General features: G+C 37.4%; 10 protein-coding genes across 10 annotated transcripts; 6 read left to right on the top strand and 4 right to left on the bottom strand.

Annotated features, from left to right (window-relative positions):
- Positions 1 to 17,165: 17,165 nt before the first annotated feature.
- EAF02_009502 (uncharacterized protein) lies at positions 17,166 to 22,049 on the top strand. Its single transcript, XM_038905550.1, has 6 exons — positions 17,166 to 17,743; positions 17,794 to 18,249; positions 18,487 to 18,742; positions 18,866 to 18,918; positions 19,018 to 20,625; positions 20,787 to 22,049. The coding sequence occupies exons 1-6, from the start codon at positions 17,645 to 17,647 to the stop codon at positions 21,699 to 21,701; spliced, it is 3,387 nt and encodes a 1,128-aa protein (XP_038754608.1). The 5' UTR covers positions 17,166 to 17,644; the 3' UTR covers positions 21,702 to 22,049.
- A 268-nt stretch (positions 22,050 to 22,317) lies between these two features.
- Positions 22,318 to 23,451, top strand: EAF02_009501 (uncharacterized protein; the record flags this gene model as incomplete). The annotated part of the gene is made up of 4 exons (XM_038905549.1): positions 22,318 to 22,606; positions 22,664 to 22,692; positions 22,746 to 22,996; positions 23,058 to 23,451. The coding sequence occupies 4 exons, from the start codon at positions 22,318 to 22,320 to the stop codon at positions 23,449 to 23,451; spliced, it is 963 nt and encodes a 320-aa protein (XP_038754607.1).
- A 1,686-nt stretch (positions 23,452 to 25,137) lies between these two features.
- Positions 25,138 to 27,796, bottom strand: EAF02_009500 (uncharacterized protein; the record flags this gene model as incomplete). Its single annotated transcript, XM_038905548.1, has 5 exons — positions 25,138 to 25,331; positions 25,419 to 26,909; positions 26,976 to 27,169; positions 27,222 to 27,391; positions 27,485 to 27,796. 5 exons carry the CDS (start codon positions 27,794 to 27,796, stop codon positions 25,138 to 25,140), a joined length of 2,361 nt encoding a protein of 786 aa, XP_038754606.1.
- A 1,020-nt stretch (positions 27,797 to 28,816) lies between these two features.
- On the bottom strand, positions 28,817 to 29,715 carry EAF02_009499 (uncharacterized protein; the record flags this gene model as incomplete). The annotated part of the gene is made up of 2 exons (XM_038905547.1): positions 28,817 to 29,437; positions 29,488 to 29,715. The coding sequence occupies 2 exons, from the start codon at positions 29,713 to 29,715 to the stop codon at positions 28,817 to 28,819; spliced, it is 849 nt and encodes a 282-aa protein (XP_038754605.1).
- A 9,912-nt stretch (positions 29,716 to 39,627) lies between these two features.
- EAF02_009498 (uncharacterized protein) lies at positions 39,628 to 41,378 on the top strand (the record flags this gene model as incomplete). The annotated part of the gene is made up of 2 exons (XM_038905546.1): positions 39,628 to 39,674; positions 39,857 to 41,378. The coding sequence occupies 2 exons, from the start codon at positions 39,628 to 39,630 to the stop codon at positions 41,376 to 41,378; spliced, it is 1,569 nt and encodes a 522-aa protein (XP_038754604.1).
- A 1,725-nt stretch (positions 41,379 to 43,103) lies between these two features.
- EAF02_009497 (uncharacterized protein) lies at positions 43,104 to 44,277 on the bottom strand (the record flags this gene model as incomplete). Its single annotated transcript, XM_038905545.1, has 3 exons — positions 44,209 to 44,277; positions 44,027 to 44,094; positions 43,104 to 43,960 (listed from the first exon to the last, which is right to left on the bottom strand). The coding sequence occupies exons 2-3, from the start codon at positions 44,082 to 44,084 to the stop codon at positions 43,104 to 43,106; spliced, it is 915 nt and encodes a 304-aa protein (XP_038754603.1). The 5' UTR covers positions 44,085 to 44,094; positions 44,209 to 44,277.
- Positions 44,278 to 47,682: 3,405 nt separating this feature from the next.
- Positions 47,683 to 49,203, top strand: EAF02_009496 (uncharacterized protein; the record flags this gene model as incomplete). The annotated part of the gene is made up of 2 exons (XM_038905544.1): positions 47,683 to 48,463; positions 48,515 to 49,203. 2 exons carry the CDS (start codon positions 47,683 to 47,685, stop codon positions 49,201 to 49,203), a joined length of 1,470 nt encoding a protein of 489 aa, XP_038754602.1.
- A 1,154-nt stretch (positions 49,204 to 50,357) lies between these two features.
- Positions 50,358 to 51,715, top strand: EAF02_009495 (uncharacterized protein; the record flags this gene model as incomplete). Its single annotated transcript, XM_038905543.1, has 2 exons — positions 50,358 to 51,225; positions 51,288 to 51,715. The coding sequence occupies 2 exons, from the start codon at positions 50,358 to 50,360 to the stop codon at positions 51,713 to 51,715; spliced, it is 1,296 nt and encodes a 431-aa protein (XP_038754601.1).
- Positions 51,716 to 53,826: 2,111 nt separating this feature from the next.
- On the top strand, positions 53,827 to 54,520 carry EAF02_009494 (uncharacterized protein; the record flags this gene model as incomplete). Its single annotated transcript, XM_038905542.1, has 3 exons — positions 53,827 to 54,010; positions 54,154 to 54,366; positions 54,444 to 54,520. 3 exons carry the CDS (start codon positions 53,827 to 53,829, stop codon positions 54,518 to 54,520), a joined length of 474 nt encoding a protein of 157 aa, XP_038754600.1.
- A 459-nt stretch (positions 54,521 to 54,979) lies between these two features.
- Positions 54,980 to 56,748, bottom strand: EAF02_009493 (uncharacterized protein; the record flags this gene model as incomplete). Its single annotated transcript, XM_038905541.1, is given in 5 exon segments — positions 54,980 to 55,250; positions 55,317 to 56,149; positions 56,162 to 56,260; positions 56,345 to 56,393; positions 56,453 to 56,748. The coding sequence occupies 5 exon segments, from the start codon at positions 56,746 to 56,748 to the stop codon at positions 54,980 to 54,982; spliced, it is 1,548 nt and encodes a 515-aa protein (XP_038754599.1).
- Positions 56,749 to 70,744: the final 13,996 nt, after the last annotated feature.

The following is a 70,744-nucleotide window of genomic DNA, read 5'->3' as shown; positions in this document are numbered from 1 at the left end:
TTTAAACAAATAAAGATTTACTATCTATAGAGCTAAACTATAAAGACTTTATATTAACTATAATATGTTTTATTCACTTCTTATTCCCAAATAATCTTTGCAAACAATTTATTACAAAAGTAATATATTTCTTGAGAGATTATATAAACCAGATTGAGTAGATAATAGGGCTATATTCTATATAAATATATTAAAGGTACTCTTAAAAGATAATAAAGAATTACTGTTGGTTCAATAATGAGATCAGGAATACGGGAGACGTGGTTCCCACTATCAGTAGGCCCCTAAATGTCTGTATTGTATTCTGTCTAAAGAGCTAGCTAATGAGGGGAAGTAGTAGGCCTTATATAGGTACTATTGAAAGAGCTAGTCTCCTTTATATTCGCCTAAATACCTTTGATATAGTAGCTATTGTATTAAAATCATTCTTTTGAAATGAATTCCCTTATTCATATATTCGAAACTCTTTTTTATGGCTTCAAATATAATGGCTGAAAAGAAATTCATAAAATCATAAAAATCCTCTATTTACTGACTAAAGTCCCTAACCTCTTATTAGCAGAACCAATCCCTTTCTTTAATCCTATTCTTGTCACGGGATCACCTCTGGGAGTATTCAGAAGCTTTACCGCTGAGCTAAACGCCCAAAAGACTAGGAGGTAGAACTGGAAGTTCTACCTTACTCTCACATATATAGCAGGACAGGACAGGACAGAAAGGGCTTAGTGTCACCCCGTGACACCACCCCCCTCCTTAAGGTATGGTCTCCATACCATCACCTACTAGGAGGTTTCAGGATTCAGGATTCTGGATTCTAATGCCTCAGGCATTCAGACAGGCAGACAGGATCTATATATGCTAGCCCCCAAACCAATGAAGGCTTGTAAGCTATAAGTGGGCCCCCCACACAGCTCACTTATAACCAAGGGTAGTTCTACCTAATGTCACGGGATCACCTCTGGGAGTATTCAGAAGCTTTACCGCTGAGCTAAACGCCCAAAAGACTAGGAGGTAGAACTGGAAGTTCTACCTTACTCTCACATATATAGCAGGACAGGACAGGACAGAAAGGGCTTAGTGTCACCCCGTGACAAATCTAAGGTATAACTATTTACAAGAAAAATGTTGGTATAGGTATCTAATTGTTTTTAGATAAATCTAAGAGAGGTTCCTCTGGATTCGTTATACGCGTAATCGCTGTTCTGAAGGAGGCGATATAATTTTGCGGAATTTAATAAAATTACCTTGGGATTAATATCATAATCAATTTCTTCAATCTCCTCAATACATCCAGCTTCTAAATACTTATAATATAGCTTTACTGATATAGATCTAAATCTCGTAGATCCATAAGGTAAATTAAGAGTATATATCTTCCCTTTTATATAATAAATGAAAAAGGTTCTTTCCACTTACTAATAACTATTCCATTACTCTCTCTCCAAACCAAAACTGTTGTTTGATAGCAAGTCATAAAGTATAATTGTAAAAGGTTTGTTGTATATATTCAAGGCCTTTTTACTTGTATAGAACTATATAATCTGCGAATCTCTATTATAGCTTTAGAGATCGCGACAGCACGTTGTTGAATAGTAGGTGTCGGAAGGGCTGGTGTCGATTATATAGGGAAAAGTACCAAAAACAAGTAAAGTAGACACTAAACCATTAGGTCTGATAATATCATTGATTGCCTTTACAGCTATTTGGAATATAGCTGCTTTTGCAAATATCGAATTTATAAACCTCTTTGTAAATAATTTTGTAAGATCTTTATAATAATACATGAAATCTCTCAACAATATTGATTGAATAATATGCTTTCATAGGGATTATCTTTGTCTGAATAGATATTGACATAGCATATTATTGAAACTCTTTTCCAACAAAATTGATATTAATATTTATGAATGATATATTTTCAATGAACTAATATATATATCGATCCAATCCTCACAAAGTTTATCCTCTCTATACTTCACAGATATATTGTTTAGCTATCGAGCAGTTTAAAAATATATAACTTTATTATAATATATAAGATTAGATTATTATTGATATAAAGTATATCGATAAATATAATTTAATTGAATTCAAAATCCTTATTAGATAAAGAGAATTTGAATTTGCTAAGCGATTTACTATGAATTTAATAATAGTAATAAAACTTAATAAGTTATTTGATTACTTCAAAGTCTTATTAACCCGGAGTGTTTAAGCATTTTATAAAACTTGTATATAAATGACTAACCGAATCGATAGTGAATTTGTTGTAACTTGACCTTTGATAAGATAACAATTATTCTACTACTAGAATGATTAATCAGTCCCTTTGATATTGATATTTTATAGCAAAAATATATAAACCGAATTGTTGATACATGAATAAACGTTTTTAGATATAATAACAATATCATCAAGATTGTTATACTTTAAACCAATTCTGTTTATATTAATCAAAGAAAGCAAGAAATAGAAAATCGGCTTTCATTACTGTACGTAAGCGGACACAATAGGAGTTGTAAGCTTTTACCACTACGCCACCACGCATCTTGTCCCAAAAGGCACAGTATCAAGGGATTGTTTCCTGATAGCTTACTACTATATATATATCCATATAACAATTACATTCTATTCTATTCCTTCAAATGAAAGCTTGATATAAAACGAACTAATAGAAGTTATTGCTTTATACTATATTAGACTATCACTTATCCAGCAAATAGCTTTATTGTATTCCAATATCCTCATCTTTTTTATATACCAAATACTAATTGTATTCGATAAATAATCTTTTAACCATATTTATATTTGATTATTATCACGCTTAAAAAGTGATATCACCGATAGCATTAAGCTAATTGGGTTTATATAGGCTAATTCTCTCGTGACACACCCCCGAGATTGCTGACTAGCTGGGTATAGGCAGTAATCTCTGTACTAGCCTCATTGAGTCATACGCAGATCTCCTTCTATTTCCATATGATGCCAAATCTAGGTTCTCTTCTGATTGGATACAACTAGTATTAGGTTCTCCCTGGATACATCTAATAGGCTGAGCGGAAAATAGTGGGGCAACAGAGCAGAGTCCTCACATTAGCTCTAATAGGCCAAGATCAGATGACTAATGTGGTTCTGTTGAAATACCCTCTTATAAGTGGGCCCACAGAAAACCACTACAAGAGAGTACGGTAAAGTGAAGAATTGTGCCACTGCGCTATAAACGCATACCGGGCTCATAACTATCACGCTAAAAGTGATATCACCGATAGCATTAAGCTAATTGGGTTTATATAGGCTAATTCTCTCGTGACAATTATAATACCAAAGAATATATCAATACTATATTGCTCACCATTTGCAATGAATACCTTAACTATCAATTTATAAATACTTATAGCATTATTGAAATCAATCACTACTGAAGAATTATTATAAGTACCTATTGAAATAAAGAATGTTCTGAAGACCCTTCCAAAACTGTTTGTATCAGTAAGATACTGATCAATGAGATAATCATCATCATTATTACTATTACCATCTCAATCATCTTCTTATCCGATATCAATAACAAACTAATTATATCGTTTCATAAAGCTCTTATCATCAAGATTGCTATACTTAATACAATAATTCATTTTAAATCGATCTTTTTCTTTTTATATATACTTATAGTATTTATAGCCCTTCTTCTTGTAACCAGAAAAGTAATAATCGTCCTTGCTCTTATTAATTGATACAGAAAAGGATTGTTGATTAATATATTTATTATAAGATTTTCGAAAGGAAGAATCCGAAAATGCATTATTATAAAAACATTGATCTATAAGAAATATCTCAAATAGAGGGTATAATTTCAGAAATGTTTTTTGATAAGAATCGATAATCTATTTAATCTGATTAATAAGCTCTGTAACAATTGGACAAGAATTGCATATCGCAGAATAGCATTCCGGAATATCATTATACACCAGACAAAATCTTAATATAATACAATTGAGGATTGTATATATTGTTCTGAGAATAGTAATGCTAAAGGAAATGTAAATCTGTAATCATTGTATTAAAACATTTTCTGAGGCTTTGTAGATAAGTTTTTCTCAATATAATTCTTGAAAATGATATTATTTTATTTAAGAATATATTCTATTGATATTCAGATCCCTTCGAAATTATGTGATTATTATATTATACAAATCTTGATATTAATCAGGAAAGACTATTAAGATTTGCTTAATAGTTAATCTCTAGTTGTGCCTATGAGTATAATCAGAAAGGCTATTATAATTATCTTTATTGGTATAAATATTCTGTGATAATGCTCCCCGATATAGAGATCTTCAGATCAAAAGAGTTATCGATACCCTTATATTTGTTGTTATCCCTATAGATTTTCGAAAGATCAATAAGACAATAACTCTGATTGTATTGATTATTGTTCTTGTGATTGAAACGATCAGAATGATCCCTATCCCTATTACCTTTATCGCCACCTCTACCACTATTACCGCCGCCTCTATTATTATTGCTACCTTAACCGCTACCCCAATCGTCATCATCATTCGGATCATTATCATTACCAGGTGATTCTGCAGGAATATCAACTAATGGAATTCTAAAGCCTAGTTCTAGTGCTAGTAAAGATACATATGGGACTTGTATATTCCCAGATTGGAATGGAGCTGGTTCTTTATATATATCAAAAGGAATAATCGAATTACTTGTAACTTTACCGGGTTTTGATAAAGTTAAATAACTAGCTGGGATTATCATTCTGAGATTCGATAAAAAGTTCAGTTTGTAATCTCGGATTGAGTCTGATAGGAAGGTAGGTTCATTTTAATGAATACAAATAAGTTATTTTTATTAATTTTATATTCCAGAAGCTGTTCTGCAGTCCAATTGTGCTAACTCTTTATGGAGAAATGCTTCTAGTAAAGGTATTATCGAGATTTATATTTATATTAATATAAACTTATAATATTATAAGACTTTATAAAAGTTATATAATATCAACTTATTAATGCTCCTGAGTAGAGCTGATCGAATAAGCTTGAAATCAAATGTGATTGTATTTTTGAAAAGATGTATTGATAATTCTTGTATTCGAGTATATAGCTATTCGAAAAAGAAAGTATTTGGTTGATCTAGTATTCTATTTCTATCTTAAATATATATCCTTTATAGAACTATTTAGTTTTTATTGAGATCTTTTGAAAAGAAATAGTTCTAAGATTCTCCTTTGAACTTCAAATCCTTAATAGTTTTCTAAGTTTTTCTTTTTTCCAGTTACTACTTTATCAGAAATATAGAAATTGAAAGGAATAGGAGAATAAGAAGGAATATTAGTTATATCTTTGTAAAGAAAAGTTTTATATTCCTGTTGTAGAGAATCGATATCGTTAATTGTTGTGTCGATAAATTCTCCTTAATACTAGTAATTGATTGGATGGAATAGGTTTTTGTTAGTATCAGATTTCTTGCTAGCTTGCTTAGAGCTAATGCTAGTGCTTATCTGGGATGTTATAATGCTGATAATGGGAAATAAAAGAAGTAACAATCAGACGGTCTTTTGACTCAGTCCGTTCAGTAATTTGTGATATATTAATTAGTATTCCCTTCAATAATGAGATCCGGAATACCGGAGGACGTGGTTTTTTACTATTACATAGGCCCCTAACTGTCTGTATTGTATTCTGTCTAAAGAACTAGCTAATAAGGGGAAGTAATAGGCCTTATATAGGCACTACTGAAAGAGCTAGTCTCCTTCGCATTCGCCTAAATACCTTTGATACAGTAGCTATTGTATTGAAGTCATTCTTTTGAAGTGAATTCCCTTGTTCACACAATTACTCTTGATATAGCTATAGAATATATTAAATTATTAATAAAATCTGAGATTACTTTGGTTATTATTATTATTACTATAATTACCCCAAAAACCATATTTCTTGGAAATCGTTTTGATTATAAGATCCTTCTTGATTATTAGGGTATTGATTAGAGTATTGATTATTTCGATTAGTGGAAGCATCTTAATACAAGCCACAGTCGCTAAAACCTTTACAGGAACCCGCGAATCCAGAGCTTCCTCTAGTCATTCATTATGTATCCACTTGTTCTTAATATTACAATCCTATATCAAATAATTAGATTCTTATAATAATAATAGAGACCAAATCAACATTTCTTATCTCGTTATTAATTTTAATATTTTGAAAGTATTGAGATTTATAGGTTCAAAATAATACTGATACAATGAATATATATTAATTAAAGATATATAAAAATATATAAAGTTCGAATTCATTTTTGATTCCAAAAAGTGCTTATTCTTCTATAGATTTTGAGTTTCAAACTTCAAACTTCTATCTCAATCCTTAATGTTAATAAGAGAATAAGAATTGAACTTTTGTATAAATAATTATTAAAAGATTATAAAAAATCTTTATTTTTATTATTATAATCATTTTGTATAATTACTTATAATATATTATAATCAAGATATTCTAATTAAATATAAAAGATCAAAGAAGATATCTTATTGAGTATCTTGGACTTTATCAAATCGGATTGAGGCTTATATACTATATTGATTAAGATATAAAGCCCATCAGCTTGTTACCAAAGGAGTTATTAATAATATGAATCGAGGTTTTATTAATAATATTATTTATATTAATTAATCTTTTTTAATATATATAATTATTAATAAAAAAGGCTAAATACAAAAGCTTCTTTCTTTTTATATCAAAAACAATTAGATCGATTATTCAGCAGATTTGTAAACTTTATTTCTAGATAATATATTCCTCTTATCAAAATATCAATCCTATCTTTTTCCCTTGAAAGGGCTTAGAGTTCTTTGAAGTTTATTATTTGTGACACTTTGCCTTAGAAGAACTGCGAGAGCAGGGTACAATTTATCCTTAGAATCTACAACTACAGAATCAGGAGCAAAGCGCTTATAAAGCGCTTCTATATACTAGCTATGTACATATGATTGTGCACATGCGCAAGCATATACATAAGCGATTGCAGTTGCGATTAAGTGCAATCCGTGATATTACCCCCCCCTTTCGAAAAAGCTTGCCCTCAAGCTTTACAATTATCTAATCTGTAGATACATCAGCGATCTCAATGAAGCATCATTGTTTACATTATAGCATAACATAGTAAATAGGTGTGTACACAAATTTTGCTTTTTTCACAACGGAAAGGTGTATAGGAAACAAAGGAAACTGTTCTATAGTCTAGCAACAGCACGAAGCCTTCGAAGTATATAGATCACCCGAATTTCCCTTTTTCTTCTAAATCTTTTCTGATCACTTACTTTCTTTATATTCCTCAATCAATAATCAATATGCCTTCCATATCATCAAGAAAACACAGTAGCAAGAGCAAGTTATTGTTAGTGTAGTTGAAGCAACGGGAGGATACGTGTGCAGCAATGAGTTATTATTTTTCTTTTATATTTGCTTTGCTGATATACTTCTTTACAGCTTGTAGCGAAGAGAGTGTCTGCCTCTTCTGTTGCACGAGGCAAGTATCCTGTTGAGGAAGAGGAGGAGTCGAGTTGCAGCGGGAGTGGTAGTAATCCTATCGGTAAGGAGGAGGATGATGAGGAAGATAAGTTGAACAACAAAGATGTATATAAGTGAGACTTTCTTTTGATATCTCCAGTTTGCAATCAGCTTGTTTAACAAATGCAATTACAGATATTGAAGGCAATATACTTGAGGATAGAGTTGATCTTTGATATGCTTATTGGATATATCCATTCTATCATTTTTCAAAGTAGAATTTGAAGGAAGAATATGATCTTTTGATTAATTATATTGATAATTATGAAAAGAAGTTCGCTAACAAGTTAACCGCAGTAATATATCATTTTCGTAATTTCGAAAATAATGGCGAGATAGTTAAGAAAGATATTCTGAAGGTCTTGTATCAAAGTCAACCTGATCGCAAATTCGATATATTTTGTTGCAAAAGCATTAGCTTTGTTGATATCGATAAATAGGGATCTCTAAGTAAGAAATCACTAAAAAAGATAGTATTACAATGGGAATAATATATTTGGGAGAATAACTGGGTTTATGCTGGCTGTGTACACAGTTGTATTTCTGGTAAGGGAGATAGCGTCTGCTATCGACTTTCTGAACAATTATCTGGTCAATCTCGCTATCTGCTTTGTCTGGTTAATAAGTATAAGTGTAAGCACTTGTCTGATAGGGATACGCGCAAGATGTTTCTCCAATACTGATTGGCTGTTGTTGAGTACAACAATATGGTAAAGATAAGTTACAATTTTGCCAGTTTTTAATAAAGTTAATTCTTGAGATAGCTTGATATACAGAAGGAACTAAAGAATTATATTTCAAAAGAAATGCTTCCTTTTACCTTTACTCGAGAAGCTGCAGAGTGTTGTGTGGCAGAGGTTGCAGTGCGGGGAGATGAATTGGAGTAGTAGTACCAGTTTGTTGTAACTCAAATGGAAGCAGAGCTTTCGATAGCTTGCAAGCAGTTGAGTGCGACTGAGCGCTAGCTCGGTTTTGTTGTTGCGTATGCTGCGACTAAGGGTCGTTTTGTCTTTCAGCTTGTAGTTGTTCTGTGTATGCTTGTCATTGTTGTTGGCTGGGGATTTGACTGATATTTCAGTTTAAATTATCCAGTCTTTGCTGTTGTACCTTGCCCGATTGTAATCGTTAATGTCTGTAAAGGCTTTTTTCTGATTTGGTTTAAATCTATCAGACAGAGGAAAAGACTTTCTTTGTTGATATTTCATTTTTGTTCGGTCGCTTTCAGCCTTTTGTGCAATTAGGATTTTCTTTATTATAATAATAAATTAAAGAAGTTTTTTCTGTCTTTTTCATTTATATATTGATTGTTATTTGTGAAATCGTAATTATCCTTTCCATTCTTGTAGAAACAAATCCATTCTGGTAGGTGTGTAGAGGGTTTTAGCAAAATGGGATTTCGTAGGTGAAAGTCATGGAGATAGTGTAAGGCAGTTTTTAAGTTAGAGGCAGGGTACCAGGTGAGATCGTTATTGGTGTTTAGTTACGATATTCTGTACTTAAACTATCGATATACTTTCTTTATAGCTAGAATACACTCCACTTTCTATTCAATATTACCAGTAATATTTATTGGGGGTAATGATTTGAGGATTTGTCCGGGAAGTAGGTTGTCTGCTGTTTTGCGGAGCTTGCTAGATGGAAATACAGAATGGACTTTTATAGTAAGCGGTAAGTCTAATTGGAAGGAATCTCCGGCCCGACCAATAATCTTGAATCTATCTTGAATAGAGTAATCCAGTTTTTTAAATGGTTGTTGTATCGGAAAGTCCCTTATACTAAGCTATATATAGTTTCCCACATCGAAGTCGACTAAACGGCAATGCGAGTTGACTAATCGAGACATCTTTTCTTGTGTATACAAGATATTTTCTTTTGCTCGATCAAATACTAGTTTATTGCATTTGATATACTCTCTAGTATCAATTATATTCAAATCATCAACAAGCGCAATAGAGTCGGGTTTCCAATCCCAGGGATTGCGGGGTAGGTAGCTATATAAGATCTTATACGGGGTTTGACCACCTAATAATTTATAGGAAAGTATAAATTAAGCATAATCTATTATTAATAGGAATTCAGATTAATCATTTTAATAATAGCTTATAAAGGGTTACAAGTATTATTGGAGATATTAATTATAAATCTCAATTTGACTATCAGTTTGCAAATAGTGAGCAATAAATAACTTGATTTATATTCCTAAGATATTATTGAATTCTTATCAGAATTTGAATATGAATTGAGGACCACGATTAGAGATTATAATCTCCGGGGCACTGTAGTATCTGTATACATGGTATAGGTACAAGCAGGCCTAATCTCTCGAATCGATTGATTTATAATAAGATATCGAAATAGCTTATTTGATTAATTGATTAATAATAACAAATACATTATTGTAACTATATTTATCCTTATTGAAACTGTAGTAATCCATAATGACATATTGCTATGCTTGTGTAGAGATCGGGAGCAAGTGGAGGAGATTGGGAGTGTGATCTCTTGATACGGAGCTGCGTTTGCATTTATGGCAATTTCATATATATTGATCGATTATATTGTTTATGTTTTTCTAATAGTATTAATTAATCAAAAGAGTATAGGTCTTTTTGATACTAGGGTGTGTAGTGAAGACTGAATCATAAACTTTGCAAATCAAATAGATTTGCAGATTTTCGGTATCCAATATATAAAGTCAATCATTATAAAGCAAAAATTCTTTTTTAAGTATAAAATACTTATACAATTTGATAGTTTGAACACACAAAGCTTTTAAATTCGGATGGGATCTATTTGCTTTAATAATGTAATTTACAATATCGAAAAGTAATATAATTATATATATATCAATATTTACAACTATATCCAGGTCTTATTACAGAGATTCATATATAATCTTTATATCCACTTGATCATCTTTTATAAGCTGTTGAAAACGATTTTTCTTCTTAATATTATTTTGTTAATCCAATTTGTTAGTGTAGTGTATAAGCGTATCTACAAATGGATTGTTCTTTCCAGCACGGTATATGATAATAAAGTTATAATCGGCGAGTAATTCCGCCCAGCATGCTTGTCGAGTATTCAACTGTTTAGTTGATATGAAATACTCGAGTGTTTTGTGATTGATATACACTTTGATTTGGTACAAGGATCCAGCAAGTTCGGCTTTCCAATAACCTAGGGATTTGATAATTGCAAGCATTTCTTTATTATGAACTTTGTAGTTCAGTTTGGTGGCGATTATCGTTTTCGAAAAATAAACAATTAATAACCATTTATCACTATACTTCTAAGATAGCACACTAGCAACTACACCATCGAATACATTGGTTTCTAGTATATAGGATAGTATATAATCGTAATACTGCAGGAGAGGAGTGGAGATGAGTCTATCTTTGAGTATATCAAATACAATTTGATAGATTTCATTAAAATGGAATTTGATATTTGTTTTTGTGAGTTTATAAAAAGGTTTTGCTATTATACTATAATCCTTAATGAATTGGTGGTAAAAGTTATAAAACCTAAAAACGATTGGATATCTTTTATAATAATGGGGTAAGTTCAAATAATAATTATTTCAATCTTTTCTGGATTGATTTGTACACTGTTTATAGAGATAATAAACCTAAATACTTTGTATGTTTGATATTGAATTCACATTTCTTAAAATCTGCCTGGAGGCTAGTAGATTCAAGTCATTTGAGAATACGCTTGATGTATTCCTCGTATTCATTTTTGTTTTCAGAATATATAAGAATATTATTGAGATAAGTAGTATAGAAGTTATCTAAATAATCAAATAGGATATCATTCATATATCATTAATAAGTTATAGGGCTGTTTGTTAATTTAAAAGGTAAAACTTTGTATTTATAGGAATTATATCGAATGCGAAAGATAATGTATTCTTTGAAAACTGGATCTATGCGAATGTAATAGAATACTTATTGAATATCTAATTTGGTATACATCTTTGTACCAGCAAGTTGTACAAATATCTTGTTAATAAAAGGTAAAGAGTACCTATCTTTGCATATTAAAGAATTAAGTAATCGGAAGTTTATATAAAACCTTAAGCTTTTATTCAGCTTTCTTACAAAGAGAATCAACACTACGAACAGTGCTTAACTAGGTTTTATAAATCCTTTAGCAAGGTTCTCTATAATATATTCTTTAACAACCTTAAACTGTTTAAGCGATATCTTATACAGGGGATTGTATTTGAAAGCTTTTTCACTTTCTCCTTTAAATATAATCTTGTGATTGTACAACCAAAAGAGAGGTAGGATATCAAACTCACACTTAAAAAATGCTTGGTGATATTGCTGGTAAGCTTTGGGGATCGGAGGTTTTGTCTCGATATTTGTAATAATACAATTGAGAGTAACAATAGTTTCTGATTTAGAATTATTTAAAATAATAACTATGGTTGAGATTTGATAATTATTGTTTTAACTAGATTTATAAATTGAAATGACATCATCAATCTCTATACATATAATTATAAAGATCTTATAATCCTTGTTTCTTTTGCAAGTAAATTGAAATTGAGTTGACTTGAGTATATAAATATTAAATATATCGGAAATATAAAGTGAAAAGGATTTGTAAACAAACTAAATAGAGATTTGACTGAAAATAGGTTTTTTTTTCAGATTGATTGAAATCTGAGCTTCAATTGTATTTGAAATTACTATATTAGTCTTTTAGAGAGAAATAATAAATATCTCAAATACGATTGGTACTATAATCAGTTGTCCATTATCAAGTCAATAATATATCTCTTCCAATCAAGTATTTCGATCATCAATATCTTTTTATCTCAAATAACTGATTTTGGATTGTTGAAAACTGTCTTTGATTAAAAATATATTTTTTGATAAGGAAATAATAAAAGAATACTCGAAAGGCTATTCAAAATATCAATTAAAACAATCGATTTTAACTCGAATCTCTGCCAACCATTTGTGATTTAGGATTACACTATATAAATCCAAATCGATAATAAGAAATAGCAAATAAGATTGTTGTCAAGCATTAATCGTAAAATTAAGAAATGTGAAATGAGTAATAGCTTTACCTTATACACCATTATAGCTTTTGACTTTAATCAATGGTTCGAGTAGTATAAAGCAAGATTTGAATATAAGGAATAATAATGAAAGGAGTATCTTATCGATAAAAGCAAAGTTATTTGCTCCAAAATCTATAAAAGATTGAGTATTGTATAAATATCCGTTTTTCGAAAGTATGTATAATAGATTTATAGAATTACCTCCCATTAATTTTATCAAATCAAAAAATCTTATATCCCGGATTGCGTTTAGAAGGGAACTTCTACCTAAACATATTGATTTAAACATTAATCTTCAATAATGCAAGCAAACTCAACAACTTCCACTTACACTTTTTGGTTTACATCCTCCTCAGTATTCTCTTCTACATCATAAAACTCTTCATCTTCTCCAATCTCTTAGATCTCGGTTATAGCACTTACATTACCTGTGCATAACATGAAACTGCGATTCATTTCCAATACAGGAATAATAGTACTACAATTGAAATTGTTTTCTGGAAATAAAGTGTTGTTTAACTTGAAGGTTCCTATATAGCCAATAGGAGTACAAAAAGGATATTGAATGTAAAACTAAATAGATAAATTCGAATTACCCAATAAGTAAAGAATGCTTCTAAAGGTAGTCGACAAATCGGTATTACTAAATAGCTTTCTAAAAGATATCTCTTTAATCATTCTATAACAATTGTATTCTCAAAACATAACTTCGAGTTCATCAATCTCAATAAACTTGATAATCAGATTCTTAACAATATAATATTCGTTAATATAAAGGCCAATAGCTTGTTAAAAAAAATCGAATATTTTTCTTTCCAAATTGCAAAGAAGAGTTATCGGATTAATGATTTCTGCCTGTATAGCTAATAATCTAAATCTGTAATATTATACTAGAAAATTTCCTTATTGAGTATTATTAGATATAACCCAATATTTATACTTAGTTTGTATATAATCAGCTTTAGCCAGATTCTTATAAATAACTGCAAGCTGATCAATCAATTACTATTCTGTTAAGCAAGGGACTTGAATATACAGCGAAAACATATATTCTTGTACCTCTCCTTCCATCTGATTTATTACATAAAATCACTGTTGCACTTCCAAGATAAACGAATTTTCATAAAGTTCAAGTTGCTCAATAATTAATAACTACCAAAGACTTACTTTCAACTCCACACCATCTTTGAGTTTAAATAAAAGATTAATGGGCTTCGGAATGTATAAATACTCTACTACAATAGTAAATAAACAAAAGTAGAGTATTCAATGAATTTGTAGATTACTCGACAGAGCGACCGGGTTTGAAAGGGGTTTGTTATCAATACTCGAAAAGGATTATTGTGAAGACTAACTTCGCAAACAGGGATTTTTCTTATTCTTCCTTTTCCTGATAGTAGGAGATACCCTTTCAATAAAATCGATTGGAATATTAGGAATCCGGATTTTGCAATTTGTAAGGGAATCTGCATAATATTGTTATCAATATCTTGGAGGTTGAAATGAGTAAGTGGTATTAAGATTATACTATAATAATTCGTTTTTGAATCTTACAATTTCATTTCACAAATCTTTAAAGTCTTTAAGGATTGGTATTTGTTCTTTCTGTAATGGAAGAGTGTGTATTGACATACTACCCTTGAGAATTAATACCTTAATCAAGGAGTCGTTTCCAAACTGTTTACCCTTTCCATATCTACTAGTATTTATATTAGAATTGTAAGAACTATAACCATCGCTTTGTTGAAATTGACTATCGTCGGCTAGAGGCGTTCGGCTAGCGAAAGGGAGAGAGCGATGGAGTCCCTTTGAGGTAAATAGGTTGGATATAATAATAGTACTTGTAATTCTATATATTGGGGGTTTGTTGTCTTCCGTTGAGTAGATTTATTTGGAATCAGCCCTCTTTCTATAAGTAATATTGAATATTTTTGATATATCTAAGAAGATATTATAGTTATAAGGTATTATTTGATTGGTCACTAGATGATCATGTGATTATATAATGAGTTATAGATAATGTAACATTTTGTTTTAGAAGAACTACAAGAGCAGGGTACAATTTATTCTTAGAATCTACAATTATAGAATCGGGAGCAAAGCGCTTGTAGAGCACTCCTATATACTAGCTATGTATATGTGATCGTGCACGTGCGCAAACGCGTATGTGAGCGATCGCAGCTGCGATTGGGTGCGATCCGTGATATTATTGGCCAGCCTCATCTTAAACAGGAGCATCTAATGGATTTTATATAAATTGAGATTATAATTGTTAGAATAGAAAAAGATGTTTGTTATTAGCATACTGCTTAGTATTATATATATGATTTCCAATATTCCCCCTTAAGTAGTATGTCCTATAGCTCTTTCTTGGAGTTAGCTTTTATGCCTTTATGTGGAGCTAATTGGTTTTAGTTTTGGTTGTATATAAGTGGGTGTGTGGATTTTTTTCTATTTAATTGTAAGTTGTTGGATGTGGGTTCTTGTTTTATGATCTCATAATGTACACTTTATTATTGCGCTATCCGGGCTTATAACCTGTTAGAATAGAAAAAGATGTTTGTTACTAGCATACTGCTTAGTATCATATATATTATTTCCAACAACAATAATTGAATTAATTGAAATTGAGTATTTAATTGATTTTCTATAATAATCTTAAGAAAACACTTTATAGCCAAATCTTATTTAAATATTTATTGAATAATAAAAAGTAAATCGAATATATAATTAATAATATTATATAGATAATTAAGATAATCCTATTAATCTTATATTAATATCAATAAAGAAAGGGGGTTATAAAGTTTATAATCCTAAAGGCTAAATAGTTTTTTTATAATTTACTATCATTAATTAAAAATATTATTGATTTCAGCTTTAAGTATCTTAAGCAAAATAGATAATAATAAACTAATATTTGAAATACTCAATATATTAATTATAATAAAAAAAGAGAATAAAATGAAAACAAAAATAAAGATAAAAACAAAAATGAAGACAAAGATAAAAGCAAAAACGAAAAGATATAAAAAGTATAAAAGGTATAAAAGATTGTAAAAACTATAGAAAAACCTGTCTTAAATAGATAGAAACAGAAATAAAGAATTTCTTTTAGAGTTGGATTATTCTTATTGCAATGAGATTCTTTTATAAAGTAGAATATATTATTATAATACAGGAGATATATCACGCTAAAAGTGATATCACTGATAGCATTAAGCTAATTGGGTTTATATAGGCTAATTCTATTGTAATACATTCTCGAGATTGCTGATTAGCTGGGTATAGGCAGTAATCTCTGTACTAGTTTTATTGAATTATAAATGTGCAAATCTCTTTCTATCTCTATATAATACCAAATCTAGATTCTCTTTTGATTGGATATAATTAATATTAGGTTCTCTCTGGATACATCTAATAGGCTGAGTGAAAATAATGAGGCAACAAAGTAGGGTTCTTACATTAGTTTTAATAGGCCAAGATCAGATGATTAATGTGGGTTTGTTGAAATACCCTTTTATAAGTGGGCCTACGAAAAACCACTACAAGAGAGTACGGTAAAGTGAAGAATTATGCTACTGTGCTATAAACGTATACTGGGCTTATAATTATCATGCTAAAAGTGATATCACTGATAGCATTAAGCTAATTGGGTTTATATAGGCTAATTCTATCGTAACAAGATAGGTATTAGATAAGATGTATAATATTCTATAAGGAGTGAAGAAGGAGGCGGAGAGGCGCCGACTATATGGAGGGCGGATGCCTAAGGCATCCACATAGCTACGTATTGAACCCGTGACAGTCGCCTAATTAGGTGTATAGGGTACACAAATGAACTGAGTGAAATAGTTTTAGTAATCATGGGAATGAGTACTCCGGAGGAGTACTAGGATTAATACCGTAGGGTTATACTATACGGTGAATTCCGTGACAGATATATAAATAAATTTTAATATAAATTTTTAGTAATACAATTTTAGATTCTTGTAAAATCTTTTAATTTGATAAAAATCTAGAATAAAATTTCAGGATTTAAAATTATTACAAAAAATAATACTTATTTAAGAATCAAAATTCTTTATAAAATTTATCAATAAATATAATTCTAAAATCAATATTTTTGTGATTCAAATAATAATAAATCAAATTTCTATATACGTCTTTGATTCTAAAGTTCATAATGAATATTTAAATTATTATATATTTATAAAAATATAGAATAAAATATAGTTTTAATGAGGAAATTCGTTTAAATCTCAGCCCGGCATTCATTAGAAATAGGTCCTCGTATAAATAATCGAATTTTGTTACTATTTGTTTCTAAAAGACGTCATACCGCGTAAGAGTCTCGATATTATTAGTTCTTTAAGGTGCCTAAGTAAGGGTGTGTGATTATTAGCGCTTAATAATTATCATGTGAGCTAAATGATAATCTTGGTCTTGTTTCCTACTTTTACATTGTCAAAAGATATTATCGTACATCAATGGACGCGATTCATCAAAGCGAGACATCAAAATCTCACCCTCTTTTAGAATTATATACCGAATCCATTTATCATTCTATGGAGAAAGCTCTATACGCTCTCGAATAAAGATGTTTTTGAAGGAGTTTTGACTCAAGCCAATTTGGTGTTCCGATGTTTTTCGTCCTGATAAGGCGCGACCGATTTGGTTAACAACTACAATGGGGAGGATAATCTGCTATTGAGAAATGACATGGGGCTGTGGATTTGAGAGGGAGTCACATGCAGAATTGGCTGAATCACAGGTTTTGAGGCTGCATAGGACCAATGAGCTAACATATATCTACTAGGTCTGCATGTACCCCGCTTGCCCAAAGATTGTGTTGACCATCCGTCAGCACTCTGAATTAACATCATTCAAAACAACCAACTTCAAGATCCGCCGAAGTAGCTCAATGGCGTGCATGAATTTTGGCCATCCAAATTAGCTTCCAACCTCGAAAAGCAGCTTCATCATGGATTCCAAACGCCGATTTTTCAAGGGCCTGTGGAGAGGAACAGGAAAAAAACAAACCAATGATTCGATTGGCAATGGCGAGCCTGCTCCAAAGATAGTATGCAGTTTTCTATCAACACTATCTTGCTGTACTAATTTGATCTTCAGGAAACCCCCAAACGAACCATCGCTAGGTTGATATCCACAACACTAGATAGTACACCACAACCTCTGTATCGTTTTTCTCCACGATCCACAACACCCACTTCAATCAGCCAGACGCAGATCTCAAAATCTGGAGAAACACTTTGGAGTCGGGCGTACACGTCCTTATTGAAGAATAGTCCTGATCTGATGGAAACATACGAAGCATTGCTTCTCGATACCAATCTTACTACTTTAGACAAACAAGAGCAAATAGCGACCATGGTTCAAAAGAAACTGGAAATTCTGGAATCAAAGCAATGGACCATCAAGATCTCCGGAAAGTCACTCAAAGTCAAGGATCGGGTGAAAAGAATTATGGAAGCTTTTAAGAAGGTCAAAGAATTCGGGGCAGCTCTTGCGAGTATTGATCCAATACATGCCGGTTTGCCTTGGGCTGGTGTATCCTTTTTACTTAGTGTAAGCCAGCAGTTTATCAACATTTACGACAGCAAATGTCATCTTCGGCGCTGCATTCTAAGTTTGCAGCATGCAGTGACCTGAGCTTTCAGGTGTTCATGTTATAAATACGGACATATTTAGACCATTTCAGATATTCATAAGAAGCGAAGTTGCATCTTTCTTACATACTAGCCAAGAAGAGTTTTCTTTCTGTTTAGTTCAATTGTTTGATTGGTCACTGACGATGGAATTAAGCTTGTTTCAAATGATTTCGAACAAAATGAAGCACTTCTCGAGGGATTAGAAAAACTGTCAGATATCATAGCTCGATACACCGAAGTAGAGAGTGTTTATCTGAATACTGCCGTCGCAGGAGATGTCGATATACAGCTTGAGTTGAGGGTCATCAAGCTGTATGCTTGTATTCTCAAGTTTCAGGCGACAGCAGCATGCTACCTTTCTTATTCTACGCTTAAAAGGCTAATGCGCAATTTACCCAAGTTGGATGATTGTGAGTTCAATACATTTTTTTTATTTTTATGTTTATGAGTCCTTTGGAGATCTAGCAAAGTCGTTACGGTCGTGTGTTTACATTTCAGACTAGATTAAATCTGCTAACTGCTTTAATCATCAGGGAGCAAACTTCTCACCGAAGTCACTTCGGAAGACGAAAATTGCTACAGATGGGTCAGTCTCCAGGATTCGAGAGTATTAAGAAAGTTATATGAGCATATAAATCCTCTCGTCTCCATTCAACCCTTAACAATACTTCCCTCTTACTTCGAGGTTCCTACAGGTCGCAAGATCCCTCATTTCATAGGCCGAGGAGAGGTGCTAGCAAGGATTGATTCTGCGCATTCGAGAAGCTCTTCTTCAAAGGCAGGGATCGTGGTTTTGCGCGGCCTAGGAGGACAAGGTAAGACACAAATCGCGCTTGAATACTGCCATATCTCGAGAAACAAGTTCAAGGCCGTGTTTTGGGTCGATATGAGCTCTGAGAGTTCGGCTATCCGGAGTTTTGAAACAATCTATTCTAAGATCAAGGGGCCTGGAAACGACTGTGGTAGTGGTGACACGAAACTAGAAGTCGTCAAAAATACCATTCGTACGTGGAATTTCAAGTGGCTGATTACTTTTGACAATTACGATACGCCTGATAAATTTTCTCTTGAAGACTACATACCACACAGTGTCTATGGATCAGTTTTGGTGACTACAAGGCACAAGGATGTTGACGCCTTAGTGGAAGACACCGCCGCAGCCATTGAGCTGTTGGGTCTGCCCGACAAAGAAGCTCTGCAGCTCTTGTATAAACAGAGCGGCGTAGAAGAAAATGAAGTCAACAAAATGAATGGGTTGAATATTGTGGAGAGGCTTGGATATCATGCGCTCGCTGTTACTCAAGCTGCGACATATATCAAAAGTTTGAAGCTTAACTTTTCAAGCTTTGAATCTCATTATTCTCGACGTCGGGAAGCGATTTTGAAGTACAAGATTCCTATGAACAAGTACACGAAGCTTTTAAGCGATTTTGAGAAAGAAGCGGCCTTCAATGTGTTTACCACCTGGGAGCTGTCCTTTGACGAACTCAAAGCTCAACACAATTCGGCAGATCTCGAGCAACTCCTTACAATTCTTGCATTCTTCGATCCTCGTGATATCTCCGAGGAGCTTTTCTCTTCATATATGAGTCAAGAATTTTGGTGGAGTTATAAATATCCAGGTTTTGCCTTCAGCCAGAGAGAAGCGGGTGTATGGGATAGAGATGCATTTGCCGATGCATTGCAGATTTTAGAGAGCCTGTCTCTCATACAAAGCTTTTATGCTTCTACCAATGGCGAATACCATATATCTCTTCATCCTCTGGTCAAGGATTGGATTCGGCTTCGAACCAAAGAATCACTCTGTGAGGAGTACACTGTCTTGGTAGCTGAAATGATTGCCGGTCAGGCAGTGACAAATTTCCTGGATATGGATCTCGTTCACATCAGTGCACATGAAGAGAACATCGTATATATTACTACACCAAATGTCGTCGAAAGCTCCTATGATGAGTCCTCGAATAAGCGATCTATGTATGAAATTTTTTACTTGAGTGAATGTATAATGTGCTCAAATCTTAAGTTGATGGATTATTCTGAGAAAGCAAAAGTCATAGGTGGACGCTTGTTTGAGCGACAAAAGAAATTCCACTGGGAAGACACTTGGCAGAGTTCGTTCAATGTCAAGGAGAAAATACAAGGTATTTTGAGCAAGCTAGGCATGACAGAAGAAGCATTGTCAATCAGTACACAGCTTTACACACTACACTCTAGAATGTATGGAGAAGAACATAGGAAAACTATTCATAGTATAGAGTTACTTAGTCGAAGACTCAAAGAATTTGGCGAGCTTGTAAGTTACTGCTTTTTATGTTAATCTTTAGCAAGATGCGGCGTATGTGGCAGCAGCGCTAGAGTTAGATTCTCAAATCCTATGCTTCAATTTTCTCAAGGTATCAGAATATTTTTTTCTCTAAATCAAGATGAAAACCGGCTGAATATACCTAATCATAGGAAAGAGCCTTGAGGCTACAGCGTAAGGTTCTTGAGTACAACAAAGAGAATAGAAGCGATGATGATCCCATAGTCGTAAAATCTCTATTTGAAGTAGTGGAAACACTCATGGAACTCGGCATCACTGATGAAGCAGAACAGCTGTATAGGAAGGTGATTGACCTGCAGGTGAAACTCTCAGGAGAAGCCCATGCTGCGACCTTGAACAGCAAGATAAAGTTAGCAGAACTTCTGGAAAAAACGACCCAGACGGAAGAAGCAAATAGGCTATGCACAGAAATCTTAAGCCTCATGAATAGCTGGGCTATTCTCAGCAGCGACGCCTTCAGTTTAATGTTCGACCTGAGATCCATACTTCGAAATCTCTATAGATGGGAAGATAGTCTGGCTTTAAGTCAACATGCATTGAAGCTGGTAGAGCAATACCATAGCAGGGAAACTTTAAGCCTCATTTTTGCAACGAAAGCGGTTGCCTATGCTTTTCAGGACTTGAATAGATTCGATGAGGCTGAACAAGTTTTCAAAAGACTTTGGCTGCTGTGTACAGGGAATCTGAAGGGTTATCAATCGCTTTTTCTAGAATCACAGATAGGTTATGCCAAGATGTTGAGGTATCTTGGGAAAAGGGAGAAAGCAAAGGAACTGGGCAGGGATGCATTGCAAAGGTTGAAAAAATCGCGTGGGGAGGAAAGCATAGAGGTTCGGAAGTTGAACGAGGCCCCGAAATTCAGCTGGCTACGCCAAACTAGTAAAATCTTACAAGACTTGGATGCTTATTATGAGCAGGCTCTTGGGGGCCGTGATGATGTTACGGATGAGGAGAGGTATGCGGCGTGGAGAGCCTGGAAGGTGAAGGTGGGTGAAGAAGTAGTAAATAGATTGAATATGGAGATTAATAAGACTAGTGAGGGGTAGGATTATGGGTCAGAATCGGAAGAGGAAGATGGAGACGAAGAGGAGAGGTATACGGCGTGAAAAGCCTGGAGGGTGAAGCGTCGGGTGAGGAGATGGTGAGAAGAGTTCATATAAGAAATGCTGGGATTAGTGAGGGGTCAGGACACGGATCGGAATCGAAATTGGTGGAGCAAAGATGAGATAGGGTACGTGCTAGGCAAGATTTGTGATGTTCTCCAAAGAGAATAGAAGGAGGCGAAGGGACACCGACTATAAAGGATGTGGATGCCTAAGGCATCTATGTAAGTACGCTACGAATTCATTACAACTATTATAGTATAATTTGAGCCAACCTAATCACTCGTTGCATACTAAAATAATTGATTTATTTGCTTGGCGTGGCCCTGCGTTGCATTACATTATCCCACCTTGTCGCTCATCGCTTTTCTGGCAATCGCTAATCTGTTCTTCCTGCACGGTAACCTAAATCAAGGGCTGAGAAATCCCTGGTTCCCCCACTAATCACAGCCAAGAAAGAATAAATAAATGTAGGGCCATCACCCTATCTTAATTTTCAAAACTGATAGCCTCACGACACATTTGACTTCACAACCCGTTTGGCATGTGCAGCTCCAATATGCAAGTCATGGATATTTATTCTACATGCCAGGTTATCGATACCAAAAAAGTTCCCGGCTTTTTCTCTCGCTATCCCGCTGCTATAAGTGTGGGTGCTACGGATGTTGAAAGTGCATTGTCGGCCATTGCTCAAGAGGCTTCCCAGCCTGACTCAAGAGAAAGACGTCGCGCGCTAATTCGGTACTCCAATGCCTATGGAGATCCATTTTCGATATGTCATTGCTCTGCCGAAGTCGAAAGACTGGTTCTGCTTGCTAGCATAATCGAGGTCATGTGGATACATGATGGTACGTTACACCTAATCATGAATAAACATAGATAGGAAAAGTCTAATATTTGATAAGATGTAACAGAAGAACTAGATCATAGCGCAGTAAGCTGGGATTATATATTGGGCAATGAGGTCGTTCACTAAAAGATGCGTAGGCATGCAGAGAACACAGTGCGCTTGCCGAAGTACTGAGAATCGACGTGCAGCCTTCAGATTTCACTTCAAAGAACGTACGACAAAGCGCACTAGCGACTGTATTGCGCAAAGCAATCGATTTAGATCCAGAGAAGGCGCCTAGAATGATCGAAACCCTGCAGGATTATCTTGCGACTTTTGATAGTCGAGACGACGACTTTGATCGAATGGAGGAGTATATGCCTTATAGAGTTGCAAACTGCGGCTATTGGCAAGTACTTGAAAGATTAGAATTTTACAAGGATATCTACTAATACTGCACGCTGCCGCAGGATATCATCTTACTTCATTCGTTGGGGAACGGGAATTACGCTTAGTCATACTGATTATGAATCAATACAGCAATATGACTTTACGATGGGAAATATACTTGGCTTAACAAACGACTATTTCAGTTGGAATATTGAGAAAAATCAGACTACGGATCGAATCAGGAACGGAGTGAGAGTGCTAATCAAACAGCATAAAATATCACCTGATGCTGCAAAATTATTGCTTCTCGGATTGATAGTTGAGGAAGAAAGCAAAGCTGTCAGACTCAAGAAAGAGCGCTTGAAGCGACCAGTTTCGCGCGAGTTATCTATGTATTTTGAGGCTATTGAGCTCTATGTTGGTGGAAGTTGCTTTTGGCATGCGACGGCGCCTCGTTATCGCGTTTTTGAATGAGGATTCAAATGTTTTGGCGAAATTGGCTTGCTCAGGCTGGGTGGATATTGACGATACCAGGTTATATCTTTTTCCGTTTTGATATAGTCGAATTGTAGGCTTTTAATCCTGAGCAAGTGCTTAGCGATACAATTACGGACCCAAATCATTTCACTGTGGTTTTCCCTTGGCGTAGACTAATCTCTACTTTGCGTTACAGTTATCGATCACGCTCTCAAGGCCCCAATCGATCTTACTCATTTACGACTTAGGCTCGTGCAGATATCTATACATATTAAGATCATAAAGACTCTATGTGAAAATGATGGAGGATCTGATTGCTCCTGCTAAGATTGAATAACAATCCTCACTCTACAACATTATATGTACAGTGTATAGAGCTTATTGTTTCAAAGTTTTTTTTTTCAACGACTTGTTATGTATCGAAAATCAATTATAGATTAGGTCAATAAGACCTCTTAAGTATTATTTAAGTCATTGTCATTCTCTCTCTAGCGTCTATAGACAAAACGAGGGTCATTTCGCGCAGAAGATAGTGAACGAGCTTTTTAATTATATGATCAAGCCCAGGTGGAAAAATCTGAAAAGAAGACTATAATCCTCGCTAGATGTAAGTTAAAGCACCCTCATCCTGAACACCCTAATTAAGCGATTTTCCGGACTATTGAAATCACCGATTTATTAGTTTCTTCTTTATTGTCCTCTTTGTGTCTACCTTCTCCAACTTCTCTAATCTTTACAATATATACGAACTTAGAATTAGAACTTCATTTTTCGCTTGCTAGGCCTAACTTTCTCTCATTATATCTATAAACACTAGATTTTAAACTCTTAGTCTTCTAGAAAGTCTCTAGATTGAAAGATTGAAGTTCTTGAGTAGATATATATGAACTCGTTTGACACTTTTAAGATAGAGAGTATAGAAGTGATTTCTAATGCTTTGTTTAATTTCTGTATAGGATGAGAGGTAAGAAATGAAATATTTAATCTAAGACCCTTGAGAGTAGCATGCAGCAGCAGTGAGAAGGCTATCTGTATCGAATCAGACTCTGGCGACCCGTGTGATAAGTTAAAGGATAATTTGTGCTAGATATCTGCTACAATATAACTTCCAAATACAATTGATTGGTTAGGATACAGACATACTCACCTGGCCCTGTCAGTCCAATCATTTGACTAGGAATCATTAAGAATTAGTCATTCTTAAAACCGTATACATGGAAACATCAATCGTAGTGAGTAATGAGGTAGCTGAAGATGCAATTGGCTGCTTATTCTCAAGGGCTCTTTTCCTCAACTGGGTTTCTTTCAATAGTCACACTACATATGTATATCTGGACGAAAAAGCGAAGATTGAAGGTTTGGAGAGTGCCCAGAAACCAATGGCTTCTATCGACTGGAAATATCTATAGTTATGGCCCCTGATTTTAACTCATCCAAGTTGAGGTGGAGTTTGAAGTGTAGCAGGCCTGCTAGAATTACATGAACAGACTTCCTCATCCATACCACAGTCCCCACCACGGCGACCAGTGAGTGCATGGACTGGCGGGACACTTTCTAACTTTCGAAACTCGCAAAATATTCGTTGTTTGACCGCTTGATATTGGAATTTATCTTTCTATTATTCAATTGGTAAGAAACCATTACGTGATATTTCAAAGCATCTTGACATGTAAAAAATAAAATTTATTCTTGTTTAAAGAAAGCAATTTGACTAAAGGAGGCAAACAGTAAATTTTTGGCAGAGGGTGCCAGATTGACACCTCCACCATTGACCAGGTATTGGGTTGCGTCAATTGTAAAGCCATAGACTGTAATGCCAGTACAATTGGTGTCGATGTTAAATAAAACCTCGGCGCATGTTGAAGAAGTTGTACAGTCTGAAGGAAGTAGTAAGTAAGGATTTGGTAATAGGGACTTAAGTATTCTTTGTAATCGAGAAACGGAGGACGAAAAGTGCTACATACCACTGTTCCAATTGTGAAAATATGTAAAATAAGAAGACCCATACACTACAATGTCGTGTGAGTTGGTCATGATTTGCGCCCAAGCGACTTGCCGAGAAGCACCATTGGTGCCGTTAAGAGGCCCAGAAAAGAAAGGGTCACTCAATTGCTTCTTATAGGGGTAAGGATAAGAGGCGATTGGATTTGGCTGGTAGTAGGGCTCTTCTGACTGTGCCATTGACATGAAGATATTCTTGGTGTTGGCGAAATTGTACTGGTATTTGGAGTGGTGCTCTGAAGGTGTGTTGATGAGCCAGTTGTTCCCAGCCACACTCTCGACCAGTATGCCTCTTCCAGTAAAGATCTGAACCTGGGTGAGATTACGATCGTCGATGTCGTGGTCTGCAGCCCAGTGCCAGCAGTTTTCCAGGTAGGCTCCAGTAGCGCTCTTGGTAATGTGCATCGACATGAATGCGGCCACGCAGTTGGCATCAACGGGCGGCTTCTTCACTCCTGGCGTCGTGGGGCACTGTGTAACCTGCAGCTCTGAGCCTTCCCAGCCACCGACGCGAGTATGTACGTCCCAGTAGCCACCCACTCCTGAAGTGGAAGAGGCGAGATTGTGCTGGATGAGAATTGCACCAGCAGTGCCACCTTGGGTACCTAGGACAAAATCGACAAGTTCTGTTGCTCCGCGCTCACCGGGTTGGCCAACTTGAAGCAGAGGCTGTGGGTGATCAAGAAACTTGAAGTATTCCCCGGCAGCAAAGATGTTTGGGAAGGCCTCGCCAACGATCTTCGTGTTACCGGGGATGTACAGTGTTTTCGTAACCTTGTAGCTTCCGTGGTCGAGAAAGAGAACCTTCGACTGTGCAGCAGAGGAGAAAATGGCTGCTTGAAGAGCCGCCGTATCATCCGTTAGTCCATCCCCCCTTGCACCAGCAGACCGAGCGCTGATGAATGATTTGACGGCAAGACTTTCATATCCAGGTTTGGCCTGGGAGTACCATTTCTGAGATCCAGGCTGGAGGAGCCCACTTGGTCGCTTCATTGGACTTAACGATCCTGAGAAGTTGGAGGCGATGTTATCCTGTAGCTTGTTACCTTGTCCCCATCCCAAGATCGTGCCAGTCCCGCCTGCGAGCACTGCGCCTTTACCGACTAGCTGTACTAGGATGGTCACATTTTGATACTCTACGTTCTCGAGAATTAAACTTCCCGCAGCTGACGACTGGAAGAGAGGATCCCCACGGTCTGAAGCAATGCCGATCTGAACATTCTTGAGAGAGCTGTCAATCAAAGAGACTGCTCCGGTGGCAATGAACGTTTGAATGGCTGTGGAGCAACCATTGAAGGCAACTCCCTGAGCCGTAACCGTGGTAGAGGTCTGGAGATTGAGTCCGGTGACACAGCCGTTGAAGGTGACATTGCGAAGATTCGCTTGGCCACTAGGGATTTTAAATCCATCATGACCGCCATTGAAGACGAGGTCGCTGTAAAACACCTCCCCTCCTGCACTTGTGAGTTAGCAGAGACACCGTAGATTTCAAGATTGAGAAAGCATAAAGTGAAGCTCACCACCTCCCATCAGCCCGATGTGCTGGACTCCCTCAATGGTAGGCATGTTGACGACTATGTTATGAAGACTAGTTGCTTGTGCTGATGGCCAGCTGATCCCCGTAACGTTGACACTTGGAGGTACCAAGGTTGTATCAATGACAAGATTCCGGAGCTGTCTGAAAAATATGTTTGCGGCCATCGCAGCAGATGATCTGTACTACGTTAACTCATGCGCGCAAGTTCTTCGTGAAAATGAAAACTGACGGGTTACCATCAATCAATCCTATTGCCCCCGGTGCATTTTGGAAAGCGGGGAGTGCCTTGATGACTGGTAAACAGTTGGGGTTTCCATGTAGAGAGACCCCATAGTTCTGAATAATAGTAGAGTTTACCATGTAGGTGCCCGCTGGGAAGTATACTAATGCCTGGGCTTTCTTTGAATTGTCAGCGGGAACGTGTAACGTCTTAGAACCAGAGGTGACGGGTCTCAGGAGGGGGACAACATCCTACGGCAAGTAAAAACTTACAGTGGTCGACAAACATGAGTCAGGGGCACAAGTATTACCACTGCTGATGGCAGCATTGATGGCGGCTGTATCATCTGTAGAGCCGTCTCCCTTGGCACCGAAGTCCTTGACATTGCGAAAGACGTGAAATTCACGGGGGTTTAGATTGAAGGCTGCAATGCCTTGGTGTTTGATATCTTCAAGCCAGTAGCTACAAGAGTGAGAGTAGGGGGAAGCATCCGCATCTCCCTGACCGCCGCTCGACGCGGCTCTCACGGAGTCCAGGAACAAAAGGCAGGTAAGAAACTCCAAGAAGTACAATTTGAATACCATTGTAGAGGGAGTGAGTGGGATGATAGATGTTGGCATTGAAATCTTTGATAGAAATCAGACATCTTCTTATTCTCTCCTATATAGTGCTGGTAATGGTATTGTCTCCAGGGCAAGACGACTTGACGGAGTTCCCATGTCCCTTGAAATTATCATGGATTACACAGCTTTTCAGTCCAAATACCAGAGTTCAAAACCATCCGAACTGCTAAACTCTGACGTAGATTACTCTTCACGCTAAACAAAACGCTGCATCGCCACTTTTGGTGGGGCCTTTGAAGGGCTGTCCCAAGTAATACTCGCTGAGTTCTTGTCAAGGCCTTTAGGTCTACCGTTAGTGCTTTTGAAAATATGCTTGTGCTAAGATCGTTAACAGGGACTGTAGAAATTGAGAGTAGCAATATTAGGATGTCTCCTCTTTTAGGAGACACTAAGTCTTATTTAGGAGAGGGGGAGATGCTACCCGCTATACGTGGACAGCTTTAGAGTTGCCCCACTTGTAAGTCAGATAGTACTTCGTACATTCTCGTATGAAAACTGATTACGGCATCAGCTTTCTCAAAGCGAATACGGAGCTATACGAAAGCTGGGAGGGAACCTAGACATAAGTTGTCACGGTCAAACTAGCGTGGGGCTCTGAGCGGCACGTGGTATTGGACCACTCCAGGCCGACAGCAGCCTGTACAATTATAAATTGTAAAATTATCTAATCAATTTATTGCTATACTTTTATAATTATATAGAGATATAAAGAATTGAGGATTTTTATTAAAAGACAAATCAAAATAACGAAAAATCTCAAAATTTTTGCCGTTTTGAGTGGCCAAGAAGACCCCTGTTAAGCAACGGCGCTCGTAGCTGGCACCTTATTAGGAGATAGAGAACTCATCTCTATAAGATAGTTCAAATCTTATTCATTCGTTGATACAATCAATTCTAATAAAGCAAGTATCATAGAGTTTTATTTATTTAGTTAAAAGATAGCTCAGAAACTAGTGCGTCGCCTAGTGGAAATATCTGCTATCACTTTAACTTCCTGCTTTCGCTGTTGTCTAATTCAGAACCATTTTCCATCGGTTTTTCCCCACTAACTACTACATACTTGATACTATTCCGGCATTTCCACCCCTCTACCCCTGCCATAGTGTTTACAAAATGTTTCTGGAGACCGAAAGCTAAGACCAATAGATATGGGATATATGCCAACACGAAGAAGAACCGAACCATCGGTTTGACATTTATAGTGATATCTTCGGTCACGACATTGGTAAAGCCAGCATCAGCAAATATTGAGCTAATCGATCCATATGTGAATCGATCGAACGCGGGCATCGCAGAATGTTTGTTGATTGTGCTCCACGAATCCACCCTTGCCTTCGGCTCCGACTTCATGTCACTATGCTCATATTCGAAAAGTGCTACACGACCACCTGGCTTCAACACGCGATAAAATTCACGAGCGACTGTTTCTGGAGAGGTGCTATGAACAAATGTTTCCATAGTATACACACCTTCCAACGAGTTGCTTGCAATTCCGTCAAGGTGATGGTAGTCCATTTTTCCAACCGTAACTCTTGCCTTCATCCCTTGTTTCTCAATGTTCCGCCTAGCTTTCTCGAGGTGATGGTCTATGACGTCGATCCCCTGGTCTCGAGCGAGTGAACTTTTGCGAGGCGCAAAGCAACATGGCCTACGCCACATCCTGCATCCAATACTCGCGAACCAGAAGGAAGGCTCAAAGTCTTCGCGAGGTAATCCTCCATTCTGTGTAGCGCGGCTCCAATTGGGAAAGGATTGTATTTGTCGCGTTCATAACAGCCAAAGTGCCTGGTACCACCGAGAACAATTTGATAGCCAAGAGGAGATTCAATTGTGTGGTAATAATCTTGCAGAGACTTGTTTTCGTTTATGATGGGAGCCATTTTGTTTGGGTTATCTGTCATGGCGGACGATCCCTTGAGGACAGAGAGCTTGATAAGCAAGAAATGGCTCGATAAGGTTGATGTGTTGACAAAGAAGATAAATTGACTGCGAATGATTTATTAGTGAGGTAAGTTTGCCAACGACAATGAATGAGCTGACATGGAGTAATCTTATGTAGGCAGTGAAATGTGACAACCATGTACTTCAGGAACGTGTTGTGATACCATTTTTCGTGCGACACGGTGCCTGAGATATTAGTCTATACAGGCGCTTACGGTCATGGTAAAAATGAACCTGTTTGGTTCCTAGGCTTTTTGAGTCAATCTTCATGAGACTCGCTCTAACGGAATTGGTAAATGGCTTTTTGTGATGATAACTGGAAACCCTTGATTCTCTACTGAACAGATTTCTGGTGATTTCGTTTCGTTAACGTAGTTTAACACCGAGTGGCCCATATTACCAAGTGGCCCACTTTCACCTCAATTTACACTTTCAAACTCATATTATTCAATAACAATTAAATCAATTGATTGAAACTATTAAGAATCTAATAATCTAGGATCTATTATATTATTTTAACAGATTCTTATATTATATCCTATCTTTCCGCATTTACTACAACATCGATTAGAAGATATTTCCCTATTAGAATTCCCTCTTTTTGACATTCATCATATTGAATCTGAATATCAACCTTTTACTAAAATAATATATCAAAAGCCTCTTGTTCAATAAACACTTTTCCTTAATATAATTAGGTTTTTTTCATATATCAATGTTTGCTTAATATCTCATTTGCTACCCGAAATATATAAATCTCTATATTTAAAAATGTATTCTTATAAGCTAATCTTTCTATACCTTTAGCTAAAGCTAATATAATCTTAAATATAATATAGGAAAGCTTGATTGATAACAAATTATTCGAGATTTAATTAATATTGATTAAGAAAAGCTTCAATTAGATTGTAAAGAGTTTAAAAAATCCATTAATCTAGATTGAAAGAAGAAGAAATAGATATACGAATTCGAATATCTAATTTTGAAAGCACAGCTTCAGGATTAAATAGAATTAAACCTGTTCCTCGAAACCCTGATTTCATATTCTGAAAGATAATTGATTCTTTGTATACAATTTTAAAAGCTATAAAAAATTCAACTTTTGAAATATAATTAATATATATCTTAATGAATCTATCAATCTGAATACTATATAAATATTTCAGATTGCTAAAATAATCTATATCAAATAATTAAATTAAATAATTTGAATACAATAATAAACATATATATTATCACGGGGCAGGCGGGCGGGATAGGGTTCTAATAACTTTGCCCTAATCTGGCAAGGTTATACTGATTCGGGTAATAGGTTCAGATTGAGGATTAAGATGTAGCTCAAAGAGCTATAATACAGGATCTTTCAAGTTGAAGATATACAGGATTTTGCTAAGCAAACTAGCCCGATTGGGCCTTAGCTTACTTACGCTCCAGCGCAAATACCCAATTCGGTCCTTTCCGAAGGAATCAATATATCACGTAATCTTATATCATAACATTACCCCCCTCCTAAGAGCTAAGCTTTATTAAAGCAAAAATATTATAATTTGATTATCTAGAGGCGAACAGTATTCGATCAAATAGGTTCTGGTTTATTAGGGTATTTTTGATGGAAATTGCGAATCAGTTTTTGTACGTTTTTCAGATAGCTTGCAGGTTCCTTGATTGGCGTATTGTAGTCGACCCAACGGATAATATATTTCAGACAAGATCCTTTACAACCTCTTCTTTCTTAACAAGAGTTCAGGATTTCGATAATCTCAAAATGCTTAAGGCTGTTTACTTTTATAAAGGGTAATAACGGATTACACTGCCCAGGAACAAGATTATTATATGTAGGATATAGCAGGTTGATATGAAAAAACAAGGTGAATCTTTATCAAGGCTGGGAGCTCTAGTTTATAGGCATAGGGGCCTATCAGGTTCAGGATTTTGAAGAGCCTGAGATTCTTCCAATCGAGTTTTTTCTGTAAATGCAGGGTCTTGATGTTTCTAGTATTCAGTTAGACTAGATCATTGGGCAGGTATTTACGGGTAGGGGAACAGTGGGCATCGGTATTCTTTGAGTATTGGGCTTGACTAATAGTTAGTTCGGTTTATAGGTATAAGGAGATAACTTTCATTTTAGTAACGAATTCTTCAGTATCTTGTATGATAAAATGGTTATTCTGGGATGGTATAGGTTCGAAGTCCAGGCGGGGGTGAAACCCGTAATTCAAAAAGAATGGGGTTATTCGGGTACTTTCGGACCAGGCATTGTTGATAGAGAATTCGATAAGTAGGAGTCACTTTGTTTAATCGTCTTGTAGGTAGGTTATATACAATTGGAGGTATTATTCTAGTATTACATTAGCTCTTTTGATTTGTTTATTAGTTTCAGAATAATAAGCAATTGAAAGCTTAACGGCTATGCCCAAGTGCTTACAAATATATTTCCAGAATTTAAAAACGAATTGAGCTTTATAATTAGATATAATAGTTAGGGATAAGCTATGGAGCTTCTAGATATTCTTTTGGAATAAGTGGGTGATCTCTTTGGAGTTATAGGTATTATAACAAAACAAAAAATATTTCATTTTTATCAATTAATCGATTACTACCATAATAACATCGAAATTGGTATTTTAAGTAAATATATAATAAAATCTATTAAGATATCTTACTAAGCTCTTTATGGAATTGGGAATGGGCGGAAAACTCTCTTCTAGCCTTTGTGATTTGGGGCAGTATGGTGGTAATTATAGTAGTTGTGGACTTATTACATAATATAATTATAGTATTCAGGCTAATAATAGTTTCGAAATAGTAATTCAAAGGTTCAAATATGATACAGATAACCAACGGCAAGCGATTTGTGGTATAGACAGAATAAATAGGTTTTTAGGGAATCATAATTGGAAACATATAATTTCTCTTGGTAATATAGTAGGTTATTATTTTCGATACACTCAGCAAAAGTGATTTTCGGATATTTCAAGAATCCCTCTCATAGGGATTTCAGGATAGATTCGGGTACAGGGGTTAGCTTGATAGCCTTCGTGGAACAAAATAAGCAGATCGGTAGAAAGGTTTAAAGGGTTTTCTGGGTTCTCTAGTTGTATTGCAGGGTTGGATACAGATATAGCATATGGGATTATAGGCTCTATAACTTTGCTATTTTCTGGCAAAATTACGATATTGTCGGAATCCAAGTGGTTGGTGGTATTGGTAGGGTTGGGGTTTCTCTGGTTATAAGTGGTTATAGCAAAGTGTACTTTCTTGGTAATCTTAGATTCGATTAGAATAATAGTAGTGGGAAATAGATCGGAATCCAGATTCTCTTATTTCAGAATAATACAGTTTTGATACAAAAAGCGTTCATTTTCCTTCTTAGGGAGATCTTCTAACCTTCTAGTCAGTGCATCGGGTTTGGCACCTAGCTTTTCGGGGCAATAGGTAATTCGAAAATTAAATTAAAATAGAAATTCGGATTAGCAAGCTTAATAGCAATTCAATAGCTTTATTATAATGAAGTATTCTAGATTCCTATAATCAATAATCACTTGAATTAATAATATAGCGCCTTTCAACTTAAGATATCATTCTTTAAAGTAATAAATAATAGCTAATAGTTCTTTATTATAAATCTTATAGTTATATTTAGCTACCAAGTGTTTTTTAGAGAAAATGCAACAGGTCTAAATACTCCATTATTATTATATTGGGAAAGTACTTTAGCGGATATATAATCGAAGATATTGGTTTCTATAATCACTTTCTTTTCCTAATCAAAGAAAACTAGAATAAGTGCTTCAGTAAATGTTCACTTCAATTGATCAAACGCTTCTTGATAGACAAGACTCCACAAAAACAGAACATTCTTTCTGGTCAGATCTATCATCAAATTAATAATCTTCGAAAAATCTCTAATAAACTGTCGGTAAAAGTTCGAAAACCCAATAAATGCTTGGACGTCGGTTATGCTAATAGGCAGTTTCCAATTTACGATTATTCAGATTTTCTCTAAATCCATTCAAATATTATCGTTTTCTACAATAAGGCCTAAGAACTTGATTTCAGATTTCAGAAATTCACACTTTTCGAATTTAGCAAACAAACCAGCTTCTCTCAATACTTATAGAACCTTCTGGATATAATAAATATATTCCTCTCGAATTCGACTATATATCAGAATATCGTTTAGATAAGTAATGCAAAATATATCCAGGTATTTCTGTAGGGAATCATTAATAAACTTTTGGAAGGTTGCGGGAGCTTTTGTCAATCTAAACGGTATAACTAAGGATTCGAATAGTTTGAATTGGGTATGGAATATAATCAGATATTCCTATCCTTCTTTTATTCTTATATTATTAAAGACAAAGATAATATCGATTTTATTAAAATACTTTATTCTTTTCAGATTATTTAGAGATTTTTTTGTTAATGGTAAGGGGTATTGATTTTTAACCAACAAGTTATTCAAAGTGTGGTAATCTATATAAAATCGGAGGTCTTTATTGACTTTCTTGATAAACAAGATAAAGAAAGCGATAAAGAAAAAACTCGGCTGGATGAATCCTTTTCTAAGATTCTCTTTTAGTTATTTTTTCAGGACTTCTAATTTGGGGTGGGATATAGAGTATAAGGTATCGAAAAAAGAAACAGCTTTTTTTTTAAAACGAATCTTATAGTTATATGGTCGATGAGGGAATAGCTTCTCTGCATTCTTTGGGGAGAAGATATCTTTCCAATTTCGGAATTTGGGTAATAGGTCTTTGGGATCAAATACCTTTTTCTTTTTATTTAGAATATTATCAATTTGTTTAATCGATATTTGGAATATTTCATATTTCTAATGGGTGTAAGTTGAATAGGCTTTTAGGGAGATCGCAACTATATCCTTATTCTTTAACTCTTCGGGGTGGGTAGGCAGGTATACAAATCAGGCTTTTAAAGGAATATCTAACAGAGCTTTTATATGGGATGGGTAGGATGGAGTATTACAAAATTCGTAGTAAAATGAATTATCAAATTGAAACGAGTTTATTGCGAAATCGATACAAGAATTGTGTTTCTTAAGCCAAGCTATCTTCAGTACAATAGAATAATAAACTAGCTCGATTATATACAAAATAATCTTCTTCTCAATATAATTATTGATTTTAAGTTCTACTCAAATATAGGAAGTAATTCAATTATCGAACAGAATGTTTCCATTGAATTCTATAACTTCGAATGTTATAGATAATTAATATACTAGTATTTTCTGGGAAGACATTCAATTTTGATTTACAAAGATAATTTCTTTATATTCATTATCGACTATAGCATATATCAAAAAGGTATCTTTTTCCAAAAATAGAATGATGGGTAGAATTATTAAATCCATATAATTATTTAATTCATTTTCTAAAGGAAGATTATAAATAGTAGTAGTAGATAAACAGAGGGTATGCGAAGAATTGTTCTAATTGCGGTTTAGGTTAGGCGTATCCTGTTTCCCAAATTGATTGAACTAATCAATAAGTAAGGAGAAAAGCGAGGTAAGAAATGGATAGGAACTCAGCCCCTTGGAGAATTATTTAATACAAGACTGATTCTTGTAGGGCTGATTGTAATAGTAATAACTTAGAATTGAACAGAACAGGTATCAGAATATAAACAATCTCATATCAAATAGCTAACAAAGCTGTAACAATAGCATTCACTATATTCCCACCGCGAATCCAGATTTTTAGTAGTATATTTCTTTTTTCCTAAGCTTAGATTCATTAGGTCTTTAGGAATAGATTTCGGGCTAGTGAGTTGTAAAGGTGGAGTAGTGATTATTCTCCGGAATAAAGTTTTGGAAATAATAGGATAAATATAATAAACTTGTTATTGATATTAACAGAATTGATTATTGAGTTATTATAAATAATTAGTATATTAACGAAATTTATGAATTGGAATGGGATTATGCAATAATATATTTTGTAATTCACAAGAGATTTTTTGAAATAGAAATAGGGTTAGAATATTATTAGATATCTTTTCTTTTAAAGTGAATCTCTGGAATTCTATAAAGAAGGTATTAAAATCGAAATGTCTTTGCTTTAATATATATAGTTTGTTCTATGCATTTTATATTCAATCAAGATTTTCAAAGATATTTTCAAGATATTCGAGAAGTATGATATAATTAGTGAACTAAGAAATCCTATAAGAGATCTTAGATAATATAAGCTTATATGTCTTTCTAATAAGTTTTTTAGTAATATAAATTAAATAGATAGAAGTTATTAGAAATCTATTATTATTTGTATTCAATTTTCTATATATTTGTTGAATAAATCTGTACAGGTCAGAGCGAGTACCATTAACCTCTTTTGGATCGGGAATGCACTCACTCAATCAAATGATCAGAGCAGGTATAATAGGTTCGGGGATAAAGTCAATAGGAGTTTCGGGGGATACAGTTTCCAAACAAGCAGATATAATAGGCATAGATTCGGCAAGGCGATTGAATAAACAGGCGTTTTGAATAGCAATCTGCTCATGCAAAGCGACTTGAATATGTTTGCAGACTAGGGATTCGGAAATTTTGCATTCAAGTGATCTGTTGGTTTCCTCCAGCTCGACATAATATGCAGATACCGATTAAAAGTATTAATACCAAACCTGAGGGTCCTCTAATACAGAAATACCAAATTCTAAGGAATCCCTAGATTGGCTAAGTAGGTGTGGAGTAGTTATTGCGAAAGCAATATTTTAATAGGTAAAAGCTACATAATATTATGGGGCAGGCAGGCAGAATAGGGTTTTAATAATTTTGTTTTAATCTAACAAGGTTATATTGATTTGGATAATAGGTTTAGATTAAGGATTAAGACATAGCTCAAAGAGCTATAATACAGGTGTTATATGGATATATATATAGTAGTAAGCTATCAGGAAACAATCCCTGATACTGTGCCTTTTGGACAGATTGCGTGTGTGGCGTAGTGGTAAAGCTTACAACTCCTATTGTGTCCGCTTACGTAACAGAGTATCAGGGATTTTACCTTGTGGATATCGTTCTGGGATCTCTGATTTCGGGCTTTTAATTGGGACTGGGTTAACAGCCAATTGAAAAGTGGATCGAATTAGGGACGAGGATGTATCTGCTTAATGATTGGATATTCTGAATTCATTAATAATGGATTATTAATGGTGAGGATATTGGATAATAGAAGAGTGTTATTCTATTATTACAAATCATATGGTTGACTATAGTATAGTATAATAGCCCCTGTACTAGCCTTTTCGGGACGAAAAAGGTTAAAGAGGAGGGCTCTGTTATATGGATATATATATAGTAGTAAGCTATCAGGAAACAATCCCTGATATTGTGCCTTTTGGACAGATTGCGTGTGTGGCGTAGTGGTAAAGCTTACAACTCCTATTGTGTCCGCTTACGTAACAACAGGATCTTTCAAATTGAAGATATACAGGATTTTGCTAAACGAGCTAGCCCGATCGGGCCCTAGCTCACTTGCGCTCCGGCGCGAGCGCCCAATTCGGTCCCCTCCGAGGGGACCAATATGTCACGTGATCTCACACCGTGACATATATTTAATATTATTCTTTTTACAATATACTTAAAAAGCTTTTGATTTATAGCTTTTATACCCATTTAATACTAATATTCGATATTTACCCTTTCTTCGATTCTTAATATACTTATCGAAGTATTTCAATCATTCTAAACCCGTTTCATTGTTTGTTTATCTATTAGATATAAATTTAATAACTTAATTCACAGGAAAATCGATTTCTATATATCAATTGAAAAAATGAATCTATCCTTGAATTACTAGAAATAAAGATATAGTTTCACCCTCCCCATTACCATATATAATCGCTATAGCCTATTCCCTATTGTCTAATTATATTGCCTTACTTCTGTCATTTCGTTCAATACTTATTACCACCATTCCAAAGCATATTATATCCATCATAAAGCCCATTTCATCAAAATTATAGAAATCGCAATCAAGAATATCATATTTTGCTTATATATTCGAAATTAATCAAACCATTTCTTAATAAGCTTAGGATCTTTATAAAAAAGCTTTTTGAAAGTTATAAATACAATTAAAATATATCTTTAATTCGATTCGATACTTTACAAATCGATATACCTAAAGCTTTCCAATACGTTTTGCACCCCTTGATTCAAGAATATAATTTACTATATCTTCCACATTCTTTAATTTTGATAGAAATCCTCTTGAATCTATATTGAATATATATTGAACAATCACTTTTTCTTTTAATTCTATAATCTTATAATTATTGGCTCGAATTTCTATATAAAGAGATAAACCTTCTATTCTATATCAAAAAGTCATACAAGGGATATTATAAAATATAGCAGCTTTTCGAATATTTAGTTTTTATCTTTATAAATAAATTCGATAGCAAGAAGTATATAAACTTCTTGGTTATTCGAATTCATTATAGATTGTTGATAAAACGCATATTGAAAGAGAAAGGTGTAAATTGAGGTGAAAGTGGGCCACTCGGTGATATGGGCCACTCAGTGTTAAACTACGTTATCTAATAATCAATCAAAGATTGTGGCTCGGAGTTTATTCGGCTCAATCCTGGTATGTAAATGTACCAAACATGTGATCGTGATCTACACCTACTCGACCTACACAGTAACCTCATAAAGATAACAACAGAACACCATTAATAGCAAGGCTTTCCATTTTCAATGGTTTCATAGTATCTACATTTGTTCTCAGAAAAGAGATTACTGCTTACTCCGAAAAGTAGTTCCTTTTCCATATCTAAGGAATTACCAGTCCCAACATCCCCTCCTCCATCTACCCATCCGAGCCATCCAGGAAGCGAGCTAGGAGCGCTTATGGCCTGCCAATAGGATTTATCCTACTAGTACCGTCAATAGAGCTATATAATGCGCTAATGCCGGTTAAGATAGCGAACTGGTGCTGTCGGTCCATAGATCAAACGGGATAATATCCGTACCCGGCTGACTTTCTGCAGGATGACATCCAACTGTTGAGATATAAATATCGCACTATGCTGTTACGATATCTCTTTTGCTATTCCTTGAAACCCCCAAACGTTTCGTAGATTCTACGATTCTATAGGGTAATTTACGTATCCTGTTGACGAATAGAGTCAATATTCTGCAGGACATTACCCCCAGCACTGGCTTTTGGCGCTGAAAACATGCGAAGAACGCCACAGTCTTGAATTGTTAAACATTTAAATCCGAGAACAACCACACAAATGCTATGTGGCAGTATCATAAGCAGGGGGGGCAAGGAGGGTTGGTTTTTTGGAGTCTTCGGCTCGTTGATTATTACCCAATGCTCGGCCATAATCTCTTATACGAAACGGGCGCTGAAATGTCTCTAGTCAAACTTCGGTCTGGATATCTGCTTGAATGGAGTCTTTTGGGGCAAATAGTAACAAAATCCAAGTTTTTAGTTCAGATTGCCAGTTTTAGCCGTAAAATCGTAGTATTTCACTACAGATCATTGCCTTTTTATTATATATCGCACAATCGCACAATCATGCAGTCACTCTTAAAACTAGTTATTTGATTAGTCTGTAGAGTTATTCGAATCAATGATTGTAAAATAATTAGCTTTATGCTACTCGATATAATATACGATCTGCACTGAAATACTGCGATGTACATCTGAAACTAGCAATCTACACCTAAGACTAGCATCCTACACCTAACACTAGCAGTCTACAGCTAAAACTAAAGGATTGAATTTTATCACTTTTGTCGCAAAGATACACCATAGCTTATCCTCAATGTGACCCTATGCTTATGAACAATGTAATGCAACGGCCTTCCATAACCAATGAATATATCCCCTGAAGAGTCTGTTACCTGTCATAGATATCTGGAGTAAGTAGGGGGTTCTTTTATCATGGTAGGCGATGGGATTATATCCTTCTTTACTGGCATAATTTGAAAATTTTCGTCGTTCGAGAAATGTCATCTCATTCAAAATTCAATTATTGTACTGCTATGTTGTTTTCAAGACTTCACATGCATGCGATTTCCTTCATACTATTGAATCTATCCAGTGCTTATACTTGTCTACCCATAGCACCATTTGCCGACCGTATGACCTCCACAATTGGGAAGGAAACGACAACTAATGCTACAGCTATAGATTCGAATAACACCAGAAGCACGGTGAACTCAGGATGGACTCAAAGCCCAGATGGACGAGGCAGCTTTGACATACTCTGGAACTGTGCCTCTGTTATGATATTATGCTCCTGGTCGATACTCTGTTTAAATCTTCCTGCTCCAGGCGAAACTATCTTTGTGAGTATCTGCCGGCGATTGTGGCTTACGGCTCTCGGTTTTCTTGGCCCCGAATTCACCCTGCAAGCAGCAATCGGGCAATGGGCAGCAGCTAGGCAGTCAGTTGAGGAATTTAGAGGGGCTGGGATTGAGGGCTGGGAAATGATACATGCCTTCTTTGCAAATGCTGGAGGGTTTGTACTCAAGACTTCAGATCATCCGGATTATTTCGTTCCTTTGAACGCAAAGCAATTGCTACACCTTGTTAAAAGCGAATACGTTCTCTTGGATTCGACTGAGAACATTAAGAAAACTGTTAAGGATCGGAATAAGACAGATGGTGTTCTTCGTGCCATTACGATCCTCCAAACGACCTGGTTCATGGTGAACTTTCTTACCCGCTTGATAGAACATCTACCCGTCACTGGATTGGAAATTACAACAGTGGCATTTATATTGTGCGCCTTGGGTACTTCTGTGTGTTGGTGGTATAAGCCTGCAGACGTAACTACCCCGGTAATCATCTCATCTCAATTCACCATCGCCGAGATCCAAAACGGTGCCGCAGTGACCAGACATGACCACTCACCTCTTGATTGTATTGTCTCACGTCAAGAATGGCCCTGGTCACGCTCCTGGCAACATTGGATCAATATCCTCCGGTGGATGAGAATCGAGAAAGTCCTCTTTGTCGAGTACGCGAATGAAGCCGGCGACGGCACTTATATCACGAGAATTGAGAATACATATTGGTACGAACTAAATGGGGGTTATATGTCGACTTTTGCATTAATGTCTATCAGCTATCCTGTCATTTTCTTATCATCCTGGAACGAGACGTTCCCAACACATGTCGAACAATTTCTTTGGCGCATCTCATGCGTTGCACTTGCAGCTACTATTGTTATATATTTTGTGGTAGTGGTGTTATGGTGTTCCGAATCAGAAGAAGAACGGAAAATCCGGCGAGAAATATGGGAACAGAAGGCTGCAAGAAGACAAAGAGTCTCTTCTGAACAGCTACATGGCGCATCTCGATTCAATCAACTCTTACACAAGACTACAAGTCTCCAGTGGTTGTATGATTCTAAAGCCAAAATAATCAACAATTCCAAAACAAATGATCCTTTACTCGACGTCAACCCGAAAGCCCAAGTAAGCATGTATGTTTGCGCCTTTATATATTGTTGTGCCAGGACATATCTTTACATAGCGGATCTGACGCAATTGAGGTCGATGCCCAAAGGCGCCTATGAAACTGTACATTGGCCAAGTTGGTTCCCTCACATTGAATGAGTGAATTCCCTACAGCCATGAAATTACATATTACGAATGTGAGGATGCTATACGCATCCGTAACTCCGTTGATCGCTGGCGATCCGGATCATATACCTCAGCATTTGATTTCCGTCTTTCATGGAGCTTTTTACAGTCAGTCAACTTGGTGATTCCAAAGTTTTGCGATGCCGAATATATACTTCATGAACAGAAGAGGGCGGGGCTGTGAGGAATAAAAAGTACCTGGGTGAATTTTGGATGTTGAATATATGATTTCGTAATACAGGGTGTCAAGAAACTGAGTCTTATGTGGACGTGAGTGTGCAATTTTTGAGAGGTAATTGTATTATCGGATGAAAATAATGCTGTATCAATCCGGCAACAACAAACCAAGAAATTCAAAACCTTCAGATGCAAGGTATCTAAGATAGGAATGAAATATCTAGAGTAGAATGGAATGAAGCATTTCCATGAAAGCTGGTTTAGTATATTTGAAAGAATGATGTTGTGGATACTATCTATCCAGGGGCATAGAATGTATGGGTTGCGATTTTCTAGTCTCCTTCAGTCTGATATGGACGATAAACTAGTATTAGGTAGTGTCTAATTTGTTTATGTGACGAGAGATGATGAGATCAACAGAGTATCATATCATATCTAAACACATCAATACTTTTCAGACTTCGGATTTTCAACCTCTTTTAACAAAAAGGAGATTTCGAGAATCTTAACATGTGAGATTACCCAATTTTTTGGGAAGTCTTCTCTAGAAACCTTTGAAGTTCTTGTGGTAGTGAATTCAAAATAAACTTCAATTCAAAAACCTCACTTAGTACGAAGGGAGTGATTAAGACTGAATATACTAACTATACGCATGAATGTTATAGAATAGCCCCTTGATGTATATATCTACACTATACATTAACCGAGACTGATTCAATTCTGTCGTCAGGATTATTTATTCTATCAATTCCAGGTTGAGATTCAATGATTATTTGATATTTTAATATTCAAGTGAATTAAACATTAAGGAGAGACTGAATTTTTAGTTCAATTTGATAGGTGGAAAAAAAGTATTTGAATGATATGATCGTAGTAGCTTGAATCGATGAGCTGTATTTACATGGTCACATACCATCGTCTGATTTATTAAGCCGTTACTCTTTAATTATTGTATTGAAGTAGATATAACCAATTGAATATCGTCTAATGTATTTTTGCATCAAAAATCTAACGGTTTCAAAAGTCTTGACTTAAGTCGTTGTTACAATGAAATTGAGGATAGACTTCTAAATATCCAACCCCAAACTAGAGAAATTGGCATTCTCGTCTGATATGCGTAACGGCAAGCCTCTTGATTGTCCCAGTCAATTAAAAACAATCAAACCAATATCATCCGAAGTAATCAACAATGCTGCAAAATGAAGATTTCCCAAAAATTTGAATGGACCAATTCAAAAATCACGAGGCTGCACAGCCTTGAGTTACGATGAAGATGCAAATTTCTCGAGGAAACTGACTTTGTATTAAAACAGCGGCGAGGCTAGACCCTCGCATGCTTGAAAATAACTAATGAAAAGGCAGAAATCCATTACGTTTTATAAATCTGACCTATTGTGGGCCAGAGTTCTACTTTAAAAGCAATTTAATAATTAAATCCACCGATGCGCACCAAGATAATGGACCGCACCCCCATCATAGACCAATTACTCCTCCCTGCCCCCTAACTCCCAAATCATCCAATCAATTACATCCATTTCCAACCGTCGCCATAGCCGACCAGATAAGCAGCCAGATCAATAGCCCCAAGAAAGCAGCTTGCGCGGCATATACCCACCACTTGTAGGCATGAATCCGCGACGGTTCCTCCCTCTTCTCCCGAAGAATTGTCGCAAAGCATAGGATCGAAACTAAGGTAAAAGCAATGAAGAAGGCAGTGATTACTATACAGGCCTGCCAGGCACTGCAACCCGGACCTCGCTTCTCATGCTGATGAGATCCGACAGCACGACGCTTTAGGAATTCCAGAGATCTGAATAGACTGTTAGGTCTGTTGCGGATTGCGGGAGAAGAGGTTGAAGTTGGGGATATAGTTGGAGCAGATGATGTAGCAGAGGCTATAATGCCAGCAGTGCAGGGAGTTAACACATCCTGGGAAGAAAGATGACAAAGACCAGTAGCAAGAGTCGTGGATAGAGTTGAGATCGTTGTAATGGCAGTGGTTGAAAATATCTCTGTTGTCAAGATCGTAGGCGTTAGGAAAGCCGTGGTTGCAACGGCAGTGGTTGTAGAGAGTTCAGTTGACAAGATTGTAGAGGTGAGAGAAGCCGTAGAAGTGACGTTAAGGGTGACTACAGCGGTGCTTGTGCTCTGAGGCAGAATAGTAGTAGCGACGACGTTGGTATAAGAGACGTATACGATGGAAGTAGAGTATACGGTTGATTTTGCCCGTTCCAGGTAGACAAATCCGCTACCACCAGCGGATACAGAGGGATAGGGGAGAGTCTCGACCATGGAGGATAGGTCTGAATCGAACGAGCCAGCAATCGTTTGGGCGGTGATAAGAGCACCAGCGGAGGCAGCAGAGGAGAGAACAGCATCTAGATAAAGGTCAACGACCATGGTTCAAAACTAGAAAGCTGGATATAGGACAGAGGGAAGCTTACCTTGAGCAAGAGTCAAGACGAACATTAAGAACAAGAGCAAAAGCTTGTAGACATCCATCTTGATGTTGCTTTGGAAGCTTAATTAGTATGGTAGTCTAAGATATGAGATCTCACTGGGAGGACAATAAGATATACTGCTGGGAATATTCTGCTCTGGCAGGAAAGGAAAGAAAGATACTTACAAGACGAAAGATAAGCCAGAATTGGGTTACAGAGCTTAAAGAGTGTTTCGAAGAACTCTGAGTGTGAATCAGAGGTATCGATAACGTTGATGTATGGTCTAGAATAACGCGCAAATTGATTTGAAAGAACGATTCTCGTTATGGGAGTCTGTGAGGTCGGGAGAGCAGTGTGAATTGGACTGTACGTATTGTACGTAATTCGAAATCTTAAAGAAGCTTTTACGTAACGACTCAGAGGTGTGAATTGAGCTTGTAGGTATTTATTCCAGGCTATAGGAAGTTGCAGTAATGTAAGAGGGCACTTTGAATTGATAGTATTAAAATATTTTGGTAGCAAGAAGTCTTCTGAATTGGTGCGCGTTGTGGTTGTCGAAGATTAAAAACTTTGTCAGGAAATGAGAACGAAGTTTTTAAATAGAGAAGACCTTGGAATCACTTACAGCTTATCATTTTTATCTCTCAGTGAATAAGCGAGCGTATCAGAGAGACATTCCGACCGAAGATGCCAGCAAATTGAATACCTTTCAATTCGCACTACAGTGAATGACACGATCGCTGAGAACGATCGCCGACATACCGATAGTTATCAAGGATACATGTCGATCATGGTGAATATGATAAGTTGGGGAAAAAAGCAATAGTCTGATAATAGATACGATCAATCCGTTCGAGGCTCATGGCTTGTGGATGCTTGTTGAAGTTGCGTTCTGCTTGTTGATGACTTGGAAAATATGCAAGGAATGACCAAGCCGATGGGTCTTGCGTCTCTGACTTAAGACGCGAGGGCCAAGATGATTTGCCATATGAGGGAGCCTTTGAACTCCATCGACTGCTTACAAAATTCCTAGTCTGATGTGGCAACGCTGAAACTGACTCCAAGTGTTATAGGTCAAGCGTTCACGATGTATAATGGAAATCCAAGAAGCGCGTAAGTCTCTTGACCGAACGACAAAACGCCTCAAAGCATACCAGCAGGTGGCGAACATCCAAACCTCGACGCCAAAACCCTGAATACAAGAAGTTTCGGAGGTCCAACTCTCCATATGAATGCAGCTTGACGTTTTGTTGTTCTTTCAACTGCCTGAATGAAAGATTGAGTTAGATAAGTAAGCATGGACCTTGGGACATGCCTTAGAATAAGCTGCATACCAAAACTACACTAATATATTCATAGAGCTACTTTGCTAATGCACGAATTATCTCTCAATACGAATATGTGCCAAATAGTCGAGAGGCCCCTCGCTTTCGTGGTAAGTCTACGACCATATCCTATCTTGCAGAGCTTCACCGGCGTCAAAAACGATATTGATAACATCAACAAACAAACCCTGGCACATATCCGAACCTTTGGGCTCTCCAAGAGACTCTTGATTCTACAGATATTGCCAGCGAGCTTCCGTCAGAAAGTCATTTGGTGTGCTCCAATTCAAGCCGTCATCCGTCTTTTCACAAGAGCTGGACCTGACCTCAAAGCTTGAACAGCAGAAAATGATACTATACTGAGCATCTGCCGGTGAACTCTCGAGAAAGGATCGAAAGATCCTGATATGGGTTGGATGTGGTCTGTTTAAGCCAAACGATGGTTCTATAGCCACCCGTCACCGACGACGAACCTTTTCGCAGAGTGACGACTCTGAAACTAGAACATCAGTAGAAGACATTTTATATATGTAGCATAACAAATGGCGTCCAAGAAGAAAAGGCTTCGAAATTGAGAGCCATCTGAACCACGTCATACATCCACTGAACATCGACAACTCGCCGGACGGTTCATATCCTCGAAACAGAACGTAGGGCAAGCATTCTTAATATATCGATCCTCTAGTCAATACATCCAGATTTAAGACGCAGACTGGCCAGGAACAGAACTGTCGCCAAACATCGGCCTGACCCTAGTATGTACCACTCTCCTTGGAGAATACGGAGCAATTAAGAGGAAGTAAGCTGTGCAGACTAGTTGACGTAGTCACACACACCGACCTAAAACTTTAACCTCCAGTGGAGCTGTCGTCTTGGTTGACGGAAATTTCACGAGATCATTTGATGATTATTCAGGCTAAACTGAGATACTGTACTCGAAAGGTTGAAATTTCAACGTTCTCAAATACCAGAATGTATATCAAGGACCATCTTTTCTCTGTGAAAGTCTGTTTGTTCCTGGCTTGAAAACATGGTTTCAAACACTGCATGACAGAACTAGACACTTGTCTATTGCCACAACTTGAATGTGCAATGAGACTTGAATTGAGGAATAGTTTTGGTAGCATTCCAGAGGGTTTACTTTGATTTACTTTTACAGAAATATTTTGGATGGTTCAAGCTCGGAACACGGCTTTTCCTCGGAAGTGATGGACTGTGATGGCTCCAGCGTCTTTCATCACCACACCTATTCGTAGGAGAAAAAAACAGGCGGAATTTGACAATTCAAATTTTCATTGAAATCCTTTAATTTAATTGAATAAAAAATAATTTACAAATGATTTATATAAATCCAAGGAGATCAAAAGAAATATCAGCTTTTTATTATTCAAAGGATATTTCAAAATTTTATTTTATATAATATTGAAGGGAAATAATTGAATTGTAAAGGATATCTTAGAAATGGTCGAATACCGCCTGTTTTTTCTCCTGCGAATAGCACACCACTTCATTAACTGAAGGACAAGTGAAATTCTAAGACCAAGCTTACATTCGACGGATAGCAATATATGGAGATGGCAGTGGTTCACTGTAAGCTCAGAGACTCTGTTGACTACAAGTTCTTTGCTCAACAAAAAGCTCTAGCATTCTAGACTGCTAGTAAAGGAGACCACAGAGGTCTTAAGCCACAAAAAGATGGCTGAATGATGAATGAGCTGTGGCCAAACGTATCAAATGATATAGCAATTAATATGAGATGTCTGAATAGGAGATCTTGATGGATGTGTTGGAGCATTACTACTTGTGATTGAGCTTGAATGTTCTGTCTCACAGTTTTCAATGGGTTTTTTAGTCTTTTCCATGTTTTTCTTGCTCATTTTATACCCATCTTATCACGATCAAAAACCACAGTGAGACTCTTCTAGCTTCTTCTTGACGAGATGACCTACCTGTAAGCGCATTTTGGCGTTTGCTTTCGGTTGAACCTCGGATATATGTGATAGACATCCTCAACTTTCATAATCTTCTGGTGAAACTTACTTATTATTATCTTTCCCTTCCCCCCCAATTTATTGCATCACACATTACTCCCTCGCACATTCGAACAATGGCCTGGCCATATCCTTGAAATATTTATTCATGTAGCTCATGGAAGTTACAAGAACAAAATTCACGTTCGGACGAAATTCCTAATACACAACAACTACAGGGTGGCGGATACAGATCGCAAACCTAACAATACTTCCTCCGCAAAACGCACAGGTGCTGGTAAATTCGACAGAAAAGCAACACTAAGGAGTGCAGGTTTCCTGTTCACAATAAACAATAAGAAATATGGCTACGAGCACCGATGCTGCCCCTATAGAAGTGGCAGAGTGTATACAGGTCGATGGAGCGGAACACAAGATAGTCAATATTGGAACTGGCGGAGATGTCATCCTCGAAGTTCTCTTTGAAAATACGAAAGCTTGCACAAAGTCGATACCGAACGAGACGATTCAAAAGCTACGCAACTCAAAATCGTCGTTCCCTTCAGCACGAGTATTCTACCGTGTCCGCCTTGATACTTTGAAGAAACACTCAAAATATTTCGAACGCCTTCTTGGCTCAGATACATTTGGAGAAGGTAGGGCTATATCCGCCAGGTTTGCAGAGTTGTCCCTTTCGAGCAAAGACCCCTCAGAGCTACCAGCAGGAGAACTCCCTCGAATTCAAATAACAGATGAAGACGATGCAACGAGAACTATCGGGAGGGAGACAGTTTTCAAGGATATGCTCAAGATCATTCATGGCACAGCACATTCTAGCAAGTCTATAACTCTTCTCTACATTTCAATTTTGGTAGTTATGGCAGATAGGTATGATTGCATGACTTTGATCGCGCGATACGTCGCAGGGAAATTCTCGAGCTTCAAATATCCGCCAACTCTCGACAAAACCACGGAAGAAGTTGTGCGACAGAAGATACTGATATTCTACCATACGAATCAAGCATTGCGCTTGTCCGCAGCGACGAAGGAGCTCATTCTTCGCGGCTCATCTCGTTGGTCAATCTATGAAGAAACAGATTCTGACTTTCTAGCGGCTTGGTGGGATCTGCCAGAAGGTCTAGAAGGTGATTGATAGGTCACAATTTACCAATTGCAATATAGCTAATCCTTTGCAGATGAGCTTTCATATCGTCGATCACGGATAATTTTGACGATATCTTCTCTCCAAACACATTTTCTTTCCCTGTATACATCTCGAACACGACAATGTAAATTAGGCTATGATTCGTCAGCCGCCTGCGATTCCTTCCAGCTCGGTGAAATGGTGAAGTTCATGACGAGAAGAAACCTTCTCTCGCTCATGCCATATCAAGCAGTCTCTCCTGACGACCCTGAATTTATTTGGCCCGAAGCATACACTGGTGATATCGAGCTGCTTGTTGCATTATTGCGAGAATGCCCAAGTTATCAAATTGACAAGAATCATGGGCATTGTGGTTTACGTAATAAAATACTTCCTGCTCTGAGCTACATCAAAGATTGTATTGATGGTGGCATTGGCATTAAGTCCCAATTCTGGAAAACAGAAAGATCAAATCAAACCTGGATCCCTAGCCCGTCGACAAATAATAGCAACAAGAAAGCATTTGTTGTAGGAGGCAAAGCAGTAGGAGACGACATGGCAGAAAAGTTTTTCGATTTTAAAAGCTTGAATAGAGCGGACCTTACGTCTGGCGGAAGATCACTTGGTGTAGACAAAGCAGCGAGAAGATTGTTTCTAGCTGACAAGTGGGATTGGATAAGGGAAGTAGAAACGGAACAAGAGAAAGAGAGGATGTCAAAGTCTTCGTTTTTTAGATTCTGAAGATCTAGGCGTAATTACGACTAACACCCATACATAGAGAGTATCGGTTCGAGATAATGTATTAAAAACGTATTCCGAATACCAAATGAGTTATATCATACGGCCAACCTTGTGGACACAATGCCAATATCTGGGGTAGTCTCCATTCAAACCCCCAAGAAGGTTAAAATTATTTAGATACTAGTGCAAAAGCCTACCGCGAACGCCCATTTTGAAACACCCTTTCCGTTTCACTAAAAGGCATGGCAGTAATGAATTGATCAATTGAAAAGGAGAACCTTGGAGTATTCTAGCCATAAGAGAATAGATTAATTGGATAATACTAATCTCACGAAAAACAAGCTTTTTGACATCCATGCTACTTGAAGGATCTTAACCGAGTCCCCTCACTTCCCAAAGGATCTTTTGCCGCTGCCTTCTTTGCCCTTTGTAACTTGAGAGATTATCAGTACGCTCCGGAATAATAGGTCTCATCGTGATGGCCCTGTATGAACATGGAATAATTCGAGGGGTTTTCTCCGCGTGGGGACTATGAATTGAATGGAATGACCGAACTATCGATATTAAGAGTGGTAAATCAAAAGATTCCTATGCTTTTCTTTGGGACAGGTAGATGTTTGCAAGGTATCACAAACAAACATACAAGAGTCCATATAGAAGGTTTCATGTATAAACGTTCGGATATTAAATCCGAATATTTTCCCACTTTACCCTTTAGCGATAAAACGTTGACTGCGATTCGATAATTACCCCTAGGGTCCCCTGTTTAAAACAAAACACATCAGATCACAAATTAAACGACCTTGGTGACAGTTATTCAGTGATTCGCGTCATAATCACATAGTGTTCATCTGTTTACAGAATTTGAGCGAAACGCTGAGTCCCGAAAGAGAAAAGTGTCATGAAATTAAAGTACAGAGAGGTCCGGAAGCGTTGTTTACCATTAGGATAAGTTGTCAACTCTAAATGAGAGGGGGAATGAGGTTAATTAATCGATGAAGTGGAGCATCGTGAGATATCATCTCTTTGACTTTCTGAATAAATACTTCCTCCTCCCGATTGAAGCTTCCATTTTTCTTACTCTTCCTTACCACTCTCACTACAGTCATTCATTCATTCATTTTTTCAGTCACTCTCTTTTTCAATTCTACGCTATGCGTTTCACAAACTTTGTTTTGGCAGCTGGCCTTACAGCAACCGCATTCGCAGCTCCGGTAGCTGTTAGAGATGAGGATGATAGCTGTGTTGCCGATTACGACGATGAGACCAGTTCCGCCGCCGTTGTAGCTCAAACCACCCTTCCTTCTTCCTCCGCCGCTGTCGTTGCCGCCACTTCAGTTGCACCATCAAGCACTGCCGTCATGACCTCTGCCGCCGTCGTTGCTTCATCAGCCGCTAGTCCGGTTGTTGCTAGTTCTTCCGCCGTTTCGTCCGCTGCTGCAGTGGCTGCCTCTTCCTCCCCAGCTGCCGCTTCCCCAAGCAAGGCTGCATCCGTCGCTGCCGCATCCAGCAGCACAACTGCCGGCAAGTTGCAATGGATCGGTGCCAGCGAGTCTGGAGCCGAGTTCGGTCAAACCAACCTCCCAGGTGTTGTTGAGAAAGATTACACTTTCCCAAACACCACCGCCATTCAGACTTTGATCGATGGTGGCATGAACATTTTCCGTGTTCCATTCCTTTTGGAGCGTATGGCCCAAAGCAGCATCACCGCTGACCTCGACGCCACTTACCTTGCTAGCTACAAGGAGGTCATCGATTACATTACCGCCGCTGGTGCAAGCGCAGTTATGGAAGCTCACAACTATGGACGTTATGACTCAGCCATTATCACCTCCACCTCCGACTTCGGTGGCTTCTGGGGCAAGCTCGCTACCAAGTTCGCCGACAACTCCAAGGTCATCTTCGACTGCAACAACGAGTTCCACGATGAGCCTACCGCTACCATCTATGCCGAGCTCAACCAAGCTTGTGTTACCGCCATCCGTGGCGCTGGTGCAAAATCCCAATACATCTTTGTTGAGGGTAAGTCATTCTCCAAACTTCTCTTAATATCTGGAAACTTTTAACACTAACATGTTAATCAGGAACTTCTTACACTGGTGCCTGGACCTGGGTTTCATCTGGAAACTCCGTTTCCATGTTGAACATCACCGATCCTGAAGACAAGCTTGTCTACGAATTCCATCAATACCTCGACTCTGATGGATCCGGAACCTCTGCCACCTGTGTTAGCAGCACCATTGGTGCTGAGCGTATTGCCGATGCTACCGCATGGCTCAAGACCAACAACCTCAAGGGTGTCATTGGAGAATTTGCTGGTGGTGTCAACGCTGACTGTGAATCTGCTATCTCTGGTATGTTGGATGCTTTGGCTGCCGACAACGAGCACTGGTTGGGTGCTTTGTGGTGGGGTGCTGGCCCATGGTGGGGTGATTACATCTACGCTTTCGAGCCACCTACCGGTGCTGCTTACGCCCAATACTTCGACACTCTTGTCAGCTATGTCGCATAAGCGTATGTAGATAAGATGTATGATTAGGGTTGAAAGAAAAAGTTATGGCTTAGGAAGTGGTTTCTGATTCGTATTGTATATATGTATTAGCATGGTCCCTTGTGGAGTTGTTTGCTTAAAGGAGGTGTTTTAGTGGAAGACAAAAGGGGGCGGAATTAAATCTCAATCCGTTTCCAACTTTGAATATTTTGATCCAACTTCGTGATGCCATGTATTGGTGCAACCAAGTTTTTCATCATGATTGCTGCTGTGATATGACCAAACGACAAGCAGAACACCGTTTATTTAAAGTTTGTAATCTCATGTGGCATTGTGGCCTGAGAGAAGCACAAGTGCCACCCTTAAATTATGGGAATTGGCCTTCTACAACCACATGCGTTTGCCATGATACCTCACGTGGCATGATCATATGATGTTCGACTTGGCATTTAATCAAAGAGTAGAACACCATACATACAATCCGATTTAATAACCCCTTCACCCATAACTAGACGTGATTTTTGTGCCTCACACTTCGTAGGAGAAAAAACGGGCGGCAATTGACCACTGGCAAAGCCCTTTAACAATCCAATTGTTCCATTCCAATTCAGAGAATCAAATGTTCTAATAAGTACCTAGGTAGAGCCTCATTAGTTTCAGTCGAATCGAAATTTCGGAATCCAATCACTATTTATTCAATCAAAATAGCTTCAAATTGGAGGATTTCCAGATAAAATTCAAGTAAAAGTGCGTAGAACTAAAAAAAAAGGTCACATTCTGGAATTACGTTATCATTTTGAGTGTATAAAATAGAGTTCGCACTTCATTTTGCTGCAGCTGTTCTTTCCCTGCCAATCAGATTTCTCAATCAGACTGGTGGCCCACTTTTCCTTTTGCTTTGAACGACATCAACTTTTCACACCCTAAGACATGGTCAAGCTACTCATCAAACCGCTATGGTGTTGGTACAATAATTAGTTAAAGCATCTAGCTATTCTCAGAAGTTTTTCATTCATCCATGTAAATTACATCGTAGTCACTCACGAGCCAAGCCTAGGTGTTTTCTGAGCATTTTTGCGGGAAAGGAGCGACCACGCGATTCTGCAGATGGAAGTCAATTTTCATTCCTCAGATCTAGCTCGCTGTCCGTTTACTTCATTGAGGCTCGTGGCACTTGATGCTATTCACGAACTGTTTACAGGAGCAGTCAGGCCCTGAATACGGCGTGAAGCTTATAGAGACAGATTTTTAATCTATGGTTTAAATTTTTGATTGGACCCAGAGCTGGCATCTTACTCATGTGCCATTCACATGTTCTTCATGCTCGCTTTCGAGAGTAGTCATCTAGAATTTCGTAGTGTTGAACCACAAGTGCTGGTTTTCAAGCCAGTTGTGCCTCTCTGTATTCTTTGCAGCTTTTTGTAGTATGTGATTTACTGCAGCGCGAGCGACCACGTAGAAAGAATCTGCTTCCATCGTTGCTTTTTTTTTTTTTTTTTGCTTTAAACACGTTTAATCCATACAATCTTTACAATCTGAATATTCTTTTATTGTTCGATTGAACTTTCCTGCATGATGCAGAGGTCTATATACTGACGAGTAAACTGCCCCAGTGTAATAAAACTAGATACTGGGGAGTTGCAGCCAAAACAATTCTACATATTCAATAACTATGCATTGTTCTTGGTGGTGCATGATCACTCGCTCACAAACCACACTTTTCACTAGTGCCGTAAGGTACCGCCATTTGGTTGAGACTAATGACATGCATGATACAACCCTTTCAAATGTTACGGTTGGCTGACTGATCTTTAATTTTCTGACATCTTCTATGCGTGCAGTCAGTATTGTATAGTATGAGTCTAAACATCTTAGCCTTCCCTGTTAGATCAATATGACGTCAAATTCAAGCTGACTACATCATTCTTACAGCACGTTACTCCTTTCTCTTGCTACTTAATGATAGAACTCATCTAGTAACAGTACCACTCAGCAATACTTTTCTACAAGAGACGCATTTCTACCTACTATTACCTCTCATAATTCACTAACTCCCCCCATCTTTCTCTCGAGATATCCATCCAAAAGCAAACAAGCAACACTTTTTTTTCACTGCAAAAATGCTGAACACTATGTCTGGCGGTTTCATTGTGCAAGCGGTCCACCGTACCCTTCAAGCTCGTCGTGTGGAAATACAACTGGCGAAACTCGCTCTCCAAGAGGAAAATGATTGGGAGATTGCAGCAATTCCCGACCATCCATGGCTCAAATTTAATGGCAGTGATAAGATGTTAGACATTTTACTTGACTTTGCTGGTTTGAATTCTCCATTCAGCATAATAAGCTCACCAAGACTCTAATCAAGATTCTTCCGAAATACTCGACCCATGCAACCAATATCCATATCGATATTGCGTTTGGAATCCCCCACATGGATGTCATCAACAACAACACCAAAGCTGCTCGCCATTGGGCCATGGCTAACGTCGTCTATGAGCTTAACAAGTTCCGCCAACTTGACTCGGTTCGAGTCTCAATGTCTGTACAAAGAGTTTACTGGGAACAGGTGAAGCCCGTCAGTGCCATCTATGGATTGGACCATCCCCACTGGACTTTCGCCATTGTCGAGAATGGTGCGGAGAACGCAGTTGAGATTGGTTCTGACGTTGATTGTAAATTAAGCTCTCATTTCAATGATGAGATGTGCTGGTGATGGAAGATGGGGGTTTTAGGCGAATCTATTCCATAGGCTACGGATCTTTCGGGGTGAAGGATGCATCTACCCACACCTTACCATTGGCCTTTGCGATGATCATTGCAGGTTAGGCGATGATGCGAAATTGGGTGGCAGCGTCAAGTATTACTATAGTATATAATTTCTGGGGCTGGCCCATGAACCGTTTCTTGTATGATAATACTCGATTTCAATCACTCGGCTAATAGCTACTGCATAAGAAAGAAAAAAAACTCCAATTCCCCTATTTTCTGTCAACTTCTGATTGTTTGTATTACTTTGATCTGCTCCAAAAAGTTTGATCTAATTCATGTTTATTAAACTTTCTAGACCGCAAGGCCATGGCATTTTATATAATTACTGCGTCCAAACTTCGCAGTATCCATTCCATGAATTGAAATTTGGTATCCTCTTTTTAAAGCAAGAAAGAGAATATTAGCCTGATTAGAGGCATTTTGATTCTATGTACAGATAAGGGCACTAATTCTCTAGTAAAGTGATTGACATTCCCAATTGGTTGCAACACTTGTTGTTTCCAGTACCCACGTACTTTACCTGTGAGGGTACATACAGATTGGTCGTTGATTGGTGACGTAATCCAATGTAGCTTCATCATTCCATTTAGTTGCAATGACTTGAGTTGGTGCGGTATCGTTTTCGACCCAGTCGATCAAGGCAAGCAATACATCATGTTGAGCATTGTCAAAACCAGGCTTACTATGGATCCAATAACCAGCGGAATCATCGCCAATGACCGATGCTTGGGTAGTGCCTCCAATGTACCAAGGTACGTTCTGGGTAGAAGGAGTTCCACTGCAATGCCTATTTTGAAATTATTAGATACTCTGTGCTAACATTTCGACAATTTGATTGTTGAGATTTACTCACTCCATTCCTGGGGCCAAGAAAAATCGATAGAAGTCATCTAGATCAACGCCTTGCGATTTTAAAGTGCGCAACACATGTTCGTAAAAGTATACACTGCTGGCGGTCGCAATGGAATTATCTGCCATACCATGGTAATGCATAATCTTGCTACCCTTCTTATAGAAGGGAGAAAGATCGAAATTGTCAGCAGTAGCATTGCCAGGGTTGAGAGCTTCAGACAATGTGACAAGGTATTCGGGATCCCAATCATCAGCAGTGAAATTGGTTCCTAAGCCAAGGAAATATTGTGGGTAGTCGAGATCGGGTGACGAACCGCCTCCCCAGAGACCTTCGCTACCGATCTCAAAGTGAGGGAAGACGAATGTCTGGTTACCAATCACCCAGTCATTGTAATAGTGATACAGAGTGTCGAGCTGAGCTGGAGTTAGACAGTCGGTAGTAGAATTTCCAGCACAGAGTAAGGTTTCGATCCGCAAATGACAACCACGAGGGTCAGAAATAATGTTGTCAGTAACGCCATCTTGAGGATCGCATTGTTTAAGACTCTCAGCGGCGATAACTGAAAACATTCGGTTTGGGATGTAGCCAGGTGCAGTTGATGGATAATTGTAAAGCGCTGTTTGAACATTCCACGGTTGTAGATGGACAGTCCACCAAGCAGGGGCACCGACTACTGCACCATCAAAGTCGTCTGGGAACTCCTCGACTTCCTTTAATCCTTGTCGTCCTCCGGTGGAGCAGCCATTGTAGTAACTGTAAGTGATATTTTTGCCATAGTATGCTTCAACTACCTCCTTGGCAGCGACAACAGACAGATGCATGGCACGCCAAGCCTAATCTGTTACGGATTCAGGGTCAACGGCCCAAGAAGCGTTACCAAATACACTTGAATCATGTCCAGTATCAGTCGACATGGCGGCAAAACCATAAGAGGCACCAGCACCCTATATTCCTTGTCATTAGCATCTGATAAACAGAACGCATATAGTGATATTCGAATGGTAATGAGATCCAAGTAGTAATCATACCATTTCAAGATAATTGACACCTCCAGCAAACCCAGGATTTCCAGAAGTCCTTGAACAAATCAGCATACGATTTTGTGAAGTACATTTTGTCCACAATTATATACATACAAGAAGCGACCTGTCCAGTTCTTGGGAAGGAAGAGACCATAATTGAAAGTAGTGCCTGCCTCCGTGGACATCTCAATCTGCACGGCGCAGAGAGCAGGTAGTCGTGCCGGGTTGGTTGGAATCCAGTGTCGGCAATTGGCACGGTGAACGTGGCATTTTGAGATACTTCCTGGACCAAAAACTACTGTAGCAGTGGGTGGAACAATCGCCTCAAAAGCTGCCACAGAACACTTTGGAGTCAGAGCATGTGACAGTGTCGCCAATGCGGCGAGGGACAGTAATAGAAGTTTAGCCATTGCAGATGAATGTTCAAACTTCTTCGATTTGAACAATACAATTTTAAAGTGTTGATTATCTCTGCTACCCTTTATATATTAAGGTTACGATACGTCTTCACCCCCATTTTATCACAGACCATCGAAAAGGTCAAGAATTGGAGTAATCTCCGAGAAGGACTTTGAAAACCCCTTGTGGTAGCGGCGACGCGTAATAGAGAACATCATTCTCTCTGTCTGTTTTGTAGCAGGCCCAATTAAGGTCTTGTCAGGAACATTTGGTCGAATGGACTGTCCCTTTGCTATTTAGCCAATAACCTGGCGAAGATCGTTTTCAGAGTCCATATATTTACATTGATACTTCTTCAAGATAAATTAGCAGCTTACAAGTCTACAAGGCAAAGGAAGCCACTACCCCACGACCGATTATATCATCAGTTAAGTGCCGATATCCAAAATATATCGGCGATTATCATATGCGCCGAACTTATAAATGTGGGACTGGCTATTACGACGACTGGTCATTTTTGCCCCGGTATTATTTGGACATGTACTACAGAGATCCTAACTTCATGCAATCATGCATATTCAGGTACGAACATGAATCTAAAGCCTAAGATGAAAACTATGAGTATTAAATGTACATCTCCTGGGATGCGAAGACTCAACACCTGTACGCGGTGCATCCTACGAACCTCCAGCTCTCTCTTGAGAGTCTGCAGAGCTAAGATTGAGTCGCAGATGGAATGGAAGAATTGAAAGGAGAGAGGTTCAGAGATATAGCGAAGGATTATATTACAATTTTACAACAGCAATACCTACGAAAAGTTGAATACCAGCTTTAAACACAAATACAAAGATTACGGAAGCCCTAGTTAAATTCAACATCTACCATCGATTACTATTTCGAATATAGAAATATAATACGCAGTAAATCTCTTCTTTTAAAAAAATCTTTTCAATATAAGCTTACCGCCGCTCTGATTGATTGATTGATTGATTGATTGAATTTACGTCCACCTTCAGTCTAAGACTATATAGGACAGCTAGGCCCGATGGGCCTAACAGGTAACTTTTTGATTTATAATATTGATTATAATCTTATTAAAGAAATGAAAACAAATATTGGGAACAATGCCCGCTCATTATATGTATTGCATATAATAAGAAAATTCTAACAATCAAGAAATTATAAGGAGGTTAAGCTCTCCTCTTATTTTCTTAACTACTTCTTTTTTATTCTCTTTTTCTTTCTCCTTTTTTACTATTACTTCTTCCTCTATTATTTCTTATTCAAAAATCCTTACTAGATGTTATGCTCTTATAGTGATTTTAATAATATTAATAAATTTGATAACTAATTCGATATCTATTTTGGTATATAATAAGAATTATATAATGATTTTCGATAATAATATATTCTAGAATATCTTTTTTCTTTTTGTTTATATATAGAACAGCTAATTAGGAGGTGTTGTAGTATTTTAATATTATTATATATATATTTATTATTGGAGTGATTGAATCGATATAGATATGATTTGATATATTCGTAATCTAATTTCAATTGGAAAAGTATATTAGTAGTATTTCGATTGGTTCCAATTGGTAGCTTAATTTTCGATCCGATTTTCTATAGAAATAGCTTTGAATAGATTAATATCAATTGATTGGATTTGAGTTTATATTGATTGAAAGTTGAATTCTATTAATCAAGAGAGGATTCTTTGATTATTATTTCTAGCAATCTAAAACTGGTTTTATTCGAAGTGAATTGTATTGTAGTAGCCTCTTTTGCTAGCTTATTTGCTAGCTCGTTCCCTTTAACTGATATGTGCCCTGATATCCAATTCAAGGATATTTCAGATCCTTTAGTTATAATAGCTTTAGCTACCTTGATTACTCAAATTTGGTATACTTGCTTTGGGTAATCTAAGGATATTTTCAATCAAAGAAGGCCTGCTTGATTATTTAAATAAATCTTAAACTTTTTTCTATTACTAGTGATTGAGCTAGTATATTTGATGGCTTGAGTGACTTCATATAGCTCTCCATTATAAACTAATTGATTGCTTCTAATATTGACTTATTCTTGATATGAAATCTGATCATTCAATTGTATTGATATTATCTCTATATTAATACCTATTTTCTTTTTAGTAGAAAAGGTATTTATATAAATGTAAATAGTATTTTGATCTTTATGTTTAAGAATAATATTATGGAGTATTATTGCATTTTCTTTTAAAGCTTGATTAATATTAATTTTGAAAGGGATTTCCTTTTTCTATAAAGGGAAATGAAAATAGATAATCTTTTAAAAAAGAATAAATCAAATTTTTTATCAATTGATTCTCTAATTCTATCGAGTTGAATTGACTTATATAGCTTTCTTTAAGGAGTATTGATTGCTTTCCGATTAGTGTATTGATATATTAAAATAGCTTTTTCGATATTGATTGAATATTTAGATAAGAGTTTTGTTAATCGAAAAGTATATTATTTGATATTTGAATCTAATCAGATATTTACTGATTTTAATCCCGATTCGATTTCCATTAAAAGAATTAAAGCAGTTTTGAAAACTCCTAATATCTTTCAAAAAGCTAGGTTTTGAAAAGCTTGCATTTTATCCTTGAAATAGACTTATCCTCTCCACCAAATCACTGATCCGTAATCAGCTATACTAGTCACACAAGCTATATATAATTATCGAAAAGCTTTAGGACTCAGGCCTTTTTCGATATTTACTAGCCAAATTATTCGATAAAAGGCTCCTTTTGCTTGTGTGATTCGGATATTGATATATTGATTGAATTTGAGATTTAGATCGAACCATATATCTAACCATCTAATTAAAGATTGAGGTTTAATAATATCCGAATTGGGTAATATGATTGGAAAGTTTTTGGTTAGCTTGAATGCTGAGAAGTACATTAATTCTGTCTTTATTAAATCGAATTGAATTACATTTTTCGAGCTGAGTTTATAGATTTGCTTTATAGCTTTCTCAAGAAATCTAATATTCTTTTTTTATAAGGATGAGTTTGTAATTAAAGTAATGTTATTAATATAGAAAAGAAATTTAATCGATTTTGAAAAGAATAATTCTCTAATATATATTAGGAAAAGGATTGAAGAAATTGAACTGCCTTGTAGTATTCTGATTGAAATAGGTTTGAAGAATTCGATTTGATTATTGAAAGAAAGTTTTAACTGTTTTTGTTATAGAAAAAAGGCTATCCAGAAGATGAGATTCGTTGGTAATTTCAATTTCTTACAAATATCTAGTAATCGATTTTTTGAAATATGATTGAAGGCTTCTTTTATATCTATAAATAGAACTGAGGTCTTTTTGTGGATTTGCTTATTTCTTTTGATTTCAGTAATTAGAAAAAGGGCTGTATTAATTACTGATTTCTTTTGTTGGTTTTTAATTTGATTTTTGTATAATAGATTAATAGTTTCTATTAAATAGTCTAATCTTTAAGCTAAAATCCTTTCACTAATTTTTTCAAGATAGTTTAGAAATGTAATAACTCTATATGCTTTTGAGGCTGAGTAATCGGGTTTTGAAGGTTTCTTTAGAATCGCTTCAATGGCTTGTTTTCAGTATTATGAGTGATATTCTAAATTGATTAGATTGCTGAATAGATTGAAAAAGATCCGTGGAATTGCTTTGTATGTTTTTATAATAATCTTCTGAGTAATTCTATCTAGATTAGGGGTTTTTTCTTGGATTTTGACTAAGCAAGTATTACTTAATTCGATTTGTGAAAAACTAGGCCATTTTCATTTCTTGGATTGTTTATATCCTTCCCATTATGGTTTTGAAGTAATAGAAAGAAGTGGGAATAGAATTGATCTAAAAGCAAAGCATTTTCCTTCAAAAAAGCTTTTTATTGAAATATCTGATATTCTTTAGTTTTGATAATCCTTTGTATAAACTATTACTTTGAATATTGTTTGTATATTCTCTTTTTCTAGGAATTCATTTTAATAATTCTTTTTAGTTATTTTAATAATCTGAAAATACTTGTTTCTAGCAATTCGATATTCTTCTTTAAAGTTTGAGTTTTTTAAATCCAATTCAATTGATTGTTTTATTCTTTCTAACTCTTTTCGAAGATCTATTAATTCGGGGATCCATTATAACTTTACTCTTCTAATCGACAAAGCTTTAGGTATAGAATTTTCAATAGCTTTTTGGATAATCCTTATAAGTTTGCTTACTGCTTAATCTAGATTAGAATAATTATTTCTTTCTTTCAAATCGTTTAGCGAATCCTCTTTAGATAAGATTATTGATATTAGAATAGAGAGAATAGGGGAATATAATGATTCTGATTTCAATATCGATTCGAATTTATCTTAATTAGCTAGTTTTGTATTGTATTTAGCTAGCGATATTATATTAAGGAGACTTGCTTCTTTTCCCTTTAGCTTGAATAATATTTCTGTATGATCGGATTCTGTATCTGAAAGTGTTTGTTAGTTTTGGATTTGAGAGGCGATTTCTTTTAAGGTTAATATAAGGTTAATGTTACGTAAGCGGACACAATAGGAGTTGTAAGCTTTACCACTACGCCACACACGCAATCTGTCCAAAAGGCACAGTATCAGGGATTGTTTCCTGATAGCTTACTACTATATATATATCCATATAACAGTTAATGATATTTGGATTGAGGAGATTGATATAATAAAAGATATTAAAACTAGGCTTGTTAAGAAGAGTAAGGTTCTGATCTTCAAATTATTTGGTTAATTGATTAGTGTTTTTACTTTTCTCTGAAAAAGGATTCTACTATGGGTAATGAGAATTGAAATCGTTTAGGAGAATGGTTTTTTATATAATTATTGAATTGTATAAGCATTTTTCAATTATAAAGTTCTTTTCTTTAGCTTAATTAGTTTTATTGTAAATATTAACTATTTGGAAGGTTTTATTTCTATTTCGATAATCGAAGATCTGAATATCAGGATTTCTTAGAGAATCGAAAAAAAGGTTGATTATAAATTGAAGGGGTTTTGAGGTGTATAATAATGTTCGTAGTTGATATTTGGAATCGAATCTTGGAAGTGTTTGTGTGAAATTAGAGTATATAATCGATCTTGTATTTGAATAATCATTTCCATTTTTGATAATTTAAGGTTTTTGAATAATAATAAGATTGATATTAAGTTCTATTGCAAGCTATAAAATGTTCTTTATAGCTTGTAAACTTCAATTAAGATTTATTTGAATGATTCGAATATTAATATGATTCATTAATAAGTATTGTTCGATTTTTGTTGAATAGTCTAATAGGTTTCGTATGTTTTTGAATTTGCTGTATGGTTCCTTTGGTAGTTCGAGTATTTCGCTATTAAATGTTGATAGAACTTTCTTTTGATATTATATATTATACACAAATATACTAATATAATATGCTTACCTCCATATAAATTACAAAAAGGGTTTTTTTTATAGTAAGTATCTTGGTGTTTAAATTTTTAATATTTTTGGTATTATATAGTTGGTTTCGATTTATAAAAGTTTTCTACTCTTATACTACTTCCAGCAATATATAGTCGCTTTCGAATAACTAATTCTGCTTTTGATTTTGTGGCAAAAGTAATAACTATAGTTTCTTCTTGTTGATAAGCTCTTTTGGAAGTTGGTATAAGCTAGAAGGGGTTTTGATTGGTTTGAAATCTGGATTAAAGGTTTTGATTTTTTTAAAATAAGATTTATTCCTTTTGATTCTGAGAATTCTCTTATTGGGATTTTGTAGATAATAATTTTATGTTATTCTTGATCCTTTTGAATCCTTTTGAATTTAATAATATTATTTCAAATAGTTTTCTTTTCTAAGAGGAATTGTGATATAAAGAGATTGTTTGCTGTAATAATGATATTGTTATTGAAGGATAGAGTAATTGTTATAATAACTGGCTTTTTAATTCCATTCTTTTGAAAGGCTTTGTTTATTTTGTTTCGAATAATTAAGGAGGAAAAGGAAGTAGAGTTTGGAATTTCTGATTTGATTAGGATTAGGCGTTTTGAGTGATTTCAATCTTTTTATCTATTGAAGTAGGCTTAATAGCTTTTTCTTTATTGACTAGATTCTATTCTCCTTCTTTTACTATAATTACAAAAATTGATTTAATTGATATTATAGTAATTGGGATTGGATTTTTGGCTAATGTTTTAGCTTAGGATTCGATTTTCTATATAGTTGATTTAAGGTAAGTAATTTGGAATACAATAATATTGGAGGCTATAATAAGCTTTCCTTTTTCGGTATATTCTCTAAAGATCTTTAGGAGATCTAATAGCTTCGATTGTTTATTATGTGATTAAAAAAGAGTTAAGATTAATATTATAAAATCTTTTACTTTTAGAATTGCTTTCTTTAATATAATTATCTTGTTTTGTATTCTAGATTGTTTGTTTTGATTGTTAAGGGGTATTGTAAAACACTGTTTCTTATTCTAATTGAATATATAGGTAGTATTAATTGTATCTTGAGTAATACAATATACACAGATTTATTAGCATAGCTGTCTCACAACGGATACTAGCTATATTATAACAAATCATATTGAAGGAATCTTACAATACCATGATACCGTCAATGTGCGGTCGTGAGCGACCTGTCGCGCCGCCGAGCGCGTCGGGTCGCGACCCAATCGCTCCAACGACGACGACGACGACCACATTGACAACTGAAGCGAGTGGAGATGACAATATACGGTTTATCTACAAAGCAATAACCGATCAATTCTATAAGGAGGACGGAAAGCGACGAGTAACCCTAAAGATCGCGAGCGCGATCGACGCGTGCATTAAAACCCTGAGCAAGACGGAACTGAGCCACGCCGACGCGTTGAGGTCTGTGTGCATCGATGGCATGATCAAGACTATAAGACAAGCTGGGTCTATACAGAGAACCCTATATCAATCACAAGAGCAACCCCAGAGGGAACTGCTAAATCCTATACTGATGTGCTCAAGACTGGGGGGGTGCCTCAGGTACCGAAGGGCGCCAAGGCGAGCATGCCCAAAATGATGGAGACGATACAGGAGCGCGAACGACGGGAGCGAAACAGCTGCACGATCCTTATAAAGATGGGAAGTGGGCAACAGATGATCGCCAATAACCCCTTCGAACTGCGACTGAAGATTATAGAAGCAGTTCCTGGATTAAGGCTCGAACTGATCCCCTCGCTTCATCGCAACAGGACGGGGTGGACCCTGGGATGCAAGACGCCAGAGGAATGCAAGAACCTCTTGCGAGACGAAAATCGCATACGGCTGATCACCGCGCTTGGTGCGGATGATGCTCAAGCCGCGGAGACCTGGTACAACTATGTTGTGCCTCAGGTCCCTCACAACACGCTGGGCGTGCTCACAACATTCCCAGATACAATCATCCGAGAAGAGATCAAGGCGCAGGCAGGAGAGGAACCAATGCAATACAGAGTCTCTAAGTACGGGGTGAACCCTTTCACAAAGAGGGCTAACTGGATTGTTAGTTTCAAGAAGACAGTAAAACCATTCCGGCTATTTAATGTCAGTGAATACTCGAAGCCCCTTGATAGGTCGCGACGCCCTCAACCACAACAGTACTTCAACGGGTGCTAGCTATACTGTAACCCGTATGTGTGTTATCGCCCGGTTCGTTGCTCTAGGTGCAGCGAACTGACTGCTAAATATACCGACGGAAAGATCCATGAGCAATGCCAAAACGATGCTCAATGTGCGGGATGCCTAGGACCCTTCCGATCCGCGCACAGCAACTGCCCTGCGGCACCACGATCAGTCAATGGAAAACTGATCAGGCTCACCCACCGACAAGTGAGAGAAGTCAGGACCGCTGGCCGAAGGGAGACTCAGGAAGTACGCAAGGGAAAGGCACCTGCTCCAACGCCAGCCAAACAGCCTCAAGTGGTCATCCCCAGACCCCCTGTACCGGGGGCCCGCATCACTGCCTACGAGAACGAATGGCAACTGGTGGACCGATCACCCAAACGGGCCCGATCAGGGGAGGGCCCCTCCAACAGTCCGATTCACATCCCGGGCCGTAACCCTCCACGCCGCGCTAACAAAGGGGTAAACTATAATGTAGCAACTATAGCTAAAAAAGCCTTCTCATCTCCCAACTCTGAAATAAGCGAGGGGAGTGAGTCAAACACCAACAAAGCCGCCACTACTCTTGTATGAGTCGCACAATCAGTACGAACTCAATAGGGGGAAGGGGGCTCACAATCGCGTGGGCGAATGTGGGGTGCGGATACTTCAATCATATTACTCTCTTACAGGTCGCTGGAGAGACTGATATGGATATCATCTGTATCCAAGAACCCCGACTGTACGATAACTCGGCAACCCAAAATCATGCCGTATATGACCGATACCAGCCGATCGACACCTGGGGAGCAACTGATGGTTTTGAGCATAGGCCACAAGTGATCACCTACGTACGAAAAGGAGGCAACTTGAAGGTCAGACAAATGAGGCAGACCGGAAGCAGGGATCTACTTTGGATCAATGTTAACGGGTACTCGATCCTCAATGCCTACCGCGCCCCGCTTGATCCGCTGACAATAGAATACATACTCGGACTAAAGATCGCCCCAGGAACTGGTACAATCATCGGAAATGACTTCAATGCTAAGTATGATCTGTGGGAACCCGAAGTAGCAACTGCCAATCAAGGTGACACGCTTGCACAATGGGCTGCCGAACAGGGAATGGAGTATATCGGGATTCCTGGTGCCCCTACACATGCGAAGGGACACGTTCTGGACCTGACCTTTTCCAACCTGATCACCGCTACAACGGTGATCGATGACGACCTGCACAGCAGCTCCAATCACACCACTCAAGTCACTACCATCTCGAACAGAGAAACCTCTGAATACGAGCAAGCGCACATCCGGATACGCGATTCAGATTACCCTGCCTAGCAAGCATAATAGCCAACCGCTAGCAAACCTCCAGAACCCGGATCTCCGATCTACCTACAATATCGACAGACTGATCGCCAAACTCACAAGCGCACTGAGCACCTCTGTAATAACTGTAGGGCAAAAAGGCCACAAACCCTACCAATCATCCCCGTGATGGATCAACAAGTGTAAGAAGGCACACCGAACATACACACAAGCCAGGAGAATTGGAATTGCAAACGGAATGGTAACTGCCCAGCAGGACCTACAGAGGGTCGTGCGAGCATCGAAACGAGCCTATTGGACTAAGCGCTTGGACGATGTACAGGACGATCAGGAACTATACAAAGTCATGAACTGGCACAAGCTGACCCCAGAAGCAGGCCTCAAGGCCCCTCCTCTGGTGATCGAAGGCCAGGAGATCACTGATACCAGGGAAAAAGCCGAAGCACTCTTTACAACAATACTCGACCGCTTCAAAGCATCGGACGATCTACAGCACAACCCTCTACAGGAACAGGGCTGCCAGACAACCCTACCATAGAAAAGAACAATCACCGCAAAGGAAGTGGAAAAACATGTAATAGGAGTCAGGAGCACATCACCCGGAGTCGATCGGGTAACTGTCCGTTTCCTCAAGGCGTGCTGGCTTAGCACGAAGAGTATAATACATGAGATTTTCGCAGCCTGCCTCAGGCTCAGCTACTACCCTAACAAATGGAAACTCGCTGAAATAGTCATACTGCCCAAGGTTGGTAAGAAGAACAGGACGTCCCCGAGATCGTGGAAACCGATTACATTGATATCGTGTATTGGAAAAGGACTAGAAAGGTACATCGCCAGTCAAATTGCATGGACGGCCATGAGATACAACGTTATCAGCCCTCAACATTGCGGAACGCTGCCGAAAAGAGCCGGTATTGATCTCACAGCTGCCTTCACTCATGATGCTGAACTTACTTTAACAGCTAGCAAAGTGGTTACACTAGTAACAATGGATGTACAAGACGCCTATGATGTACTCCTTAAAAAACGGCTCCTATAATGTATAAAGAAGTAGGGTTGGCCTATAGCGTTTTTGCGACTTGTTGATTCATTCCTGACTGGGAGACGTGTGCGTGTAAGGCTTGAGGGGATCACAATACAGGATTTCCCGGTCGCATGCGGTACCCCCCCAGGGATCGCCACTCTCCCCTATCCTGTATACCCTCTACCTTGCTGAGCTTCTCAATCAAGATAGAGCACAGCGCTTCGGATATGCTGACGATATAGCTATATATCATACATCTAAGGACCTATTCACGAATACACGTATGCTCCGCTGAACCGTTTGATGTATTCTATGATGGGGAGATCAGAATAAGGTCTTTTTCGCTTCGGAAAAGTTTGAGCTACTTCACATATCGAGGAAACATGAAATTGCAAACCCGGCTATAAGGATAAGTCGGGACCTAATCATCACGCCGATCCCTCTAGGGCTCACCAACAGAGCACAACCGATCTTACACTGGCTTGGCGTTTTTTTTTGATCGGCGCCTAATATTCCTATAGCATATCAAAACGCGCACCGCGAAAGCTATGCGTGTTGCATCCCACATCCGATCAATAGCTCATACAGCCCACGGACCATCTGCAGCCTGCTTGCGAAAAGCGATCATTACCTGTGTACTCTCTGTCGCCCTCTTCAGCTCCGAAGTATGGTTCGATGGGCTATACAAACAACGTCCAAATGCAGGCCATGTTCCGGTCGGCACCGGGATCAAGAAACATGTCGACCTAGTCAGCAAGACGATTCACAGTGCAGCACGGGGAGCTTTACCCGTCTACAAGACGACCCCGACGATCGCACTCCTCGTAGAAGCTGGTCTCCTAGCTGGAATTGTTGTACTAGAGCAAGCCAGACTGAGGTTCGCGTTTCGGCTTCAGATAGTGGATGCACAACACCTACTTGTAAACCGATTGAAGCTGTGCATCAGGAAGAGAGGACGAGGCACAGGTACTCTGAAAGGTCCCAATACAAAACTGCAAAGAATAGGACGGGCGATCCCTGCCACCGAGTGCCCCAGACTCTTATGGCCTCACTTTTCTCCCGAGTGCCGCACCGATCCAACGAATGGTATGGACAAAGAGGACACCGCGAAAGCATTCAAGGAATGGTGGGACTTAATCCCCAAGAAGACTACTCTGTGTTTTCAGACGGGTCTGAACAATACGATGAATACGGTTACTGTGTGGGGTACGGCTTTGCAATCTACCGCGGCAAGCAATAGATCGATAGCGGCTACGGCTGTGTATGCGAACAGTTGCATGTTTTTGATGCTGAGGCGATCGGCGCGTGGCGGGGACTAGAACGCCTCCTGAGCATTATTGATTGCCCCTACCAGAAACGAATATGGTTATGCATTGATAGCATCTTAGTAATCTAGGGAATACGAGGAACCACTGCTGCCTCCTTTCAATGGGTATACCACAAATGCCATCAAGCGATGCAACACTACGATATTGTAATCAAGTAGTCCCCTGGGCATACTGAGATTGAGGGCAACGAGGCAGCCGATCGCCTTGCTGATCAGGACACAGCTAGGCCGCTTGACCCTAGCCCATCCTGCCTCCCCACAGTCAGCAGCTCCCGCTTTGTCCTACGTGCCAAATGTCGGCGTTTCCGAGAGCAGATGGTGGAAGGAAAAAAGGGGCCTAATCTCCGAAACGTACAATGCATGGAAACCGGTATATGATATCTCGGAGCCGGAAAGCCTCAAGCTCCCTTGCGGGGTACTACACAGACTCATAGCGATGCGGACTGGACACGGTGACTTTGCAGCCTATTACATCAGATTCAATCACGAAAATAGTATGAATATCTGTATATATGGGATTGAGAAAAGCCCATTGTATTTCTTTCAATGTTCAATCAATAATCAGACGCGCGGCGATTGGCCGCTTGTATCAAATCGATTTCAATCCGAATGGGACGCGATAGCATATATCAACCGTATCCTGTGAACACAATATAGTTTTACTGACCTTCTTGCTAAATCCAGATTCTATACTAGGATATGCTCAAACTATACGAAACTACGCGAATTCCAACCTGCTCCAATACCCCGAGGATAAGCTCTCCACCCTAATCAACCTAAGATCTGTACCGAACAGCCATAAACGCTCCAAGCACTCTCCCGATCGATAGCAATCGACCTGATCATCTGCCGACACCCGGATGGCATACGAAACAAGGCCCTCTGAAACAGGACCACAAACCCTTAGACAGAACAGCCGCAGGATCGCTATGAGCGGTACTGAGCGGGGGAATACCAGAAGCAACAAGCCCCTGATTAGCTAACATTACACTACTATGAGCGGCTGGAACGCTAGCGGCCCGTAGGCCCGCTCCTTAGTACGTCTAGAATACCCCTTGGGAGGTTAGATATTAGACGTTAATCACTATAAATAAATAAATAAATAAATAAATATCTTGAGTAATAAAGGGATTATTAAGTAGATTGAATTCTTCAACTCTTTTTCTAAAACTAGTTGGCTGATTGATTGATAGAATAGAACTAGAGATTTCGAATTAAGGGTTTTCAAAAGGCAAAGAAGAGTTTGAAAATATTAGGGTATCTAGAATAATAATGAAATAAGTATTTAATATAATAAAGGCTTTAGAAGAAACCTTTATTATAATTGTATTCCAAAGTATTAATAGATTATTACAAACAATCCATATTAGAAATTATATTCTTATTTTAAAGATTTAAAATAAAAATTTTATACGAATTTTTATATAAGTTTTGTATTTAAAGTATCGACGACAATATCACAATAATTACTAATCAGAATCACTTAGGGGCAATTATAATCAATTTGGTTTAATAAACTATAATCTAAATCGATCGCGAAAGGATTGTATTTCGAAGAAAAAGTTTCCTTCGAAATTTGTTGTGTGCACTGTTACCGCCGCTCTACTCATACTACAACCCTTTTTTATACCCTTTGGCTTTCAGCCACTCAAATACTACGACAACACAATACAGAGAATGCCATCACCTTCAAATAATACCATACTCTGGGCATCAATACAATACAACGTTTTTCTTTTAATTTTCGAATTTTCGAATTTTCCGAATTGATTTGTATATAAGCAATAGAGCTTAGGATTCAGCCCTGCCCCACTATTTTCAACAGTTTCGATTATACACATCTAATAAGAACTGGAGGATATCAAGCTTATAAAGATATACAAAGGCTAGTTTAAAAGAGATAAAGACAGAGAAGAGTGGTGCCTTCTTCTGCTATCTCACTAGCAAGAGGACCCTTTGCTATATTGGAGGCAACTCGGAAGGGGATAACTCTTGCCTTTTATAGAAAGGGAGGGATAGCAAATTGGATTTAGGATTTTAAAAAGAGAAATTGGATATTGGGATGCTTTAATTGGATAGGAATAGAGGAAAGTAAGAAAGGAAGTATCTCAAAGAATAAAGACTATTTAATCTCTATTTACACTCCAAATAGAGATCAGGCATAACACCCCAGCATTCGTTTTTACTCCCCCAAATTGAATATATCTACTGTAGATATCCACTAGCAGTTGTTAGGTTCTTAAAGCCTAGCCGTCCTAAATAGTCTTGGACGGAGAAAAGGACGTTAATTCAATCAATCAATCAATCAATCAATTAATGTACATCTCCCGAACGTTGATCTTTTCCTAATGGATTCATCAGATTCCAAACTTCGAAAAGCACAGGTGCGAATACGAACTTACGCGTTTTTATCAGAATAATTGGAACTGGATTGACTCAGCCCTGAAATGTGGACACTATAAAATTGGGGTTATGTAAGTCGTTGGTTTATATTACAAAAGTTATAATAACCGAGTGTATGCCACCTTTTGAAGATTGAAAGCTATGTTCATACGAGTAGGATTGAGAACTAAAGCTCCATGGCATGGTAATATTTTGAGGAGATATGAAAATTAATCCGCGGAACAAAGTGATAAGATTGTTGCTGATATACATTTAGTTAGGGTACATTGCGGGGAGATATTCGCTTCAAGTCTCGCTGGTATCGCTTTACGGGGAAATTT

Source organism: Botrytis sinoallii, assembly GCF_014898435.1.
Source record: "Botrytis sinoallii strain Bc 23 chromosome Unknown BSIN_020, whole genome shotgun sequence".
In the NCBI taxonomy this organism is placed as follows: Eukaryota; Fungi; Ascomycota; class Leotiomycetes; order Helotiales; family Sclerotiniaceae; genus Botrytis; species Botrytis sinoallii.
This window is presented reverse-complemented; position numbering and strand designations above follow the sequence as displayed.

What these genes read in the sequence shown, in the direction of transcription:
- EAF02_009502 (XM_038905550.1), top strand. Translation starts at nt 17,645, where the DNA reads ATGGATTCCAAACGCCGATTTTTCAAGGGCCTGTGGAGAGGAACAGGA. An exon ending in GCGAGCCTGCTCCAAAGATA is followed by an intron (nt 17,744 to 17,793) that starts GTATGCAGTTTT and finishes TTTGATCTTCAG; the next exon opens with GAAACCCCCAAACGAACCAT. An exon ending in TCAAAGAATTTGGCGAGCTT is followed by an intron (nt 20,626 to 20,786) that starts GTAAGTTACTGC and finishes ACCTAATCATAG; the next exon opens with GAAAGAGCCTTGAGGCTACA.